At 42.9% G+C, this 58,988-nt stretch overlaps 1 long non-coding RNA gene across 1 annotated transcript; it reads right to left on the reverse strand.

Annotated features, from left to right (window-relative positions):
• Positions 1-5,116: 5,116 nt before the first annotated feature.
• Positions 5,117-48,434, reverse strand: LOC139777120 (uncharacterized). The gene is made up of 3 exons (XR_011719277.1): positions 48,204-48,434; positions 7,241-7,515; positions 5,117-6,058 (listed from the first exon to the last, which is right to left on the reverse strand). It is a non-coding gene; the product is annotated as an uncharacterized lncRNA (long non-coding RNA).
• Positions 48,435-58,988: the final 10,554 nt, after the last annotated feature.

Here is a 58,988-nt window from a genome sequence, read left to right on the forward strand (position 1 = left end):
GATTGATTGACGCATCGTGTATCGTGTCCCCCCCCCCCGGCGATCCCGCCGCTGCATTATATCATTTTTTTTGCCTCGGCACGCTCATTACTTTCCTAACGAGGAAACCGATTCGTACCCCGCAAAAATGCGACTCCCGATGTTCCGCGCTCCCGACGATTGACATTGGGCCGGGCCGCCGCGCGTTTTCTGCGGCGCATCAACGCCGCCGCACGACAACGAGCGACAAGGAACAACAACCGGCACGATATATATCCGCGGAACACGCAACGAGCGCAGCGGGGCAGCCATATTATTACCGTCTTTTCGCAGTCCGCGCCTCTGTAATTATGATTTTATTTTTATGGACATAAATTATACGGGCCGCCTAGCTGTGTCATTATATGGCATTTTAATTCAAGGCTGTAGACATAATGGTAACCCGCGCGCCACACGGACTCACTGCTCACCTGCCCGTAGGTGAGGGACGGGGCACCGGGAGAGAGAAGGGTAACCGGCGTAAGGGGCACCGAGGGGGAAGGCCGATAGTAGGGGTACGTGGACTTCGCCTCTCGCGGTTAGCCGATTCTGACCGTGCGTTTTTCCTTTCCTCTTTTGTTTCATATTTTTTTCCCGCGCTTCTTTCGCGACTTCTCCCGTCGATTTCTCTCGCGTCTGATATTGTTTAATTTTTCCACCGAGTCGTATTGCAAAATAATGACACATACGTTGCGTATACGTGGCCGACCCGTTAATAACTTCGAGATTAGAGAAGGCTCGTCAGCGATTCCGCTCGGCCGCCTTTCGCGGCGCTTGGCCTCGCGCTTGGCAGTTTCCTCGCGATGGGTTAAGAAAGTACGTAAGTCGTTTCTCTCTCCGCTTCTTTCGTTCGGGGAGTATTCACCGTGTACTCTGCAATTACGTAAGAGTACTCGCAACGATTTCACGAAACGATTACGAAACCCCGCGTAAAATAAGGCACACGATTTTAATCTATATTCCCATTAATTCAGTTGCCTCTTTTTCGTTTATGTAATAAACGCAAAAAGCTAAGTGGCGTTGAAGGGAGAGGCAACCGTTTTACATCCGGCAATTTCATCGCGTTTTCGTTTTCGCGAGAGCGCGGCTTCGCCGTAAGGTCTCTCTCTCTCTCTCTCTCTCTCTCTCGATACGTGCGAATTCGAAGATAAGAACTCGAAGGTAGCTGATAAGCTAATTGACTATATTTTCTCATTATAAAGTTACGTGCGATAAACGAGATACGATCGGGGCGCGATATACTATTTGCGAGGAAACAAAAGCTATATAACGCGCCGTCACGCGAACGCATGACGGGTCGCGAGTCGCGAGAAGCTAAATTTTCTTCTGCGTTTTTACCGTAGACTCGCTAAAAACACACATTTGTCCGCGACATGCGTGGCGTCACGCTCGGCAAGCGGCATCTGCCTCTCTATTACGATATTACAATGTATCATTTTCGCAATATAATTTTTGCTGCATGCACCGTGTATTCCGCGTTCTTAAACGCCTGCACCGCCGGCTACGCCTCGAGTCCCCCTCTTCTCGTCGATAAGTCGTAGCCAGTGTACAGAGCTGTGTATTTAGCACGGTGCACGTGAGTGATATTCGTCAAACGGCGCACGGCTATAATTTAACCGCAATTTCACAAACACGGTACGTTGCGCGTTGCGCCGCGGCGGGGACCTGACGATTGCGCCGAATAATTACGTTGGCGAGCTGTTGTTACGTCGTTACGACCGTCGGAATTACACTTAATTTGTAGTCATAAGCATACCCCGGCCGCGCGTTTGCTTTTGACAATAATTCGCATTTTCTCGGAACGAGAGTCGCTACTATCCGTAACAAAGACGGCGAGCGATGAAAATACGGTAATTTCCAAGCGGGAGATCGTGACTCGACACTGCTCGTCAAAATATTTTCTAGTTCGCTTACCGCTGACGCGTAAATACCCGCCTATTATCGCCCCGGCATGTGCCGCTCAAGCTTTACGCGATATCTAGCCTAACGTACTCTCTCCACGTCTCTCTCTCTTTCTCTCTCCCTCTCTCCACGGTTATAAATTCACGGACGCGCGTTAACAAGTTGCGATGTGCCCCCCTCTGAAAGGTAGAGAAACTTCGGTCCGGCTGACAGGTTATTCTTTTAATTGGAACAGAACGTAATGGCCATCGCGTTGAAAATGACATCGCGCGGAACCCGTCAAACGACAGCGTGACAAAAGACAGGGCAAAATCGGAAGCTCGCCGGCTTTTTGCCGATGAATGGTATGAGGATCAACACGCACGGTAGCCGGTAATACTTGATGTTACGAACGCACGGCAGAGTGGCAAGCTGTCAGCCCGCCGCCGCGCTGTCAGTCTCCTGTCTGGTTGCTGTCTGTCTGTCATTCACTCACTCAACCCACTCATTCGCCTGTCCCATCTCTCCCCGACTTTTTCGGGCTCTCCGTCTCTCCGCCTCGCCCTCTATTTCTCTCTCTCCTTCTCTCTGTCGCTCTTTTTTTTCAATCTCTCTCTCTCTCTCTCTCTCTCTCTCTCTCTCTCTCTCTCTCTCTCTCTCTCTCTCTCTCTCTCTCTCTCTCTCTCTCTCTTTTTTTTCGTGACTGGCGTTCAAACTCGTTGGCCCCGTTACAGCGACGGACGTGCGCGCATCTGCCTGCAAAAATATTTTTTCGATCCAGAGTGCGCGCAGGCGATACCCACCGCGATGCCCGACGAAATTCATGCCAGATGTAGCTTCTCCGTGTGACGTTTCGGCGAAGGAAATCTTTATTAAGTGGACGATACCGATATAGTTTGAGAAGAGTTTAAATAGCAGAGTGAACGCATACGCGGAACTTCACGTGAAGTCACAATTCCATTCGAAAAGGCTCGCTGAGGCTTGCGTTTTAAGACGCGTGCAAAATCGACTTTGCTCGGCTTCATTAAAAGGGGGTACGAATATATTCTGTCGGATATTTTTATATTTTCGAAAGTCTCCTCGATCGAGGTAATTCATAAAACAGGACATCCCGAAATCTATACATAACTTGCAGCGAGGAATGACGTAACAGCCCTAACGGACATGACATCATTCGAATAATCTGTACATTCTAGAATGTATTAAGGTTTTTGGAATCTCGCCGCCATGTTAGATCGTGATGTCAGAGGCGAGAAATGACACGCTGAAAATTCTTGCGCGCCATTTTTAAATAAAAAGATATTTGGATTAAAAAACATTTCTTATCGTTTTAACACACTTATAAAATACTCCGAAAACTATCCTTTTCTTTTGACAGTTAACAAACTGCCTTAAAATGAATGTATTACGAAAACTAGTCATGCGCCTGCGCATAAACCTGCATGACTAGGCTTCGTATTACATTAATTTTACGGCTGTTTATTAACTGTTAAAAGAAAAGGATAGTTTTTGGAGTATTTTATAAGTGTATTAAAGCGATAAGAAGTTTTTTTTCATCCAAATATATTTTTATTTGGATGAAAAAAAACCAGGAGCCTTAAGGGGATCCTATAGTGGCAGTCGTTACCGACATTTAGTTAAATGCATTAAACTTTTAATTGGCTTTACGGAATTGCAAAATTCTTTTACAGAATTGAAGTACGCACAAAAATGTAGTTCGGGCTGGTCGACTTTATATCAAAAACAAAAAAAAATTAAAAATTTGAGCACATAGAGCTGTCACTGACAACAATATTTGCTTATACAAAAATACTGCAATTTATATATACAAAATGAGATACGGTACGAACTAGGGAAAACATTTCAGAACAATATCGTGCAATTAGAACTAAGATTGAAAGCCTAGAAAAAAAGTTTAGTGTATTTAACTTTTATATGTGCAAAAGCACATTCAGGTTGATAGGATAAGCAGTATTGCGTGTAGCGAGAGATGGCGCAGCAATCGAACAAGGACAGATGCCTCTCGTTAGACAAGGACAGATATAGATATATAACATAGAAAACAGGATTAGAAATGTTGACATTATCGACGTCGAGGAAGTTCGGCCGTCGCTATAGGATCCCCTTAAGAATATATTTAATATACTGAGAACATCTCTATAATATCTTATAATTTTGTAATATCCTCCGAACATTCTCAGAATCTACATGTGCTGTTAAGGAGGTCCGGTATTAACATATCCGGCATAATGTCGGCCGTAAATTGAAGGAGACGTGAACGCGCAACGCCGAGGACAATGAACGAGCTTATCCGCGTTGCTATAAAATATTCTCTGTGTGCCGCGTGTCCACGCAGCCGTAAAACGCGAGCATCCGTTTAATGATAAATTAGGGACGACGCGACGCGTCGGGGACCGAGCGAATATGTCCGGCCGCGTGTACACCTCTCTTTTCTTCCTCTCTCTTTCTCTCTCTCTCTCTCTCTCTCTCTCTCTCTCTCTCTCTCTCTCTCTCTCTCTCTCTCTCTCTCTCTCTCTCTCTCTCTCTCTCTCTCTCTCTCTCTCTCTCTCTCTCTCTCTCTCTCTCTCTCTCTCTCCTTCTCTCTCTTTTTATCGCGACAGTACCGAACGATTTAACTCGCAGTTGTTTGCATATCCGGTTTATGTTTCAATCTAGTTCCATCAATATGAATAAACACCGGTACGCGGAGGTAGCACGGCGCGGGCATTAATATGTATTGGCAATAAATCGATATCGATAATTAAAATCTGCGCCCGGCCCGGCCGGGCTGGAGGGGTCCTTGGGAGCGCTCGAGCGCGTTTATATAAAAGTTCAATTTGTTATATGTAACTGCACGAGATGACTATAAATATTGCGTTACCCTTTTTAACTGGGATCGTAAATCCGCGTGATTTATGCACTGGCCGTCTGAGAGAGCCAAAGGGGTCGGAGATGGCATGCCGGTGACTGCACGCCGCAGCAGGATTTCTAGTTCTTTCGCGCGTAACTAAATTCTGACGCCCCACTTTATCATTGTTTCGATCGTTTCGGATTCGCGGACGATTTTAATCTTATTAAAATGCACACAAAGAGAAAGAGAGAGAGAAATTCTTCATTGTTTCTTTTATGTATTGGCGATAGAACGGTATTTATATTGGGATTTATATTGGGAGACAATGAACAGGTTTTATAAAATAAATACTCTAATCAGTTATTTCATTTTTCATTAATGCTCGTATATTGGTCCTATTCCTCATTATAGCCTTTGCTTCAAACGAGCGGAAAATAATATTTTATTATTTCATTTTTATTACGCTATATGTACATATATGTTAAATATAATTTTGCTAGGACTAAATGTCATAAATATGTATACAAATATGTCAGTACATATAAAACCTGAATTGAACGCATACACAGCAGCGTTAATTGTTTAACTTTCCGGGATTCAATACAATTCTAGTAAATGTCACTCGAACGTAAATATAGGTATACTTAAACGTAACACGCGCGACAGAAATTTATTTATTGCGTATTCGATATCACATCATACGTATAGAATTGAGAAAAACTTTCGAGCCCCGAAGATGTATGTACTCTATACGCGAAGGTGCGTACGTCTGAAAGGCGCGCGTGTGAGAAATTACGTTGAGAAAGACGTTGTGATAACTGTTGACAAATGCCGCGAAGAAAGGAGGAACAGAAACTCGCGCCGACTAATGACGCCATCCATTTCCTTTTATACCTCGTGTGACGTTACAAAGCATCAGTCATCCTTCCCCTTTCTGAACCCTTGACGCGTATTCACGCGTTAAAAGTGTCCACCTTGAGAGACATCCCCTCCCTTCCCTCCTCTTTCCCTCCCTCTCCCCATACTATCTCGCGCGTTTCGTCCACGTCCATTGTGCGTGACCGTGTTGCAAGCATGTCCCGCGTACGTATGCGGGAAGACAACCGATATCAAACGAGCGTATCGGACGTGGAATCCAAGAGGGTCCCCAAGGGAACGAGAAGCTAATGGCCCGCCAGGTTCCAGAGCGTTATTATTACTTTAGCTGATGACTTGTGTGTGACCCTCCCCCCCTCCCTCTTTCTCCGGCTTGGAACATTTGCCACCGATTTATCATTGAGAGAACTTGCGGAGGAGGAAAACCATCGCCTGGAATTAGAAGCAAATATACTTGATGCCTATCTCGAGTATCGAAAGCGGAAATGACGGGGATCCACGAATATGTTTAACAATAAACGTTAATGATACAATTAGAAAAGAGTAATAAAGAATTATAAAAAAAAATATTATTAAAGGAAAATTATCTTTAGCAAGTCTCAGAAAGAAATTTAGCGATAAAATGAAAAAAGAAAATAGATGTTTGTACACTCTTGCGTTTTAAAATTTTTATCGATAAAAGGCTAGAGGGATTTGAAAATAGAGGGCGATAAAAATAGAGATCAGAAATTTCCACTGAGAGAAAATGAGTCCTTAAATTCAATATATAACGTAGAAAATGCACGCACAACTTCTAATACGCTCTCTATATAATGTAATGGAATAAGGTGAGGAGAAGGATATACGGAAAGAAATCTGATATTAGATAACGCGCTCGAAGGTACTGTAAGACAACATACTTGACAAGTTAAAAGGAAAAGGCAGAAAGTGCGCGCAGAAAACTGCTCATACATTTTAATATTCCACGACTATACGCTATCCTTTGCCCCCGAGCGGATAAAGGAATTATTTGCTCTTCGCAGGAAAGTAGCGGAGCAAGAGGAATTCGAGAGAGAAATGAAAAAGAATTCGACTTCTCAGTGCACGGATGTAGGAGCAACAGACATTTGACAACGTGGCAACGTATGAATAACGCAAGATGCGCGGCACACATATGAAGGAAACATTTATATCGATGATTTATTCGGGAGTCTCTTCATTCGAGAGAGTGAATACGGCAATAAAATAGACGAGTTCTACCGCGTCACGCGGGATAACAAATGATCGGAATCGGGCGATTCCGGAGGAAAGGCCTATCGATTCCTTTGTCTCAAACGTACTCGGAGGCCGGCACTTCCGCGCGGCGGTAGCCGCAAGCAAGTAAATCGCGACGTATCATCGTCTCCGCAACAGGGCGTGAAAGGGGCTTTACCGAATCTCTGGCAGAATTCCCGGAAAAGTCCCGAGGAAAAAGGCACTCGCGGCGCGCGGTGGGCGAGGGACGGGACGGCGCGGCGCGGCGCGGCGCGGCGCAGCGCGAGCCGAGGAGTGAAGTGAACGAACCGAGGCAAAGGAGGGAAGATGACTGCTCGGTTGAGTAATGGATCAATTTATTTGCTGGCTGTAGGTACCTACCGGGGGTAGTAGATACGTATATAGGTGGCGTATAACAGGGCAGAGAAATGGCTACGTTGGATCCCCCCGGGTGTCGAGTAGAAAGATGTGCTGCGGGATGCGGGCCGCCAGGAGACGATTTCGCTATCCCCCTCCGGCTTACCGTCCTCGCCGTCGTCGTTCTCGCCCTCTCTCCGACTACCAAGCCGTGGTCCTCCTTCTTTCCACTCTTCGGCGACGGCAGCAACGACGGCGGCGGCAGCAGCAGCGACGGCGGCTGCACGATCCTCCGCAGCCTCTTTCGCAGAGAGAAGATCGTATTTATTTCCACGGTGGTGAGAATGGATGGCGTTCCGGTGATCTATGTCCCGGCGCAGACACATCTCATTTACTCTACGAAGCATAATTCCTTAACACTTTTTCGGGGAAAAGTGCTCGTATATCTTGGTTACGCCAGCAAGTCGCACGAATTCCACGCTTGGCACGCTCGTATGAGCAATTTACCCCGCGCCCGCTTTCTCCCATATTTCACATTCTGTCTCACCTCGGACAGCTGTGTTCCGTTTGATACCGATTTCGTTAGCGGGACTTTCGTAGGCTTGGCGTAATCGTAGCGTTTTCGCGATTCAACTTCCGTTACTTAATTCTTTCCTTTTTTTACAAACGAGGTTTTCGAAAAAGTTCGTGTCGGGACGATAAACGGTCCCGATTTCGATGTACCTTGTCGATTTTCCTTTGTATCCGGCGGTGATTATTCATCGATCGATTACATTACGCTTTAAGACCCGTTAACTACCTCAGGGGGTGACTGAGGTGACTCGCGGAACGAATTATCCTCGACGGACCGGCGATTGGATATCGAATTAGAAGGTTGTGGATTGGTCGCCGCCGCAGGTGGCTATTTATGTAGCATCCGAAGTACCTGTATCACGATCATTAATAAATAACGGCATTATGCAAATGGGCAATTTGTCTCCGGGGCACCGCGCGCGGAGGCGCACGAGCGCGCACCGCCGTGTGGTCATTTTAAATATCAAATGAAAGTACAGACGCGCGCGATGCACCGGCAATTTATTTTCGCGCACACTGTCAGACCGCGGCGAAGCAGCGCGGCTCGCATTTATAATGAGAAGATTAATGATGCGTCACGGCGTGTCCATATGAGGGTGCACGCTTGTATGAGTAACGCAATGATGGCCGGCCATTAATTTATTGCGCGTCGCGACACGACCGGGGCTGGGGCGGGCGCGCGTCGACGAGTTTTTCATGTTGATATCATTCTTGCTTTATCTACACGCGCTGCACGGGGCTTTGTCAGCGCGGTGTAAATAGAGATGTAAAATCATTCAACAAGCGCGGATTACACCCGATGACTTCGTAGATCAACAGGATACAGCGGCGATTTCCGATATATTCCCCCGTGGGTTACCCCTTCGCTTAATTACCGCACCAACTCCAAACCTGATTCTGTCTCTATGGACAGCGGCGAATAATGTATCATAAAGTAGCGACAGAAATCATTCAAAAGAAACGGACATGGTTTATTGAGCAAATCGAGACCAACTCGCAAATCATAAGTTAATGTAAAATATTGCTAACAATTAAGCTTTCACGTTTTTGATTAATTTCGCTATATACAGGATGTTTTTAGCAAGTATATACAGTCCAGTATTTTAGGAGTTGATTTTTGAGACACATAGTCTCAAAGACTTCGTTTCAGAAATACAATTTTACGAAATTATTGTTTTTAATAATCAGATTAGATTGGAATTTAGAAATACCTTATATATATTAAAATTGAAAAATAGTCCGTTAAATTACTAAATGATTAGGCACAATAATAAATCGCGAATCATAATGAACCATTTGAAACAATTGTTGATAATTGAAATAAATAAAAAGAAAGATAATTTTTCAAGTGGATGCGATTTCAAGTGGCCGATTTTAATAACAAACAATAAATATCTTTTGATACATACTGATGTCAATTGCTCGTGTACTTGATCAATCAGAAACAGATTTTTGTGCGATTAACGAAGGGCCAATTAATTTGTCAATTTCGATAAACACATATCCGCACAAACAAACAAATATTTGCCAAACACGTGGCGCGCGCGATGTTATTTATGGCGGCACGTGACACGGTAAAAATAGGGCTCGTGCGAGGTTTTTCGATAGACGATATGCGTTTTGCAAACTCTCTGTCATGGACAGAAATAGGAATATATGTAATCTCTTGTTCTACCTGTTACATTCAATGGCTTTTTGATATGATAATGTCAAATATTTTAGGACATAATTCTCACATAATAATACGCTCAGACTTTCTCGTATAATGCAGGAATATCTAATATATTAAGTAAAGAAATCTATCTTTCTAATCTTATATTCTCGTCATGCGTCAAGTTATATAAAATATATAATATGTATAACGCGGAAGTAAAAATACATTCGTTATTTCTTACTCGTGTCATAAAATTAAAAGCACTTAAGATCAAACGTGAATGAAAAAACATTATTTTCCTCTTTCTTTTATAGAGAATACTTCGAAGTCCACTATTCGCATTTGATCGGTGAAATAATACACCACGAAACGAAATTTAATTAAAATTATAATACATGTCGCGCACGGTATCGAAAGTACTCGGCTCGTGTTAACTGGAATTCGAGCCGCAATCAAAGCACCTCCGCGTTACAATAAAACCGAGGGTTTAAATTTTGAAACTGCAAAAAAGAAATGAAGTATCTGACAAAAATTCCATGTAAAGAGGATTGCAAAAAAAAAATAAAATCAACTTTACGTTTATGTTTGCCTTATTTAATTTCTGCAAAGATATAACTTCATTATGGTTATTAAAAACAATTGAGAAAGCAAGACAGCGCTCTGATAATATCAGTATACATTATTGCTGCGTATATTTTTTTCCTGATGAAGAGATTAGTCTAAGAAATTCATGCGCACGCAAAATAAATATTTTATGCTGGAAAGCTAATTTAAACTCACTCGCAATGGCTTCCGTGTGTTTAACAGCTGCCTTAAGTTGATTTAATAATATACCTAATTACTGTCTTACGCTTCTGTGCACGCGGTAACGATACTGCGAGTATCACAGATCTGTACACGCAGGAACGGGCGTAAATTATGATTATTTTGATAGAACGAAATATCGCCGTTAATTACCTGGACACCATAATCATTACCACGTTGTGACTTTGATATATTGCCACGTCCTTTTGCTACGGCAATGAAATTATGTGAAATTATCATTATTCTGTTATTCCGCGAATGGAATTAAATTTCTCTCGAGCAGAAAGTTGTACAGCACGTAATAATTTAATTCGTATCCCTCAACTCTTTTTACAAGACTCTGACTATTACATAGATATATTTCTCTTTAAAAAAACACATAAAAAATCCACATGACTATAGAAAAACCTTGAATGTAAAGAGAAATACCTGCTCAAACTATTTGAGGAACATCAAACGATAGAGTCAGTATTAGATTGCTAATTCGTATCGCTAATATAAATAAAAAATCATACCATATTTTATGCTATGTTCATAAATGTAATTCATACTTTGTCACATCGTATCACATAAATGATTACCTATCCCGTGATAAATATTAATTGGGTAGGCAGATAGAACGTAGCCATAAAGTATCGTTGTGAAATGAGCGATTAAACACACACACGGTGACACGGAGACTCGTAAGTGATGCAAATAAGCGCTACCCGGCGTCGTCGTCGGGGTGTTTATCCCGCGTGCGCCCGTGCGTAGTAATTAATAGCCCCAATCGAAGTGCATTAAGAAACCGCGCTATCGATGCGCTCATTAGGTATGCGCCGGCCGACGTTCCCGTGCAAGGGAACGCAAGACCCTCATACGGTAACGGTTGTCAGCCGCGGCGGAACCGCCGGGTTGCTTTTGCGCGCACAGAAAGGTTACCAGCAATAAAATACCCGACATCCGGCGGCTATTAATGCCGCGGCGCAATGCCAAACGTCATTTACATCGGCACTTTATTTCTACACGCGTATCCCCGTCAGTGCGCCGAGGTAAAGAGAGAGAGAGAGAAGGAAAGAAAGAGAGAACCCGGGCTCTTCGTTTGGCCGCCTTAGGGTCGATTTGCACCAGCGTCCAAGATCATTTTTTCATCGCCTGAGCACTTAGAACGTTCGTGCATGCGTCAGACGCACGGTATCTAGAATCTCTCAGCTTCTCACAGATTCACGGAAATATGTGGCACTTCAAAGGCAAATTTGCTAGTTTCCCAAATAGGGAACTCTGTGAAATTGAGATTAAAACCTGTCATCTTCAAACCTGTATTAATTTGTCTAGATAATTTTCAAATCTTTTTTCGTTCTCATGACTGTGAAACTATATAAATAATTGCGGATATTTAAATTACATTATAATTGGCAGAATTAATTTGTTTTCTCTGACAATGAGTATAATAATTGAGTTGAGCTACGTACAACAGAATATAATACGTTAATATAAAGAAATAGAATTAATGCATTAATTATAACGTACCTATATTTTAAAACATTATTATAAATAAAATAATATAAATATAAATAAAATATTTAAATATTTTTATATAGTATTAGTATAGGTACATATTATATATATTTAAATAATAAAATAATTATTATTGATTAAAAAACCATTTATAAATATTACACTTTTATATAAGAACTGTATAAATTTAAATTAAATATTAAATATTATACATATATCATTAATATATTATAAATAACATAAATTTTAATAAATTTATATTAAATAAATAAATATTTAAAATATCTATAAATTAATATAGGAAAAATAAAACTTATTTATTTATTTTTCTTATCGTAACGTCACAATACAGTTGAGATACCGCTTCTCCTCATTTTCTAGATAAATACTGGTACTACTTTTTACTGTAAGTAGCAATAGATATAATACGCTTCAAAAATGAATGAATTCCTTATCCCGCGTGTGGAAGGATTTCAACACAATATCGAAGAAAAATCCAATAAAGCACTGGAATTCAGATACGCGAGACGTTAATATCTGGGTATCCCCGGTCCTGAAATTTTACGTCGACATAGAGCCGTGATTCATAAATCCAGGTGGCGGACTCGTTCGCGGCAGGAAAAACAATTTCCGGCAAAACGCCGAATTAAGTACTTATCTTTACGAGCCGTCGTGCAATTTTCTGAAAGGAGATACGCCGTTGGGCGCGCGCACCCACCGCGCGGGAAAAATTTATCGCAGTCCCGATACTATATTTCGGCGCGCATATAAATGCCGCACGCCGTTTGTTAGCGAAAGTTACACCCGTGTATAGGATGCAACCGCCGCGATAAGAGTGAGGGGGAGGAAGTATTATCGTCGGAAAGGCGCCAACGTCATTCAACGCGTTCACTGATCGAACATCCGATCTCGAGACTTCAACACAGAAACCTATAGGTATCCCTGGACACGAAAAATTCGAATTTACGAATTTCGAATATTATCTCTATTTCTTTTTGCAAAAAGAGGCTCGAGATCTTTTATCTACTTCGCGCGGCCGATAGCTGTATTAATTACAAAGTCCGCGCGGCGAAAATCTCAAAGCGCTTACAGATGGCGACCGGAATGCATTCATGGTGCATTCTGAGCCCCGAGTACGAGCCGGAATAAACGTAACTGACCGTAGTTGGACCGCCGCCAGTGCGGCTATCCGCGTTAGCATTCGTCTTTTCATCGCAACACGCCTTGCCCGTTGGCGGATAGATTGATGCGCGACTTAAAAGACGTAGGCGAGCGATCTGAATTATTTGCGTGCTTCTAATGTGCCGCGAGATTGAAATTTTCTGTACTCGGAGCACTGCCAGTTATGCACTTGACGAACGCTTTTTTCTCTCTCCCTCTCCCCCCCCCCCTCTCTCTCTCTCTCTCTCTCTCTCTCTCTCTCTCTCTCTCTCTCTCTCTCTCTCTCTCTCTCTCTCTCTCTCTCTCTCTCTCTCTCTCTCTCTCTATCTTTCTCGTCGTGTCACCGCCGAGTGAATCTTCAAGTGTAAAAATATCACATCTGCGACGACGAACGTTGATAATTAAATAGGCGGAACCATGTCAATTCAATCCACGTCGCGGACCTCTTACCGTCGAAATAATCGATCGGTTTAAACCGATTATTTTGTTGTACCGTGGAAAATAATTCAAAATTAATCCTACTGCGATAGTCATCGACTATGTTAACCCTAATTCGCCATACTCCGGTCCAGTGGACCGCTGAACGTTTTTCTAGTTTTTACACAATAACTTAATTTTCTTGTTTCCTTATAATAAGTTCAGTTTAAATTTAAATCATTTTCTTGACTCGATATTATCACACTTAAACATCTTATTCAGAGTCTGTATCTCCAATTTCTACAGAGTACAAGCTTAAAAATATTAATTAGAATGAAAATGACAATGCGACAAATTCGAGCGATCTCACGGACTGGAGTGTGGCGAATTAAGGACTCGAAAAATAAGTATGGCCAGCTGGGGTTAATTGTACTTAAAAAACATTATCGCTAAAAGCATACGTTTTCACAGAGGCGGGGAATGTGGGTTAAGAGTAAACGCATTCCACGTGCTAACGTGGCGGCAAACGTCGGAATGCCTACGGACACCCAATAAATTCTAATTTAAAATCAGTGTCGCAACGAAAGGTCCTCCAAGAGGCGAGCACCATTTCTCAGTGTGTTGCCTCGCATAGCTCATTCGTTTTATCGTCCTGAGCGGCGCGGCCCGTCAGTCCGGCGTCGCGTCGTGATAAACAGCCGCTACTGTCGTAAGTCAACCCAATGTAAAATCTCGTGCGTTACTCCTTTATAACGTTTACTTAGAATGACTCGGCACACGGCGAGAGTACAGTCACCGTTTAATCATCAAACGTATCGCGCGTCTCACCATCGTTTGTCATTCCGCCTCCGAATAAACCGAGAAGATCAAACAAGCTGAATGCGTGTTAAGTGGCGACTCGAATCTTTCCTTAACCGTTTCTGAACTCGAACACTGACGCGAGTTAGTCTTATATTATTCGATAGCGCAAGTCTTCGTGTCATCGTAGCCGGTATTAATTGTAGGTATAACATCCTGGAGAGAAACTCTTCATGATTTTATATATGCATATATATAATCGACGTCAGTAATATAATTAGGTCGTACATCTCCATGATTACGATCGGCAACGGTACGAACGCAAAGCTTCCGTATCCGCCACCTCGGTTATCTTAGTTTATCGCACTTCAAACTCCGTTTTGCGTTCCAAGTATGCGACTCAAGTGTAGGTACTGTGCGTCGCTCGTCCGTGAAAACGTGTCGGTTCGCGAGCATTCCAGCGATAAAACGTTCGTGTCGGTGTTATGAGATCCTTAAAAACGCATAGCTTCGTGAAATCGTGAGCACGGATGTAACCCTTCTTAGGCCTAAGGTTAATCTGGCAGGCGAGCGTCGCGACGCCCAGGCTAATGGCACGTACGACGTCGCGCTGCGTGCCAGCATTCTCAGCCTCGTCGCAGCGGTCGTCGTGTGTGTGAACACGACGAAAGGGGAGTACCGCCGCCGCCGCCGCCAATGCCGCGGGCTGAGTGATGAAGTGAGTGCGGAGTGAGGTCTATTTTTGCGCTCACCGACAAACAACCTCGTAGATCTCGCGACACGTCGTTAGAAACGCCACGAAAATACCCTCCGCGCCGTCGAAAGTGCCCCCCGTGACATCCGCGACACCGCTCTCTCTCTCTCTCTCTCTTCGGCGTTTATTCCGAGAAGCTACTAAACGCCACGCGTCTTGTAACGACGCGTCGTTCAATCGCCGCGACAAACATCGCCGAGTGGCCGATTATCGCCCCCGACGCGGATATCACACATACCTTCCGTAAAACGCGAGGGTACTCTCTAAATCGTATAGAGTGGTTTTGCTAATATATTAGGTATGATTGCGATAGTCACTCCAAAAGAGAGGATTGTCACTCTAATTTGAGTAAATGCGGACACTTATAAGGTAGAAGTGAATTGAGGAGTGAATTTTTCACTCAAATTTTTAGAGCGGCTATTCTATCGGCGTGATACGATCTTACTCCAAAGCTACAGTGAATCACGATTCATCACTAAAGATCGACTGATCAATGACTCTAACAGAGTGTCCACTCACAATTGTAGAGTGACATAATTCACTTCTATGGACACTGATCTACTGCACTCGAAAAGAGTGTCCTTTCACTCAAATGGAATGCGATTTCACTCCAACTTATAGAGCGCAATTTTACTCTTTCTTAGAGTGGCAAATCATTCGAAGTGCACAGGCTCAATTTTCACTTTTTATTACACTTACATTTCACTCGTTTTGAGTGATATTTCATTCTTCGACTTTTAGAGAGTGCTTATCCGACGAGTCACTTTTCGCGAGATTTATCGAACGGCCGCGCTATTTTAGCGCGATACTCCGATAATAACAAGATGAAGTGACCGAACATTCGAGTGTGCTGAGATACAGGTGGAGGATAAAGTAAAACATTACGAGATATCCATAAGAATGATTTGATGTGATACATTCTCAAAGGATTTCCCAGAAAATAGCCTGGGGACGCCGAGGATAAATGATTAGTAGCGCGAGGAAACTGAGAATTGTAACGGAACCGAGATTGCGGGCTCAGAGTGTCCTATAATCGCCCCCATTTGTATGCATCCCGATAGTTTACATACTTCCGAATCGAATTGTCGCGGCGAGGCAACGACACGGCTAGAAATGTCGGATTGTAAGTTACTTAAAGCTTAACAATAATATTCGGATTTGGATTATGACGAATCCCGAGTTATGTATCCAAGCTTCCAACAGCGATAAAATAGCGTAATTCAGTTCACCGTGAACAACAAAATCAAAATTTGTCAGACATTGAGAAGAGATAGATTTCTAATGATACAAAATTGAGTCATTTTAGCGTTTCCATGTCCAAGTGCAGGCAATAATTGATAATTGTAAAAATCGATTACTAATATCGTAATTTTAAATACATGACTGAGAATGATATATTAATTATTTTCCTTGATGCCAATTATGACGTAAGATATGATTGGAGCGGCTAATAATGTACTGTACGAATATTTCAACGTCTATTTAACAGTAAATTCTACCTAACCATCGTCTAGTCACGCATCGTTACGTACAACAAGGAAAATTGAGCTAACGACGCACTTCGTCATAAATTCTTTGGGTTATTAACTTTGATTGCTCGTAGATTATACCACGGAATTTATTTAGTACCGTTAATATGCTCGAGTCTCGGTGCAGGCACAGGTAAAAGAGGGTAAGTGAAGATTATACACACTATTCATGAACGGAATGATCTTGCTACTTTAGATAAGATAAGACGTTCCGTGAAATGTAACGCTATATATCAGATCCCCATAAAAGAACTTATAGAAAAAAAACAACATTACGGGTAACTAATTAAGTTTATCACGATATCATTATTAACGTCCTTCCGGTTTCTCATTTAACGGAATAAAATCTTATATTATCAATCGCTTCGTAATCATAATCAAATTTAGATGATTCGACTTTCGAGAAGCCTGATGGCGATCGAAATATTTCACGCGCTAATTTTTCACATCTTAAACATCAAAGCTCTGGACGACAATAATAATATATATCCGCGCAAGAACTCTACTCGGTAATAAAAATTTATCGCCGCAGAAAATTTCGGTGAAGGCTTCCAGGAAGCGCGTAATAAAATCCTCGGGGGCTAAACGTAATCGGCGCCCGTTTATGCCGCTGTTTGTAAGAACGAGAGATTTTCAGAACAAATCCAAGCAGGCGTACACCCTATATCAGGCTTTCCGCCGGCTCCCCTTCTGACAGTTATTGCAACGTTTGAAGATACTTATTCGTGGAAGTTACGGCCAACAGCTGTGTGCTTTTTTTCGATCGTTTGGTCTTCACCGTGGAAATTATTATGTACCGCACCGAGAGTTTATACATGCGATGTAGGCATAACCTTCCGGCGTAGGAAGGTCTTATATATTTTCCAGAGCTAAGCGGCGGGAAACTAATGATAAACACGGCTCTTCGTAGCTATAAGGGGAAATTAATGTTCCGAACGTAACGGTAAATGGAGTGGAAAGAAGACAAGAAACTGCGAGATAAATGACGCCGGGTTTGCCGAAGAAGAGCATCTTTCCGTGGAAAACCGCGGTAACGTGTAGTGAAAAATCTCAAGTTTTATTCGACCATCATTCCAAAAGTGTCAGGTACTGCGGTAGGTGATGGAACATATTAGAGGATAATGCCAACGTTTAGCTAGCGCTGTACTAATTCTTGACGCGCGATAGATGAGTACCTTGAAAATGATTAATTACATTACATATCTCTTAATTATCATAACTTTTCGAACAATCGACTATTTCGCTACGAGATTATCTGGACGTATCTGAAAAGGTAATTCTAAAAATCAGCTGTTCGCGCGATTTATAATAAGATTGATTGTTCATATAAAATTAGTGAAATGTGTCGGCGAGCGTATCCGTTACGCGGATTAACCGTCGTTGCGGAAAGAATATTTAGTGACTTCGCTGGAAATGTCAGACGCGGTAATCCTCGCGGGATCTATTTTACGATAATCATTGTACCGGTTTATTACACTATAATTCCATCTCTGTCATTCACGACGGCGCGATCTCCCCGGCGTAAACTTTCAAGCGCTCTTTTATCCGGGAGACGGAGAATTATGTAACGTATGTCAACGCTGCAAATAAGATAAATCTCGCCTATCTCTTTCATGCGTTGTCAAGGCAAAAATATATATAACCCTCCGCGCGGATATAAATACGTATAATCCGCGAGTTAAATCAGATTAAATTACCGCGCGTTAAAATCCAAAGAGATGTATTATTAAGATATAATTTATTACCGACACGCCGGGGAAACTCTGCGCGCAGGCACCGCACCGGCGAGAATTTCTCAAATTTCATAAATCAAGGAAGTAAATTGAAGTGAGAACCATCGTCGATTCATTGCAATGAAAATTAACGTCGCCCCTTTACGGAACCGTTGAATGAGATTCTGGCGTGCCAGGAGTGCATTAATCGTTTCGTCATTAAGAAGAAGATCCCGGGTACGAAATCCGGTGATAATGAGCGGCTTCATTAACGCCACGGTCGTTGTTTTCCGTCCGTGAAAATCCTTACGCTCGCTTTACTAGCAATGTATAAATTTCTTTTATTTCGAACAATTAACGAACTCTAGGGCTTCGTGTCCAATATTGTTCGCGTCAACGGCGCAAATTGACAATCGCCGATTGGTTCGTTAAGCGCTAATTAAATATATAATTCGGTCGCCGTCCAAATCACTGTCGACTCAAAGCCGCTCGTTTCAAAGCTAGATAAAACAATTACGTAATACGTGTTAGATTCAATAATTGCGTCTATAATAATGACGTATCAGAAACTTAATTACGTTAACACATTGCGCAACATCTGTAGAGCTGTAGTTTAGATCCCAATATCTGGTACACTGTTGGAAAATTTTTATAGTTTTGTTAAAAAAGGTCCTTGTTAAAATTTTTGTGTAAAATAATCAACACATACATGTGTAGATTTAACATATGCCTGCTATGTTAATTGAACTTAACAAATTTAAAATGTAAAATTATTAAAATAATTTTAAAAATATGTTAAAGTAACACAATTTGAACGAATTTATTAAATGTATTAAAATTTACAGAAAAAGAATGTTGATTTTATTCTATAACAGAAGTGGGAATAAAAATTTACAGAAAAAGAGTGTGGATTTTATCTTACAATCTTAACTTTAACATAAAAGTTATGTTAATTGTACACATAATTAACCTCAAATTACGATCCGAATTACATTTCCTTTCTGTTGAAATATTTTAACATAGTATCAGTGTTACCATTTAACACATCCATATTATTATAATTAACACAAAAATTTGAGTGGACCGTTTGGGATATGTGATTTATGTTATATTTAACACACAAATTTTCCAACAGTGTATAGTTACACAAAAAGTTTGGTATAAAAAGTCGTAATTGCATTTTATTCTGACGTGATTAGTACAATAGATCGGCATAGATTCAGACGTCCAGTTCTTCCCGTATATTCCCAAATAGCTATAACGACTCGCCGTTCGTCTACGTATACAAAGAGAGAGAAAGAGAGAGAGAGAGAGAGCCATTTTTTATGTGTAAATGCGCGAATGCGCGGACGTGGACTGCGGAACGAAATTTGAATTGATCCGTGCTGCTCGCCGAGAGTGAATGCGCAAGGAAGTGATTGCGGATGATGGACGATCGATGCCGGGGGATGATAAAGTGGTAGCGTGTGGCGGAGAAATATCGACGGGACGCGCCCCCATCTATCAGCCCCTCCCCCTTGCCGTCTTTCCCTTCTTCGTCGGCCTCGCCGATAATCACCGGCTGCCAACCAAAGTCAGGGATACAAGTAAGATCTTGTAGGAAGATTTGACTTGCTCTCGATCAAGGTAGAAATTCAGTAACGCGCTATCTGCCATGTTCCGAGGTTACATGGCTGACTCGAAGAGATATAAAAGTCGGAGATATTATCGCGAAATATTTTATATGCGCCTGTTTAGGTACGTAAAGAAATATCGAATCACCGAAGTCCGTTAATCGGATTGTCAATTTTGTCACCTGATATGTTTCAAGCACATTGTTCTTTTTTTAAATAATGCACAGCGTTATATGGAAAAAAGATATAATCGATGTACAAGTCCCAAAGTTGCGAGATAGGGGAGACCGGGGCTATATGGCTCCAGGGATTTGTTGTCCGTGTGCTATTTTTTAGTATTTATCTTGAGGAGAACAGTGGATAAAAACATCGCGAAATGGTTTTTTAGAATCTAAAAGAACAACATATACCCCTAGAGCCATATAGCCCCGGGTCTCCCCTACACTCCTCGAGACTTCGTGTCTCTATCTTCTCTCGCACGCTGCCTCTGTGCCGCGTTGAAAAAAAAGGAATCAGGAGCGTCGGTTCTATTCCGCGGACGTATTAATACGTCATACGAATACGGCAGGCGCGGCACGCAACGCGCTGTCATCCATCACACTCGGAAGGTGCACGCCGCCGTCTCGTTCCGGCGTGCATTCGCGCCATACGATCCGTATACGTATGGGGAGCGCGCGGGGCGCGCGCATCCAGTTAAAGTATGTGAAATCCAAGTGCTTTCAACTCCACGGGCAAGCTCGCAGCCATAACTCAGTCGCGCGTCGGCGCGGGGGTAAGAGTTGGAAGAATTTCACGGCTGGCGTCACCGCGCCGCACGTCGGGAGCTTCACGTTTCGGCGAGGCGAGGCGAGGGCATCTCCGCGCGCGCATTTTCACCCGACGACGCGACACGTGTGGCCGACACTACCGCGTCGTACTTTTCCGGCGACGAGACGTTCGCTGCCGTCCCGCGGATGTTGGAGTCCGGATCTCTCCCCCCCCCCCCCCCGAAACCGAAAATCTCCTCGCTCTGGTTGGCTCCGTTATGCTCTTCCGCCAACGTTGGAAACCACTTGTGTGAAATGCGCCGGTTGGTAACGCGGCGACGGAAGAAAATTGTATAAATCTCGGTCCGTACGCCGCGCCGTATACAAGAACTTCATCGAACATTCATGAATATTGTTATAAATTACAAGCGCATACGTGGGAAGGATTGATAAAAGTAACTAAATTCTCCAATTCCCTGACCTGCCGCCGCCTTGGTTACGCACGCACGTATATGCGTGTACATACGCGTAGTCTAGTCGGAACGTAGGAACGGAGATCAGCATACGTCGCGTATTATTTACAATTGGCGGCGATTTATGTCTCTGGGCCGGATGGAGGCAGGCAGGCATGGGCATAGGGGAGCGTGTAGAGAGAAAGAGACAGAGAGGGAGAGCAAGAGGAAGAGAGGAGCCGAAGAGGTGCAGGAGGAGAGCGAAAGAGAACGCGGCCGCCTTGCCAGCCAATTCCCGGCGGCCCGCTATATTTACGAGGCCCATAAAGTAGCGAGCACGACCGCGTATATTGCCGCGTAAATATCAGCTTATGGAAATATAGAGCTCAATATCTGCCTGCCTGCCTGCCTACCTGCCTACCCAACGCGCTCGGCAGCTTTTCTTCCCTTTCCCCCATTCGAGGGGCATCCCGGATCCCGGGGTAGTTCTCGCTTAGCCCGCTCGTAATCGCGCAGTTTCCGGGAGGGTGGACGGGGAGGGGGAGGTGAAAAGAAAAATCAGTTCGGTCGCGGACTCGACGTCGGTTTCGGCGGCGGATTTATCGTCCGGCCACGGACGAAAAGCCATTCGGCGATGGCAATTAGCGGCGTGTGGCGAGGAAACGTTCGAGTCTTAATTACAAGGACTCGGTGGAACAGGTTTCTCTTTATATCGCTCGGGACTTAATAACGCCTCGGTAAAAGTGTATTTCAGTGTTAGGGTACACGCCTACTTAATATACAAAATTTGTATTTGTCAACTTTATACTGTCACACAGGTGTCATAATTCATGCCGTTAATAACACACTTCTGATGTCACGTCATCGCGCGTCACATTTTTTTCTTCTTCACATCCGCGCGCTGACGATCGCCGTTAATGAAAGGCTATCAGGGAGACCATATGCGGAGACTTGGATATTCGTATTCGCGAAGGAGCCTGGTCAGAAGTCTAGAACGGAGCGACGGAGGCGAAACGCCGACGAGGACGGCTGTCGCTGGCTGACACCATTAGCGCGGCCATCAGTCACCATTAACACAGATGTCCGTGTGTTTCCGCGAACATCGCATTAATCACACCTATCCACATAAATTTCCGCCGGTCCGAGCGGAGCAACGAAACCGGAGCGCGTCCTGACACCTTAATGGATGATAAATCAGGAATTCATTAAGGGAGGAGGGGGGATTAGGACAGATGCGACGTATTTATTAAATAGAATACGATGCGAGAGGCAAATGGCCGTATTTTAATCTATCCGTTGTCATGCCGATGCCGCCGCCGCGTTGCAAATAGATTTGACAATTTCGGCCACGTATCTCCGGGTGATTAATGCGTAATTAACGAAAAACGTATCGGCGGGGCGGCACGATAAACCGAGTTGTGTTATTACACCTTTTTCCTCCGTCATTTTAACTATATAATGACGAAATTAATATAACGTACACGTAATATTAACTTGGAGATAAACAATTTTTTACCTCACGTTATATTCACTTCAATTAATTTCGACGATATCTTGCGGATAGTTTGTCATTCGAGAAAACATTTCGGAATATCCTGTAACGCGGAAATGTTAGGCACGCAACCGGTTTCTATATCTATTAATTTCTAGATAATTGGAACTGCGGAGAGATTGACATGCTTATAGTGACACTACAATTAGCATCTAAAGTAGCCGGCTGTAAAAAGTTTCTTCGGTCGGAAATTTAAATTGATGTTAAAATATATAGAGCTTATTAAACACGCCGAGTCGTTCTCTCGAATGTCCTCTGAAGCGAGATTGAGCACGTTGATAACTCCATAACGCTGCCTATACATTTTCTCTGATCGCGATAGGATGCATTAAGTCGACGACGTTAAAATGTAAATGCCATGTATACTCGAAATGGCACGTACAATGTGGAATTTCAACGGTGAACAAATTTATTTTTATACGGCGAACGCCATCGTCCGGAACGTAGCGTCCTTTACGAACACGCCGCCGTATGGGCATTAACAGTTAGGACGGGGAGTCAGTGTTTTTGATTCCCGCTGACGTGTTTACGAGAACCGTCTGGCAATTAATCGGAATTTATGGCATACTTCTGTAACGCCACTACTGGATGAATCCATCTTAAATACCAATGCCGAGGGACGAGGTTTAGGGCCGGGTAGGACCGGGCGGCGCGGCGACGCCGGGCAATTCCACGCGCTTTTTATCAGGGACAGCTGCAAGCGCTCTTCACTATTCTACCCCGTCTCCAGGCCCCGTTGATTCCGAACGAGGAAAAAATTACAGGAGTTACGCGCGAGTCGGTGATCGCGTCTTTTTTGCATCGCCGCGCCGTCGGAAATTTTATGTTCCGCCGGGCCTCTTCTCCGAGATTCGGTATTCCGAATCGCAGAATCTCGCGTTCCTGTCGCGGTTAAACGTCTGTCGGTTTAATGATCGAAACACACGAGAAAGAAATAATAATTACGACACGACAAAAGAGAATCTAAAGTGTTGGAAATACATTTTCTCCGCCGGTAGTAATGGATCTTGGAAGTTTTCGCGAGGCGGATATCGTGGATGGCTATACCTTAAAGCCCGAAAGATTTCGTGTAGCGTGTGTACCTAGCGTTGAGACGCTAAGTTGATGCTCTCAATCTGATTACGAATACAAAGCAACGGGGATCAGGAAATCCTTAGGATTGCTGTTCTGATTGAAACTCCTGCGGATATTTCCCTAGCGTGTTGTCGCGCATACCCGCGCTTTTGGCCACCGGTTTGTAGCAGGTGTAACGAGCAACCTCCCGCTGCGGCTATTAAGCTTTAGCCAAAATTAAACCTCACGGAACTTGAAACCCCAGAAGTTATTATCATGCTATTGCTCTTGCGGACTCTGGCCAAACCTTTCTCTATCGGTTCGCCCCTGCCGCCTCGTGTAATACCGACCATCAACGTGATTCTCATGCCACACACAGGTTGTTGTACAGAATAAGAAAGATAAAGCAACGAAAAATTGTTGAGATACCCCCGAAAGTTTTTAATATAGTTACTCGATCAGATACTTTTTATCGCTAATTACTTGATCATCCACGGTCATATCCCACGACGAACGATATCTTTTTAATAGCTTCATTTATTTACGAAGGAAAATTAGGTTTACACGCATCGGCTCGAAAAAAAATGCTTCCCGAATTATAAATGTAATTTCAGAATAGCGGCGGAGATTAGGAGCGACGAGTTTTCCGCTTAATAGCCATTCGAAAAAAAACTCGAAAAGGCTACGCTAACGATGTTCACGCCCCCCTCTTGAAAATGTTAGGCCTGCCCCTTTCCTTTCTCCAGGGCGCCCATTCCTTCAAAGGTCGCCAATTGCATCGACACTCCAGCCGATAATTACTAGTTCCTTAATGAAACACACCCCTCCGGAGTCAACGAGTCCGATTGGAAAACGCCCCATTAAAAGTCCCGTCATTAATTCCGGTAGAAAGTAACAATGTCGCGCCCACGGATAATTTCGTGTTTCATTATTATGACGTTACTTTTTACGGTACGTAAGGTTTCAGGTGCACCGGCAACTTTCCACAAAAATAATTCAGCCGCCACCTGGGTGGCGAGCTTATATCCACCGCCGCTCTACAAAAGGATACATTGCCAATTACCTTTCGTACCGCGCCAACGTTCGCGTACATCATTCCGTGGACACAAATGAATATATACCCACTTGCATAAATACGTTTCGTGGCGCGTAGGTGCCGACTGATTATAAACGTTTAATATCGCTCCTTGGGCATTTGCGGTGAAGTAATGTAAGCCGCCGTGGCCCGAGACGTACGAGCGGCCAGCGGCCAGCGGCGGCGAGAACGAGAAGCAGGAGAGAGAGAGAGAAAGAGAGAGACGCGGCAACGGAAGCCGAGAGTGCAACGAGTGGGACGAGGAGAGTGCCACGACCAGGTGAGGCGGACAACCGGTGGTAATGGAGCCGAGAGCCGACTGTAAATAATGCGGCTTATTGTTAAATCGCCGCGGTCCCAGCATCATTAACTCTATCGCAGATCTCGCTGGCGCAGCGGGTGTCGCGGTAACTCTTACCTCGAGTGGGTATGCGTGTTGCGAGCACAATGCCGGCTAATGATGCCTCGAAGGCGATATGTGGAGCGGGCGAGTGTTCGCTGGAAAACGGTGGATATGGGAGTACGAAAAGAGACGGAGAATGAGAGGAGAGAAGACAGGGCAGCAGGCAGGCGTTTAAGAACATGAAGATCGTGGTGAAAGTTGAATGCAGACGCGACGCGCGGAATCGAAACGAATACTCGCGAGTTTTTCAGCGAATAAATTTGAAGCGATGAGAGAACAAGATAGAGACTAGTAAACATTCATCGATACAAGCCACTGATTCAAATCTCTTTTCTAACATTTGTATCAGCCGTTTTGTATATTGATGTTGTGTATAATTAAGATTTTTTAGCTCAGTATTTTAATTAGAAGTTCGTATATGTATATTATAGATTAAGTATATTCGCGTGTAATTCAAGTGAAACTAAAACATTTTTTCCTCTTTGTTTAACTTCACTTTTCGTTTACGATCCTCTCGGGTCGATAAGCGTAAAAAATGAGTTGATAGGTTAGTTTAGATCAGGTTAGGGTTAAGTTAGATTAGGTTTATTCAAAAGATAAGCGTAAAAAATAAGTTGACCAATTTTAGAGTGAGCGTGTCTATTTACGTGAGACGTTAAACGTGACTTCGATCGGAAACGCAAATAAACGCGCGCGATAGAAGACAAGAAATGATAGAGGCGAACGTGGGTAAAAATATTGAACGCGCCACGCCGAGGCCCGCGTTTTACGAGACATCGGAATATCGAAAGAGGTAGGGGCACATCACATGTGGTCGTGCATGTGCATCGAGTGGTATGTGCATCATCCACTGCCGTGCCACACGTCACGGGTAGCGCTGCAAAGGCCGCCGCAGGGGACGACCCTTCATCACCCATCAATGGTGGTCCCCATCCCCTTTGCTCCTCGTGACCACACGTAACACCGCCGTGCGCTCAGCGACTCACGCTGCGATCGTACCCACCGCTAATGAACGTCTCAATATTCACGCTGAGCGCTTCCATCTCTCGACGCTCGTACCGCGGCGACCATCGATCCGGTTTACTGCTGCGTAACATGCGGCTGATTTCTTTTTTTTTTTTTTCGTGCACCACTGACATGGACCCGCTGTTGTTTTTTTTGGCGGTATGCAAATGATATTCATTTCAATTCGAACGCCGAAGTAGTTATTCTGAAATGTTATTCTTAAATGTGGAACGAGAAAGTTACTCTGAGGGGTATCTACCACTTCCCCTCCAAAGAGTTCTTCTCCCCTTTTTCTCTTCTTGATTGCATCGGAGAGAAGAAGCACAACAGATGTAAAGCTGTTTAAACTTATATTATGCCGTAAATATTAGTTTTCAAACATTTTTATAATTTTCATAAATAATATGAAAAAACGCTAGATAACCGCGAAACTATCGTCACTGTATATGTATAATGCTCAGGGGTACAATTATATTGTCACGTGATATCTTGTGCGATATCTCGTATATAGCGCCTATTGATCGAGTTTCTAACGATAGCTCCTTCGAGGATTGAAAGTTTTTCGATTTCGCGTACGATCATGAACGATATATATATATTGCTTCCTGCTCTAGTCCTCTCTACATCGTAGAACGAAATATATATTGGCACTTTTCAAACATAGGCTAACTATGGTGGGGAATTTGAAGGGTGGAAGTTAGAGGGTTGGCGATTGTAAAATTTACAGTTACAAGCTTATGAGATTTTGAAAAGTTTGTCACTCCCCAGTATCGTATCGTTTATAAACATATATATGGTCGGTCGTACAGTACTGTCACGAACCAATAACAATAATTTTCAAATACAGAATAAACATTATCACGATCATCTACAATTTATAATATGATACAATTCAACGATCGCAGTAATTCTCTATAGCTTTTTATTTCCTCCGAAAGCGACGAAGCATATCAATGACAAATTTTTAAGCTGCAACACACGATGTTGCATGTACGTATACCAAAGGCATAATTGTTTTCGAATGAGAAACGATCTGCGATTTATCTGAAAGATGCGTATGCCGCAACAATGCAAGCTGAAGTTGGAATCAGCGCTCGCCGTGGGGTTATAAATAGCGGGGTTCGAGGATGTTTCGTGCAACGACGGCGGGACGAGTAATTAATTTTAGTTAGACAGCTCGTGGCGCGGAGTGAAAGGCGATAGATATTGACTGCGTCTCCCACAAAGACGGTGGCACGCCGGAATTCACGATAGCGCGGCGGGAGGTGCACGGATGAATTCGTATTGTACAGTCATGACGATGCTGCGCGCACGGACTGTCTGACATTTGTGTGAGGCTGCATAGAATCTCGGTATTGCCGCAAAATAACGCCCCGTTTCGTCTCCGTCAACTCTTCATTAGTCTCTTAGAATAGCCGAGGAAAAGCAAACGAACGGCAATTGTCCCCCTAATGATGTATCACGAGCAGATAATGCGGTTTCTGTTAATGTACAATAAATCAAAAATAATATCCATTCTTAAGCGATGATCAGCATAACGAGACTGTTGGGAATTCTTTGTGCCGCAAAGAGCGAAAGAGGATGTTATTACCATTTCGTCCGAAAAATGCCTACTAAGTCTCGAGGGGGCTAAACGAACGGCATCATTTGGCAAAAGTAGCATCGTTATGTTTGGCGTACACAGCATTGTCCACCGATATTACACTGATCCGTTCTTTCTCTTTTTCTCTCTCTTTCTCTCCTTTTCTTTCTCTGGATTCCTGCTTTTTTTCTCTGCGCGCCAACTGACGCTCTCCTTTCTTCGCACATTCACCATATACTCCGACACCTTCGAAGAAAAGTGCTCTCTTGCGCCCGGCTCGCGAAGGACGATGTGGCGGGGTGTAAAGAGAACACGGACACGGACACGGAGGAGAAAGAGCAACCACAATTTCGCCGCACAATCGCGCCGTTGCGGCGAGGGTGACGGGACGGAAGCGGTCAAGACCAAGGGTGGCGGTGTGGAGTTTTTGCCACGGTCAGAGCTGACCGCAGCGCTGGACACAGCAATACCCGGAGAGTTCCCCGGTTTGGCATTTTACGAAGCCATTCGAGCAAGATGGTGCGTGATAATGGCGCCTTATAGGGGAAAAGCAATTTCTGTCCGCAGACTAGCGCTGCGCCAGGCTCGCCTCCCTCCCTCCCGTCCACTCTTCGTGGCGTGACGGTTACGACATACCGCGGACACGTCGATTCTCGCCTCTTAACATGACGTCCAAGTATCCACGTTCGAGATATCGCGCGTCTATACCCCGGCCTTGCGCTCTAAATCTGTTACATGGACAATGCCATTTGTCCAGCGTGTATCCTTTAGCTGCCGCCGCGTTTGAAAGCTGTCACGTTACGTGTCGGAGTACATATAACGATCAGGTATGAGACTCTGGGACTACCCGAAAATGTAACGCATTTTCAAGTAACGCATTCATCGATGTTTAATTGTATGTTGACAATAAAGCGTATAAGCTGTCCCGATTTATTTATAAAATAATATTTATGTAATATCTATGATATATTTATAAAATTTCGAAAAGCGCACGTGCACTCGTGCCGAAATGCATGAGGCCGAAGTCCAGGGCATAAAGTGGATCTAACATCCTCTTTACGCGCGCAATGAAAATACGCGGAGCCGGGGCAAGGACGACGAAGGCTTTTAGTATGAGTCTAGTTTATGAGTGTCGGGCGCAGACATTTGTTACGCGACAGCTCTCGGCCGTCGTCGCGCGGAAAGAGCAATGTGTAATATTTCTCCAGCGGTCGACGGCGCGACGCCTACGCTTCAGCCCGGCCCGTAAATCCGTCGTTTATAACGTGCGGATAATGTGTTTATCTTTTATCGACAACATAAATATTCGAACCTCGGAAACGCAGATTGCATCACGGGTGTATCGGCTATATAGAAGTAATAGAATCTCCTCTCCTCGTGGAGCTGAGAGCTGTAACTTAAGACGTTACGAATCCGTGCGCGTAAAGCTTTCCGCGATAGCGTCGTCGGATGGTAAATATTAAACCACTTTTGAGCAATATTTTCCCCTTCTTATTTCACGTTAAATATAAATTTCGTGATTTCTTGTACGTAAATTGACTCAAATTAAATCAATTTAATCCTCAGCAGCTCACGAACTCAATCTTCAGGCATAACCCTTGTCGCCCGATCGCCATAATCTCGGTCCCAAAATACTCCGGCGGTCAAATGGACCGACCGATGTCTGGAGAACCCCAGGAATAGTCGATCGCGGCTCGTGTGGGTAACGTCGTCGGCCACGAGCACGTGACCGCCACTTCATATCCAATCGTATAAAGCGCGAGCGAGCGATCCTCGCACCACCCTCCTCGCGTCCTCGCCAAACTTTGCCCGACCCTCCGCGGCGAGTTGCCCGCACACGTTTATAACCACTCTTCCACTCTGCACGCGGTATGTCTAGAAGTCTCCAACGCCAGCCCGATCTCTACGACTCGCACTCCGGGGTTCGCCGAAGGGAACGAAGGTGGGCGGACGGGGACGGGGACGGGGGGCGGGGGAAGGGAGGGCGGGAGAGGCTACCAGATATAAATTTCCTGATATTCGACCGTTCGTGTCGTTTGAAATGGGGCAGTTTTCTCGGGACCTAATGGTTATTGCCTTTCTCGGCGGACATATTGCGTTCCATCCAGTGCAATGTGTGCGGCCGATATATCAGAGCTCTTCGCTCTCTCAGCTCGGGCTCTCTCTCGGCTAAGGGTGGCTGTCGGGGGAGGGGGAGGGCGTGGATGTAGCGAAGAGAAGGAGAGGCAGAAGGGAGGGAAGTAGGAACGGGGTGAGAGAAAGAGAGAGGGAGAGAGGATGTGCATGTGTGTACGTATGCGCGCGGGTGTCGTTTCACCGCGAGGGTGAGAGAGACGGAAAATGACGGGGAGGCTGCGAGAAGGGTGGAGGAAGAGGAGGAGGACGAGGACGACGAGGAGGAGGAGGAGGAGAGATGTCGACCGCGCAGCTACCGGAAATCCCTCCGCAGCGGAGCACAGCAGTCCGCTCGGTGGTCGTGCCCTGCCAGACTGCAGACGGGAAGTGGCCGAGGTGTGGCCGCGGAGTTGAATTATTACAAGCTGCCCCGCCATTCATACAGGATGCATGCCCCGGCCGGTGCCCGTAAATCTTCAACGCTACGTCAGCCCTCGACTTCGCGCGCCGCCTGCTAGCGGCTGATGTTATTATCGTTGGCTTAAGCGCGAATTGAATAACGCGCTGTTCGGGGCGCACTGACGAGGGGTTAAGTGATTTTCACCCCATTAGTCGCGACACGTTGCCCCCCCCCCCCTCTCCGTACCTACTCGCCGACGGACGGAGCTGATGCGGTTGCCTTCGCATTCCGCCGCGCGCTCTTATCCACCTAGTTTAGCGGTGTCCATGAAGGATAAGATTGATTCGCGGCGTAAGAAGCTTTCATAAACAAGTCATTAGCCACAAAATAGATGATTAGTCTCGTCGATCAAGCTAACGACGTATTGACATTACATGCATGCGATCGATTTTTATTTTACGCCGAGCATAATTTCGTATTACATAAATCGCATCTAAAAAGGGAATTTATTAAACAAAATACATTTGCGCGTATCCATTTAAGATCTTTTAAGGTAGTCCTTTCGCAGCACCTAGTCAAGTAACAGTCCGTCATGAGGTAATTGAAAACAAACATATTGCAACATCCCAATAATTATAATAATATAAAATATGATTTTACACGCACGATTTAATCGTATTTAATTATTCATTAATTAAAAAAATATCTTTAGGTGCTGCGAAAGGACTACCTTAATTTAAACGACATTTACATTTTAACGCGTATTTTTTATACTTAATGGTGTTAGTATATTCCTCATAGATATATTCGAATTGCTTATAAAATTGATTCTTATCACGACCACGCTTCGTGATCCACTAACGGAGAACTAACGGATGATTATGAAATTGGCTGTTCGCTACACCAACTGGCCATAATCGACTCCGTCGGAATCGTCTTCGCCTTGGCACAGGATAGTAATAATAACGTTCAGAGTTTGACGAATTCACTGTACGCGCGCGCGCATCGGCACGTGTGCAACAATATTTAAAATAGAATTTCGCTTTCGTGGATGGCGTACAAAATAACGCATGGACAGATATTGCTGCGATTAAAAGTCTGTTATTTGAGTGGAATCAGATCGCCACGCGTTCGCGTCTGCATCCGATAACGTGCGTTTGAAGTAGATCGATGGGAGAGGATTCTAATTTACGCTCGGTTGATTTCTTTCAGTTTACGCCTCAGCGAGAGAGATTGCGCACGGCTCGCGTGCAACACGCAAAATATAAATAATAAACCATTGTAGAACGTGAGTTGCGATTTTACGATATAATTGCTGTACGTACGACTGAAATAAGAGCTAAGTGAATGAATATTAAAGTGAAGCACAGGACGGTCGTAAACAATCTTTATTATTACATTGTGCAATTATGTCATTTTTATTTATTTTTAATGTAATACTCTTATCAGTCAGCTTCTTATATTAAAAAAAATAATATCACGATAACGGTAATATATATGCGTCGTAAATTTGAAAACCAATCACGCATTGAATTAAAACGTAAAGGCCACTTTAACTGTACGACGCGCCAACCGCATTATTCCGCAATCGATTTAGTCCTGGATATATCAATAAATGTGCGAATATCGGTAAACGGTAAGAGGCCGGAGTTACCAGTTTGAAAGGAGCTGCCCGGGGAACGAATCGACTTAGGCAGATTCCAACAATCCAACAAGAAATACCATACAATCTCGAGTTCTGCCGTTGAAGGTGGATATAGGTAGGAGAAGCCGCCGTACTTGGATGCGGAGCACGTATTGACAACCTGGTCACCGGGCGCGCTCAATGGCAACCCCAAATAGAAAGAAAGGTGAAAGACGTTTCTTCCGTCTCCCCCTTACACGGCGTTCGATCCCTGCCCTGATACCCACGCCCGCGCCCGCGCGTCCCCGCAGGAACACTTTTACAACGGTCAGCGCTCCCTGATGTTCGTACAAATCTCACCGACGACTCCTCGCATGCAGTCCAATTTAACTAAATCCTTTCCGCTTTTCCTCGCGGATGGAGAGGACCGAAGAACGGGAGGGAGAAGGGTGGAACGGGGTGGAGTTGGGGGTGAGAAGTGGGGAACCCATACGTGAAGATAAGATTGGAAAAGTTGTATGAGGGGTAACTTTAACGGCTATATAACCATTACAGTGCCGATAAAGTGGAATCTAGTGTCTTAACGGTCTGGAACGAAATTCCGGATATAGCGTCGTATATTCCAATGGAGTTAAACACGTTCAGATACTGGTCGTCCGGCCGCCGTTGTGAGTAGTGTGCCGCGCGCTGGTTTATTGTCCAATCGATCTGAGAAAACGATTGGAGTAACCTCCACCTATCTATCCTACTCTTATACGCTTATGAATCCATCCATGAACAGGGATAATGGACTTAACTCTCGGATAAGAAAATTTCACAGATATCCTCGCGTTTTCTAATCGCGAACATCGTTTCGCGTGCGAAGATTACACCCCGTAAAATCTGTATCGCTGTAAATGATGAAGTGACGATCGTTAATGCTACGATCAAAATTTCACAACTAAAATAAAAAGTTTCATTAATATTCATTCTTTTAATGAAGATGTCAAGAGAGTTATTATGAATTTATTATGAAACTAAGTAAGTATACGTGCAATAAATCGAGATCCTTGTGGCAATATGTGCGCATGGAAAATGGATTGATAACATATGTTATGCCGGAGACAAGAAGCAGTAATTTCAAATTACAACGCGAATGTTGTTGATGTAAATATAAGGATCGTTGGTAGACGATAATACATGTTTGTGCTGCAGGCTACGTTTGCCATAACTCACCTACGGGACTGACAGCTTGCATAATACCCGCGAAATTGGTTTTATAAGACGACGCCAGGCACTGCTTCACAACAATGCCATAAACGCTCCGGGTAAATTACGACTCAGTGGCGTAACAACGCCGGCGTAAAGAATATCGGGGGAAAAAATATAGCGGACAATGCGAGAGCCGTGTATATATACGTTGAAGAATTTTAATTATTTAAACATCGTCGGTGTTTGCAAAAGTACAGTCGTATCGAACGTTCGTATATTTGCAAAAATATAAATTCGTTATTGAGACGAGTTCGTCAAACGTTTTCATGTTGTGTAAAACACGCTGTTGCGACATAAAATATTTTACATAAAAAAATATGTCGAAGTTCACGAAATATAGGAGGGTACGTTTTCGAGGGCTTTGTTGGATGTATAGTTGATCGATATAACGTTGCATACGATACAGGAAATTGAATATCCTTCATGCGGACACCTATCATTTATGGATGTATGAACCTTACATTGATATCTGCGAAATGATTGATGCTTTATTTAATATTACTTCTCGCGCGCATCCCTTTTTTTTCCTAACACATTCATAAATAGTACGCGTGATGTTTCCGTAAAATTGCTGCGGCGACAGTCAAAAAATGATACGCGATAGCAATACATTCAGTATTTTATATCAGGGATCCCTTAAATATTCAGCAAACGGTAAGAGATACGCAAGATAAAATATTAAATATTAAATATTAAATATTAAATATTAAATATTAAACTGCGTCATCAAAGATATATTTTTCTGTAGTATCGCGTAGTATTGTGAGAAAGCACGAAATTATCGATGTTAAAAATTGATCGTTTCTCCGGATCAACGTGCTCCGCGGTGGAGCGCGCAGGCGCTAACCATCTCTGACAAATGGACGTACTATAACTCCACGTGCGGATGAAAATGCGGAGAGTATGTCTCATGCACAAGGAACTTCACCGTTCGCTGAGTTATAATCTCTCATATCATTGTTTTATGGCAGGACCATAAACAATTCAGGCGCATAACAGGACCGTACCGCCCGCGGGAGCGTAAGCAAGGGGCCGCGCCGCAGTGATTTACCGAAAGCCGTAAATTTTTTAACTTACCGCGGATTAGATAGCACCATCTGAATGTAAATTCATCGTGACAAAACTGTGTCAGATACAGTCGGCGGCAAAAACTCCCGCCCGTGGCGAGCCGCCGTCCGAGCGCGGGCGGGCGATTCGCGTGCTACGCCAATGCGCGATTTGCATAAGATAAATACCTATGGAGTGAGCATGCCATCCATCTCGGTGCCCGCGGCCTAATTTTATTCCTACCGCGGATCTTCTTATGCGCTTCGATTCATAACTTCTTGTTTCCTCCGCGAAACGAGGATATAAATTTTCATAATTTTACATATTGCACAAACATAGCCGGCGCACACGTGCGCCCATACGTATCGTTAGCTGGAAACGATGTAATGATCTCGCGCAGCCACGTCCGCGGTTAAATATCTTCGCTCTGATGCAAACGACATCGCGCGCGAGGAATTTCGGGAGGTATATCGAGTGTTTCCGCGCGAAAACACATGAGCGCGGAATAATAAACTCTCCCGGGGTGATCGATCCCTCTTCAATCTCCCGAATAAAATTACGTTTACGTATCACTTATATAAAATGGACCCATAACACCATTCGCCGCACCCCTTTCTCCCCCCCACGATCATATTTCAATCCTGACGGTTCGCCAAGCGGTAGCGTTCGATCTCGTTTCTGTGCCATTTGCCGCGCGCAAACGATCGCCATAAAGCAACCCCGCGAGACTCGGCGCGTCGAAAAAAGCACGTCCACTTTCATGGTACACGAAAACGGACACGAAAGAGATCTCCTCTCTCTCCTTCTTCCTCCTCCTCTTCTTCTCCTTTCGTCCACTTCTTTTTCCTCCGCTCTCTTTCGTCCCCCCGCGTTTCCCGAAGATCGGCCACGGCGCAGTAAGTAGCGGCCATAATCTTGGTGTATGCGCGCGGGCATCGCTGTAAGTCCGCCTGTAAACGGCCGAATTATTCAAATGTTCGCGCCCGCTAGTACCGAAGCATTACTGTAGCGACGACAAGCGGGTTCGCAGGCGATCCGCTCGCTCCGCCAAGCCAGCCGCGTAACTCCCGCCAGGCGTTCCGCGTTCCACGACGATAAATTGGCGTCGATATCGCGACCAATTTCCCGAATGCGTTTAAGATGTAGCTGCGTTACCATTCGTGTAAAACGAATGCGCGCGAGGGGTGCCCCGCGAGCACGGGGAAGAGAAAGAGCGCGACTCTCTCGCACGAATAACGTCACGAATAAAGCCTATCGGACACGAACGCGAGAAGAGAACCGATTCTCCGTGCGTACGTACGTCGCATAGAAACAGTCAGAACTGGCTCTGAGATTCTCACGAAAAATTCAACGACTGTCAAGCCGCGAAATATAGCAGTGACCGTACTTGTTGAGCGAGACCAAGAAAGTGGGGAGTTGTTCAAAGTAGAATTACGATATAAGCTCTAATCGGCGAATTTACCTTCGAAAACGATGAACGCAACGCGTTCGCAATTGGAATAGCGACCGAGAAGAAAAACAGGGTTGCTCTCGCGAGGAAGAACGGAGGAAGCAAGAGGCGAAGGTAAAAAGGGTAGTTGAGTGGCGCGGAGCGGAAGGCCAGCAGCGGTGATTTACTGCGGCACGTCGTGCGCCAGATTACCCCGGCAACCCTTACAACGCGAGCCACCTAACTCCCCGACTGAAAGTTGACGTAGAAACCAGCGCCCGCGGCCACCCACGTCGCAATAAACGAGCCAATTAATATTGCTTCCCTCTTGCGCACCGGCTACTGCCCTTGACGGTTCGCCGGATCATCCCCCGTGCGTGGGTGAATAATTGCGCGAACGTCGCCTAGACGAAGGATCGTGGTTACCCGCCATTACCCGAGCACGAAAATTCTGCGGCGAGGCTGCGTAAATTAGTGGGATAGGGAACGGTCACGCTCGGTCTTCATCGCCTAAGTACACCGTCAGTGTATTTGGGAACTTTATTATTGCTCGCGATAAGTCAGATCGAACATATTGCGGTCGAGCATCGCGGTCGAAAGGGATTTCCCGAAATTGCGATATGAATAACTGACACGGTGATGAAGCGTGACAGAGATCCGAAAATGTATAGAGAAAGCGTCTCTATGTCAATATTTCTCGAAAGATTATATCATCATCACATTGTTAGGGATACCGCGGCAAGTTCGTTAACGTTTTTGATACGCGCCCATAAAAGCTTTCGGGCATGTTTTACATGCAAGAGGTCTTTGTTCGGCATATCTTCGTAAGTCTCGCCCTGAAACATAAAGGAAATGATTAACGAGCGAGCCCACCCTCCTTCATTTTCACGCCGTTTGTTCGCTCCCTCGATATTTACGAACTCTTGCCATAATATATGGATGTACGCCATATACGTGCGTAGACTTATGGCCGGTCGTGTAATTCCATATGGAAGTTTTAATACAACAGTAAATGATAGTATCGAAGCTTCTAAAAATAGCACGTAGACAGTTTTGATAATCTTAAAGAAAAATGTATCGCGTAACGAGAAACCCCTTAATATCCTAGCATATATGCATATGCGATAAATATGTTATAAATATATTATAAAATGAGAAAGAGAGAAAAAGTAAATTTGTGTTATAATTAACATTAAAATATAAATATAGATAGACAAAATGTAGGTAATAAATATTGATAGTTATAATTATATAATGTGGGTAACCCTGGGCGAAAATAATATGTTTATTGAAAGTTTATAAAAAGTTTGCTTAAGTGTTGAGTAGATGTTTCATTTGACCTTTAAAACATTTATTAAATTGTTTATGAGATGTAAATTTAAACATGGAATCGTTTATGAGATGTTTACGGCTATGTTTAATAGGCGTTCAAAAAGTGTTGTGTGGTGTTTTCCGAGTGTTGCAAATGTTCACGAGGTGTTTTAAGCAGCGCTGTGAACTGCTGATTAAAAACCTTCAAACTTCTTATAAACTTTCAATAAACATATCTATTATTTTCGCCAGAGATACATTTTATGTTTATTTAATTATTATCAGTCTTCAAAAATAAAGATAAAACAAGATTACATTAACGTTATATTAATCCAAAAGTGTGCCACACCTTACTATGAAAGTGGACTCCACGATACAACTAATACACGTTCTGCAGTTCCGTGATTTATCTATCGTTCTTATACCATCGTTCGTCGTATTTTACATAAAAGACACTGATCCCATCGAATGCCATCTATATGATTTAGAAACGTAAATGGTTTCAAAGCGTTTCTTATGAAGTGTTTAAGTGGCGTTTAATAACATAGTTTCAAACGTTTTCATTATAGTTTTTTAAGTATTTATAAAATGTTTGTTAGCAGAGGGTTTGCAACGTGCTTCGAAACAGTGTAAACATCAATAAAACTTTTCATAAATAGTGTGTAACCATTGATAAAACTCTTCATAAATAAATATAAACACAATCTTTCACTAATAATTTTTGCCAGGGATGAAATGTTTAAGTGGCGTTTAATAACATAGTCTCAAGCGTTTCCATTATAGTTTTCTAAGTATTTATAAAATGTTTTGTCAGCAGAGAGTTAACCAAGTGTTTGCAACTTGCTTCCAAACAGTGTAAACATCAATAAAAGTCTTCATAAATAGTGTAACCATTGATAAAACTCTTTATAAACAAATATAAACACATTCTCTCACTAAAAATTTTCGCCAGGGAACTTGGTATTCTTGTGCCATACTTGGAATGTTCTTCGAATATTCGTGCGCATTAGTGTCGTGCATTTCACGTGCATTTTTGTACAAACGCCGACAGCCTTCACATTTCAAAATGTAAAGTGATGGATTATCGTGGAGTTAATCAACGCGGATAAATATAGAGCGGCAGGTTCGTCTATATAAACCGTTCGTCGAAAGCGAAGAAGAAAAAAAAAAGAGAAACGTCCGACTTCATTTGCCCTTCGCTCGCGAAGTTCATAACGATATACCGACATTTGTCAAGAAGCACGTTACGCGCTGACGAAACTGGCAGCCGCAGCGGTGTTAGCAACCGCCATCAGTCGCGGTGTGGCGTTGTTTTAATGCCCGCGTGATTCTGCGCCGGGCTGCGTGATGAGGCCTCCTAATAACCAGTCGCTCACACGTCTGGCTTGCCACCCTTACCACCGCCCGCTCCCGACGGCACCGACGTCACCCCGACACGGCCCCGACTAACACCGACCAACGGCGCGCTGACTTCGACCCCCTTCACGGCGAGCTGCGAAACTGTGGCATGTCGGCTTCGCATCAATCTTGTTAAATTACCCGCCCGGCCAGGAGTCGTTCTCGCGCGCTCCCGGATTGATAAATTGCCCGGTCCCGTCTTCCGCAGACACGTAACGCGCTCGACATCGCGACCTCGAGGTAGCGAGGGAACGTGTGCGAGGGACGCCCGTTACCAAAATGCGCCGAGGAAAATCAAATTAACGTGTGCACGGCGCTTCGCTTTCTGACAACGCGGATCCACTCGGCGCACCGCGCTCCTGCCAGGCCTGTCTGTCCTTCAACGTTTCGGACGCCGCGGTAAGCGTGAATAGGAAACGGGGGAAACCAGGCGGTGGAGCGCCAGTGACAGGTTGTGCTTTCAAGATGACTTTTTGCTGTCGATCATCCGAACGCAAATCGGATTTTCACTCGGCGCCGCCGTATTTTCCAGCCGTACCGCCCGTCATTTGCGCGAACGAAACGCGCTTTTCATAATCACGGCTAATTTAGCCGTACGCTTCGAGACCAACAATCTGCGCCTTTAATGACACATAAATCGAAGGTGATCTTTATCCGTTCGCGAACAAAAACGATTGCTTTCAACGGCTGTTTCGGAGCAACAATTCGATCCTCGCATAGTTCTAAAATATTAGTTTGCCTCCAATTAGCATCTGAATCTCTCAAGGCATTAAGAAATTAAATTGTAACACGACTGTTTCACTCGCGTGAATGTTACGGCAAATTGTAGGATGGGTGATCGTAATGAACCCTGCCGAGAGCCCGCAGCGTCCGGCATCAGCCGTAAACCTCTAGCCAAGTACCGTCCTTACCTTGGCAGGTACTATTCCTTCTACCTATTGCCAGTATTCCCACCTACCTATCCCCCATTCGAAGCCGCGCTATCGCCTTCAGCTCCACGATGAAGATAACTATCGGCTCGTTACACCTACCGAGCATCGTGGCGAACGTGTTGTAACCAGGACCAAGTACCACCTAGTCGGATCACGGGATGAGATAGAAAGAAGGCCAACTAAGCCATCGCTGATAGCGTCTCTAAGCTTGCGGACCTGGCTACCCCAGCGAACGCCAGTGGCTAATGGTAGGTCCGCGGCTTTAGCGCGACAACGCGACCATGTTGAGTCGGACTAACGTAATCCTTACATATGGCCGAGAGATTCCACGGGATTAGGAAGGCGCGAACCCATTGTGCTTGTTTCCTCCCACCGCGTTGAGTGTCCTCCTAATATCTGCCGTGCCGTTCGACTGGCCGGTCCGGCCAACGTTAGCCGCGAAACAATTCTGCGAATATTCACTTTTCAGACCCCGGGGATGAAGGTTTGAAACGTTCAAACACTCCGCTAATGGAATTTCTCCGTTTTATCCACGATCTTGAATCCGCTGAAGCGGATTGGTTCACACTTTACGTGAGATTTCTAATCGGATTTCTGACATATGAACGTCGGTCGTATATTTATAGACGTGATGATTGTTGTTTCTTATGTTCGCGGCGAAGAAATAGTCGTAAAGATCAAGATGGATCGGATGGTGAGATAATGTTAATCCGGCCTCTTGTTTTGCGAAGATTCGTGGGAATATCCTCTGTCGAGTAAGCCGAGACGCGATGTGAGGTTATCCAAGTCTTGTAATATCGATGTGCTGAGTTAAACGAATAAAACAGTAATTGGATGGCTCATCCAATCTGTAGAATTACTCGAAATAATCTGTACGCATCTATATACGCACGTTGGTATTTTTTTTGTGTAAGTAGACGAAGTTTGGGTAATTTGGACTACCCTAAGCCTTTTTTCAAGATAACTTGAAAACTATTAAAGATAACTGAACTTTGTTTTCGTTGAGTTGTAATGCCAAATTGTTTGTTACAACATGTTCCTAACAAAATTCGTTTATTTGTAGTGAGTTAAATGTTATAACAAATTTTTCGAAGGTACATTTGATAATTGATGGTTGGTAGATAGAGTAATTTGGACCATGTTGTGCAATGCAAAACACTTTATTAATCTTGCAAAAAAATAATTTTTCTCGTATTTTAAGGCATATTAATAATGAAATAGTCTGTAATAATTATTATATTATATATATATATATATGTATATTTATATATATATATATATATATGTATATTTATTATATTCTAATTTATTACAAATTATAATTTTTGTACTCTTTGTAACAATGTCATATAAATCAGTACAAAATTACCTTTTTCAAAAAAGGTAAAAAAAAGTGCCAAGTACACGCAATGTATTTTGTAAATTCAAAATTTAACCTAAGTGGTAGCTTTATATCTTTTTCACAAAATTATATTATCTAACTTAACTCAAGTGACATGTATTTAAAAAAAAAAGATGTAAAATCTTTAATTTCTTCTTCACAAAATTATATTACCTAACTTAACTCAAGTGACATGTATCTAACCTAAGTGGTAGCTTTATATCTTTTTCACAAAATTATATTACCTAACTTAACTCAAGTGACATGTATTTAAAAAAAAAGATGTAAAATCTTTATTTTCTTCTTCACAAAATTATATTACCTAACTTAACTCAAGTGACATGTATTTCAAAAAAAGATGTGAAATCTTTAAATTAAATTGCGCCAAGAGAATATGTATATTGCTTTGAAAGATAATTGTTATGCAACTACTTTAAAGAAATAAAACCCAAGTGGTATCTTCGTATTCCTATTCAAGGGTCTTCCTATTCTAAACCCAAGTGATAATAGCTTCTTAATTCTCTTTAACAAATTTTTAATATTACAAAGAATCATTTTAATTACAAAGAATTAAAGAAGTAACAGTACAAAATAAAAATATTTAATTAAAACAAAATAAATAAATTTTTCTTGTAAAAAAACTAGGCGCTGCTTTTTTACTCCTGTCGCATTCTTCCCTAAATTATGTTTATTGTTTTTTATTCAATCAAAAATCTTAGTACTAATGTTTAAATTTTAATGTTTAAATTTCAAAGTCTAGCAGCGCCAAGTTTTTTTACAAGAAAAATTTATTTATTTTGTTTTAATTAAATATTTTTATTTTGTACTGTTACTTCTTTAATTCTTTGTAATTAAAATGATTCTTTGTAATATTAAAAATTTGTTAAAGAGAATTAAGAAGCTATTATCACTTGGGTTTAGAATAGGAAGACCCTTGAATAGGAATACGAAGATACCACTTGGGTTTTATTTCTTTAAAGTAGTTGCATAACAATTATCTTTCAAAGCAATATACATATTCTCTTGGCGCAATTTAATTTAAAGATTTCACATCTTTTTTTGAAATACATGTCACTTGAGTTAAGTTAGGTAATATAATTTTGTGAAGAAGAAAATAAAGATTTTACATCTTTTTTTTTAAATACATGTCACTTGAGTTAAGTTAGGTAATATAATTTTGTGAAAAAGATATAAAGCTACCACTTAGGTTAGATACATGTCACTTGAGTTAAGTTAGGTAATATAATTTTGTGAAGAAGAAATTAAAGATTTTACATCTTTTTTTTTAAATACATGTCACTTGAGTTAAGTTAGATAATATAATTTTGTGAAAAAGATATAAAGCTACCACTTAGGTTAAATTTTGAATTTACAAAATACATTGCGTGTACTTGGCACTTTTTTTTACCTTTTTTGAAAAAGGTAATTTTGTACTGATATCACCTATTTTGTAGTGTTAAGCAAGGATCTGCAAAACATTTTTATTTTTTATTTTTTAATTATTTACAAAATTAGCAATACCAACAAATACATAAAAATTAATAATATTTAAGTAAAAGTCAATTATACATTTCTCACAAAAATTGAAAGAACACTAAATTTATCTTTAAAAATGAATAAAATTTAAATTTCAAGCTTAAAACCTCTACTTCCGAAAGGTTACTATTATTCGTCCAATTTTTATTATGTCATGGCATAATTTTAATTCTGCCGCTAGGGAATTTTTAAGTCGATTCTTATAAATCAAGCTTGAATTTGATGTCTAGGTGTCCCAGGTTGCCGATAACGAGGTCCACATAGTGCGCTCCATAGTTTTCGGTGTCCAGGTGTATTAATACCTTGAATTCGATGTCCACGTGTTCCAGGTTGCCGATGACGGGTTCCAGATAGTGCGCTCCATAGTTTTCGGTGTCCAAGTGTAATAATACGTTGAATTCGATGTCTAGGTGTCTCACGTTGCCGATGACGAGGTCCACATAGTGCGCTCCGTAGTTTTCGGTGTCTACGTGTATTAATACCTCGAATTCGATATCTACGTGTCCTACATTCAGATTTAAAGTTATTAATACACCTAGACACCGAAAACTACAAAGCACACTATGTGAACCTCGTCATCGGCAACCTGGGACACGTAGACATCGAATTCGAGGTATTATTACACCTAGACACCGAAAACTACGGAGCGCGCTATCTGGACCTCGTCATCAGCAACCTGGGACACCTAGACATCAATTTCAAGGTATTAATACACGTAGACACCGAAAACTACGGAGCGCACTATGTGGACCTCGTCATCGGCAACCTGGGACACCTAGACATCGAATTCAACGTATTAATACACGTAGACACCGAAAACTACGGAGCTCACTATCTAGACATCGTCATCGGCAACCTGGGACACCTAGACATCGCATTCAACGTATTATTACACCTGGACACCGAAAACTACGAAGCGCACTATGTGGACCTCGTCAGCGGCAACCTGGGACACCTAGACATCGAATTCAACGTACGATTACACCTGGACACCGAAAACTATGAAGCGCACTATCTGGATCCCGTCATCGGTAACCTGGGACACGTGGATATCGAATTCAAGGTATTAATACACGTAGACACCGAAAACTACGGAGCGCACTATGTGGACCTCGTCATCGGCAACCTGGGACACGTAGACATCGAATTCAACGTATTATTACACCTGGACACCGAAAACAATGAAGCGCACTATCTGGATCCTGTCATCGGCAACCTGGGACACGTGGACATCAAATTCAAAGTATTAATACACCTGGACACCGAAAACTATGAAGCGCACTATCTGGACCTCGTCATCGGCAACCTGGGATACCTAGACGTCGAATTCAAGCTTGATTCATAAGAATCGACTTAAAAATTCCCTAGCGGCACTTTCTGCCAAGCGTAGAGAACCTTCTTTTCTGGCAGCGGTGGTAATACGATGTAAGGATACGAAATCTCTCCAGATAAACATGAAGCAATTGACTCTCAATATGTATTATATATATAACTAATTTACCTAAATAGAAATCTTCCTCCTGACCGATAAGTCTATCGACCTTATTTAATTTACCTACTAGATCGATCGAAATACGCGCGCGATATCGAAACTGGCGATACCTGCGCCGCCAGCGTCGAAAAAGTGAAAGTGACGCGATTCCAGCCAATGACATGAGAGATGATGAGAGACGGTCGACGTATCTTACGTATCTTACGTATCTTACGTATCTTAATTAAAATTTTTCACATTTGGACTTTGCGTCACAATATCTCCGCTCGTAGGGCACGTAGCGGAAAATATTATAGGAGATACCCCCCCAAAGTCGACCCCAAGCTATCGATCAAGCCTACTTAGAACTTGATCCGTTCACTCGTTATCGAGATCTCAACATCTTGGGTACTCGCAACCCGTCGCGTCGCGTAAAAGAGTCACGGTCGGTCTCGCTCCGCGTGTACTTGGCACGAGACACTACCGTGTCTCTTGATATATGTAACATTTTTAAAATTTTTACTCAATAATATATACTTATAATGTATACTCTTGATAATATTATTACTCCTGAAAGAAAAAAAGTAGGGGAGACCGGGGCTAGTTGTCACACTTTTCAAATAGGGTAGACCGGGGCACGTTGTCACATCGGCTTTATTTAAAAAACTAATAACCAGAGGGCAGCACCCGTCATTCCCAAAACGTGTTAGTGTATGCCCATCTTTGGTGTGTTTACAGTGTTGAGATTGCTCCAGCCGTGTTGACGTAAAATCAACTTGAAAGTTTTTGGGACCGTAAGTAAAATTTTATTGTCTAATATTCAACGTACTGGACATGAAGCTTATGTTTTTTCAGAATAGACCTTTATATTATCTTAAAGTATGTACTTTTACCTACCGCGTGCAATACCTAACCTTATGAATATCTCAAACGTGTCGGCCATGAGGCTGTTTGGAGTAAAAAAATGCCCTCGGGGCACGTTGTCACGAATTTTAATGTCATAGGTGCAATTGGGATATGGTGCGCTCCTACAAACGGAAAACTGCGAGAGCCGCAGTAGTCGATCTAGAAGTAATTCGTCTTGCTGTTAACGATCAATAAGTTGCGCATTCGAGTGGAATTCTTGTATTTAGATTAAGACGAAAACTTCGTGCTTTTTGTACTTTTTTGAAATAAAATAAATGTTTCTGTGAAGGATTTTACTTTTTTACATTGCAGCGCACTATAATATATTGATATTTACGTTGAATACAGTTTGGATAACATTTTGCATGCAATTACATTTGATGTGACAACGTGCCCCGGTCACGGGACACGTTGTCACAAGCGACCTGTCGTTATTTATTGTTATGTAACAACTGTAGAGTAACAATCACACAAAATTCGATACTGTCCAATTGAAGCTGAGGGTTCACTCGAAATTTTGGCATATCACAGTACTCTCAAATATTGAATGTAAAAAATACAAAAAATATTAAAAAAAATGTGTGACAACGTGCCCCGGTCTACCCTACTGATTTTTAAAAAAATGTTAACAATATTTTATAATATCGTATACTACTTTGTAATGTAGCTACATCCTTTAGGTGTAAGAAAAAAAATATTAGACTTTTATATATTTATACACAAAAAAGTTATTTAATTCTAAGCAAAACCGCGCAAATGTGACAACTTACCCCATACCCAGGGTTGGTTATCACATGACTCTGGATTGATTGTCATGTATCTTTCATGTAGAGGAAACATACGACAAATAGTTCCTGTTTTAATATTTTATTAAATTAGTGCCAGTTTTTGGTAAATTTAACTTAATAATATATTGCAGCATGAATTAAACGAAAAATTAATAATTTTCATAAACTTTGTAATATAATGCTCATAAACTTAGAGTAAATGAAAGAATAATAATTCTCATAAACTTTGTAATACTTTCATAAACTTTGAGTAAATAAAAGAATAATAATTCTCATAAACTTTGAATCCCATCTCATTTGAGACAACTTACCTTGAACAGTCATTTTGAACAAAAAGATTATCCAGAGATATATATTTTTTGACCAAACTGACTTTAATATCAAAGATTCTTACATTAACTTAACTCGACGTTTCGACACTGGTTTTGTGTCCTTTTCAAGAGATTTCTAAAATATACATAACGAAAAAGATTATATTTATAAACTATGTTGCAATGACGGTTAACTAAATACAGGAAAAATTATCTAAAACTATAATAGATCTATGACCAAAAAGAAATTACGACTAGTAATTCCAAAAACCAACGGAACAATAAAAATAGAGGCAAGAAAAATTTACTCACGATCTCCAATTTTTAAAAAGTGCTCGGTAAATATCACATGCGATGTTTTTGAAACGAGCTATTTCGTACACCCGACTAACACGATAGGAGCAACTTACTATAAAGAAGAATATTCCACTCAATCTATTAAGTGAGATATAAGCTTTGTGACAACTTACCCGTGTGACTTCTAGCCCCGATCTCCCCTATTATAGGTACAAACTATCTCAAAATTATTTAATATCGCTATTTTTACCTTTCTATCGTACACAATAGAAATGTATACCATATATGACACTTACTAAATAGATTACACTAAAGTTCTATCTTACATGTTTTACATGTAACAAAAAGTGACTAAGAATCTGTGAAGATTAACTGCAAAATAAAAGTTTATATACTAATCTTAGTATCGCAGTTAAGCGATACATACCAAATCTTTAATTTCAATTATTACATTTATGACACGTTGTGCTACGCTGCCGCTTTGTACGTTAAGTTAGCCAGCAGCTAGTAATTCCACTAAATTGTAACTTAATAATCTAGATATATCGTGATGGTTCACGTTGTCTAAAAATACCCAAACTTCCTCTAATATTAATTCTTGTATCTATCGTTAAACTCCGTAAGTAACGTAATAACAATCTTGTTTCACAATCGGCAAAGGTAGACAAAGCAAAACACTTGTCGATCCGAGATGCGAGTACGCAACTCGATATGTAAAACCGGTAGAAAAATGCATTTCGCGAAATGCACCTCGAGCCTCGAGCGAAAAGATGTTTCGAGCGTTCTCGAGGAAAGGAATACTATGGGGGACATAAATTTCGCATGCGGAGGAATCAAGTGGTAGGTACAATGTATCGCGGCAGGACTATACTCCGGCGGGGTTCTGAATGATAAATGGCCTTCAGTGGACTGGCTAATGAGTCGGCTAGACTGACTTGTACGACTCCGCGTTGGATTTTCCAGGCGCGAAGGACTGCGGGACTCTCCGGGTGCCGCTACCGGGGAGGTGACGCTCGCGGGAGTAGCCGTCGTATCATCGTTACGGGCGCTCATTATTCAAACTTACCGCGTTCCATCTATCTCAGTTTTACATCGCGGGAGGATGTGAGCTGCGTGACGATGTCGGCGGCTCGGAATCCCCCGGCATGCATTATTCACAGTTTCATATTGAAATTGCACGAGGGGCACACACCGCTGCTTCGCGCGCGCGCGCGAGGAAATGGAAACGCATTTTATCTCTCGCCTCGGCGACAGCCCGTCAAAGCCGCGCCACGTGACAGACGGCCTTGTTTCCACCTACAAATCTACCTGACGTTTCTCGCCGGTCGCTACCGAAAAGCCTCGGCGAGAGAGAAACGAACGTGAAATTTGGCTCGCGTAGCGTTTGCGGAGGATATAAATCATCGTAATAAATAGAATGCGATAGATGTATATCGTGATGTATTTATTTCGTCATTCTTACACACATCTTGCACCAACGTGAACATGCGGCAAATAGAAACCGGAAGTAAATATCGGAATTTCGAGAATTTTGACGCTTCGGAAAACGTCAATCATGATCTCTTTTTTTTTATGTTCAATAAATTGCTCCGACGACATTTGTTCGTCGCCTCGATAATAATATGTACATAAAAATCGTCACAATAAACTCCCAGTTTCACATGCGATTGCGCAACCCCCATCGGTCATTCCTTAGCCCCACGGTGACGTACATCCATTAACTCGAGTGTCCCCCTAGTGACGTAACGCCAAGGTGCGTCCCCATACCTGTTTCGAATAATGCACGCTGCGAACAATGACGTGTGGTGATGTATGTGGGTTACGGGTCGAGCAGCTGTTGCTCTCGACAACTGGTTCCTCACACTCCCGTGGGCGCTCACAATGTCACAATGACGTGTGAGCACTTGTGACAGCATCGTGTGGGTACTACATACTACATCGGAGTTTGTATTACAAGCGCTTGGCTGCACGCAAGGGTGCCGGGTGGCGCGACTCTTGACGCTCGCGCTGCACAACATGCGCATTTCCAAAATACGGCCCGACGAGCGTGATTAGCTACTTTTAATCCGGCCGATGCGTATAGCTTCTCCGATCCGAGAATTAAAAAATATCGCACGCAACTGTATATTACCATGTGTAACATTTCGTTATTATAATAGTCTGGCAATTTTTTTTTCTTTTTAGTTATTTACAAGTAAATTCTTACAATTCCTAAATTAAGGTCTATAGAAAACAACAGAAACGCGCGCGCGCGTATGAAGGGAGAGAAATGAGAGAGAGTGAGAGAGTCATTGTTAATGACTGTACGTGGACGTGTTGGGTTAGGGGGAGTCAATATCATCGACGACACGTCGACGGTCGAAATTCGCCTGCCTCTCGCCAACCCCATCGAGACGTATATTAATCTTACCAGCATGTATAACACGATACCGGGCGATAAGTAGTCCAATTTGGCAAGATACGTCACGTGAACCCATCCATGTCGAACTTGGCGCACTATACGCTTTGTAAAGCCTCGGCGGCTTCGCCCTTCTCGACACCCGTGCGCGCGCGGCGTGGCAGGGCCGTGCTGTGTGTGCAGCCGGGGCTCGTATTCGCCTGGCTATCGAGTCTGGATCACGTCACGTCGCGTCGGATCGCGTTACGCTCTCGACACTGATCGGAGATTAGCGCCGCCAAACCCCTGCCACGTTGGCTCTTTCTCTCTCTCTCTCTCTCTCTCTCTCTCTCTCTCTCTCTCTCTCTCTCTCTCTCTCTCTCTCTCTCTCTCTCTCTCTCTCTCTCCTCTCTCTCTCTCTCTCTCTCTCTCTCTCTCTCTCTCTCTCTCTCTCTCTCTCTCTCTCTCTCTCTCTCTCTCTCTCTCTTTCTCTCTCTCTCACTCTCCCTTCAATCCGCACCTCGTCCCTACACTCCCGCGACGCTGCGCCTGCCTGCCTACCCGGTACCCTATCCACCATCCCTCGGATTGCATTCAAATCACGCACAAAGAGCTCAACTTGAGAGCTCTTCTCGTAACCGCACTAGTGCCGCGCCTATCTGACAGCCGCATCTAACGGATTTTTAACGACCTTTTGTTGGCCGAAAAAAGAATGCATATAAGCTTCCGATAGTCGGCCGGGATACCCGTCGGCCCCCGTGGAACGAGACAACGCACGGAAACGATCGTCAGATAACATCCGAGCATTAGGTACCTTTTGGCGTGTTCTCGGTAAATCCGTGCCACGGTGACGCACGGGAGGGGAAGGGGCAGGAAAAAAGATAAATATTTTACAGATTATCCTCGCCAATGCTAATTTGAACTACAGTTACCGTGAAATTGAAATCGTGATTTATTGGTGGAGGAGACACAATTTATCTCTTTTTCTCTTTTTCTCACTTTGTCCCTGGATTCCATCAAAATATCCTTGACAACTAATGGGAAGACATTATGTGTCATTCGTGTAACTGACGCAGCGAAACTAATCGAAACGCAAAAAGTCTTTACGCTTAACGTCAGCCTCACAAAGTGTCTTAAAAGCTGTATAACTTTTCTCTTTTTTTTTCCAGCTAATGAGCCACGTAAGCGACGGTCAACAGTTTTCGAGAGGACCAGCGCGCAGCGGGGCGCAATCGTGAACCGTAATAGAGGGAACGCTTTTGTTTACATGGCTGCGAGATCGGGGAATCCTGAAATTCAATTGTTGTCGACAGGTACGTAGCTTTAAGCACGGCCAGTGATAAATGACTTCTACCGCGTGCCTCGTCGTTACCGCCTCGTTCCGAACTTCCTTACTCCGGCATAGTTCGTTTAACGTCACGTCGGATCTTCAAGATGGCGCTGAGTACAGGAGGGAACGATTTTGCGAGAGTCGTTAGCACGGCACCGAGCCACGCCTCCTTCTGCGAGAGCGTTGCCTCCTTTTCCCGTACCCGTATTCGTACACCCGTACGCGTCGCGCTCTACAAAGAACGGCTGAGAGGCACTCGAAGCGAGACCGAGGGAATCGCTGGAAAGACTCGTGAAACAAGAAATAATCACCCTATTATCAAGAGTTTAACGAGGCTTCGCCTGTTATTGAACATCGCCTATCTTCCGACTTTCCCCGCCTCGGCGACGCGACGCGCTCCAGGGCTATCCGTGCCCGAGGGGGGAAATATGAATTTCGCTTCCTACATCTCGCCGACGCCTCGCTTACGACGTGATACCTCGCGACTTATGAAAATATACTCGCCGAGCGCGCGATGTCACGCGCGCCCGCGCGAAAAGTAACGAGACCTTGTTAATTTGAACGTCTCTTTCTCTCATCCCCCACTTTTCTGTGTTTTCCGATGTTTCATTAAAGGGATCCTGGAGTGACGGCAATTACCGACATTTACAGGTTCCAATTTCCTTTGAATTGACTTTACAGAATTGAAAACCCACTTACATGCTTAAAGTACGTATAGAAATAATATGCGGGATGACAAATTTAAGACTAAGAACTTAAAAAAATTGAAAAAAAATTGCATTTGATACTACTTGGTGTTGCACCTTTTGTACCTAGAGCTATCAATTTTCGTCTGTATTGTCACATAGATTTTGTATATTAAGCGAATGTTTCCATGAACTGACAACTCTAGATACAAAAGGTACAACATCAAGTAGTGTCACAAATATAATTTTATACTTCTTGTTCTCAATCTTAAAACTATCCCGCACATTATTTCTGTACGTACTTCAAACATGTAAATGGGTTTTCAATTCTGCAAAGCCAATTCGAAGGAAATTGGAACCTGTAAATGTCGGTAATTGCCGTAATTCCAGGATTCCCTTATTAAGCAAGTGCCAGAGACGTGCGTAACCGTGAGGAGTTGGACGCGAGAGATATACGAAATAACGTACGTTTCCAGCGGAAGTAAAATTGACGATCGCGTGTTTTAAGAAGCAACATTTACTCACGGTAATCTCATGGCAGTGATCGTTTCTCTTGTCCACGAAAGAACCCCCTCCCCCCTCCTCCTCCTCCTCCTCACCAATAAAAGCCATCCGTTCGCGTGAGAAGTGAAAAATGGTTTCCAGCTCGCCGCTTGTCATACATCATGTCGCTTAATATGCCACTTTGTTAATTTCTGCACTTGAAGCTATAATTAATGCGCGCTGAAATGTAAGACTTGCGTGAATGGTAATCGTTTTTCTGCTATAAAAACCCGGCGGTTTCCGTTCCACCTTTCTGTTACCTTCCATAAAAACGTAAGTTCCGCAATCATAAATCACTTTTAATCAACTTCCGTTTTGATACAAGAGCTCGTTAAACGAGCGCCACGAATGTGCTGGAATTAATAATGCGATAACACCCGGTTACGTATCGGATCGGTCAAGTCGAAAGAGAGCGAGGAGAAAAGAAGCGTTTTCGCCGCGTCGCGTCGTCGCGCATCACGGGACGTATCTGTTATTCGTAATTTAAGACAATCTTGATAGCGAGCAACATCGAGACGGCGCGCGGATAAAGATAGATCCGCGTATCATTGCAAAATCAATAAGCCGGCGAGGAGAAAAAAAAGAAATCGTACACAATTCGTACCACTCGTTACCGTGAGTAATGAAAAATGGCTCCGAGCTTAGATGGAAGCAGGTCGCGTCGGAAGAGATATAGATAGGTAGGTAGGTAGGTAGGCAGCTATGGGGAGGATGATAGAGTGGGCCTATGCATTCGTCCAGTAAATAGCGTGATTGATCGATATTATATTCATAACAGGCAACGACTTGTCATCAATCATATCCCGTCGCGCATAACTGCGGGTCTCTGTAATATACCTGCCCGGCCCGGTATAATACATTACGCCTCCAGTCCGTATTCCAGTACACCGGGTGATCTAGAAACATTCTCCTTACGCCTCCCGCGGAAAAGCGAGCACGCTAGAAAATTAATGGCCTTAACAACGCATTGTAAAATACGCTGGTACACGTGTTCGCTTTTTAACGGAGCCGAGGCCACGGTTCCTCTTCGAGGCAGCGTGGTAACGGAAAATTACATCAAAAAAATTATTTTTAATATGGAGCCAGTAATCCTTGCGCACTTAAATACTTACATATGTATTTTTTATTTATTTATTTATTTATTTATTTATTTATTTATTTATTCATTTATTTATTTATTTATACGAAGGCGCACAGTTACGCCCGCGTCACGCGCTTGCGTTCTGGCCGCGATGGGTTGATGCGTGACAATGGGTCCGGTGCTGACACGGTAGCCTTCCCCCCGCTGCCACTCAAAGCCTCTCAGGTAACGCGATCCCGGCAGCCTAAATAAACAAGCTAGAATAAATAAAAGCTATTCTAAATGTCAGTTCGGTGTTTGCCTAGCTGTCACGGAAGTGGAGGGCACTCTCAGTCTCAAATGGATATCGAATCGGCCGTTTACAGCCCTCTTCTTTTGGCATGCGATAGGCTACCGTTCTACGCGATGGCGTATGAACGATATTTTTATCATCGTCGCGTTACGGCTCCCCCAGATTGGCAACACCGGGGATTAAGACTCGGGCGAGACTGGGGAGAGAAAAGAATTTGAAACGCACTGTATCTGCTTAGAGAACGCAACTTGGAGCGTAAAATATTAAATCTTATTCCTGCTTCGATTAATATTTATCACATTAGCATATCGACGGATATAAAATATGCTAATGCTTACGAAAAAAAAAAAAGAGAGAGTGAAAGAAATAATGAACATCGCGATATCGCTTTTACGTATGATTACACGAAGTTGGATGGATCGAAATAAAATTTCCTAATTAATGCGCACTTCGTAAATAACAGGAAGCGTCGATTTCACGAGTTCTTCAGCGATCGGGAGCAATCGCGAAAGACGTCCGGAGATAAGCAGACAGGCGGCTCCGGTGGAAGAAGCAAATGAAATTGACAGTCGACGTTTGTCTGCGCGCTCCTCTCGCTCGTAGTCTCTCTGTAGTCTGTCTGTCAGCATGACACCGAGCGACGCCTTCTTTATTATACATTCAATTATTAGGCGCTGCGCATGACAAGCGCTATTGCATATTTATATCTGCCAGCCGAGGCGAGCTCAGCCGGATAAGGGGGTTCCTGACAGCCCGTCACGAGCATACGTTAACATTCTTAATAACGTACCCGGTTTGTATACGTCCACAGACGTACGTCTGTGTGCGCGCGCGTGCGTGCGTGCGTGCGCGTCTGCGTACACGCGGAGAGAACATACACGTACGTACACGAAAATGCATGAAATGCACGCGCACGCACACTCGCCGCGCTGAGACACGAACGTGTAAAAGCCGCGCACGGCAGTGGTGTAATTTCAATACACGAGGAAGCTATCAACCTTTATAACCTGTTTATTACGATAATACCGTAAATTTGCATCGCGTGTTCCACCGTAATCGCTTGCCGCGGCGGATGTCATATTACGTTAACTACAGTAGTTAAATAGGCATCCGGGGAATAGGCCCAAACCGGCGTACCCTGAAATTTGCGCCACTCCCGGTTGTACGTGGATATTGGTTTCGGGGACGGGCTTAATGAATTCCGCTCCGAATTTTATATGGCAGCTTGTTTAACACCTGACCGATGAGACATCTGATCGATAAATCAGCAATAATTTTATTTACATATATATACAATATACATATATATCAGGTATATATCAAGTACATACTTGAAATTCAATCTGGGAATTATGCGGGAGTGCGGGCCATGTTTTGCGTTATGTATAGCGTTTGAGAGAACTGAAATAGAGAGGAATTCATGTATGCGTTCGATTAAATCTAACGCTCACCTGCAGCATGTTATTACAATCGTTCGGACATGCTCGAGGCGTTGCAAATTTCGTAAAGGATGCAATACAGGTTCCTCTTGAGGTTTTTTTTTTATAAAGGAACCGGGATTCCATCACTTGTACATAATATATGTACCGCGTTAAAAATATTATCAAAGACGCGTCGCGTCCGCGAGATAAAATGCATGCCGATACAGTAGCGTTTTTCGTCAACAAAATGCTGAACAACGATCGTATATCAGACACCGCCCACGGCGACCGTGGACTCCATAAAGAGAACAAAAACTTTCTTATTTTCCCCCGTCCATGGCCGCCTGCTTTGATATACGATACGTTTGTACCGTGTCGGCCGGGGCCTTCGAAAGCCGACCATCTACCGTAACAGCATTTTTATGCTAAACTGGTCGATGCAACTGACAAGAATTGACAGAATTCGGAAAACAGCTGACAGCTCGCCATGCCAGCCACTCCTCTGTCCGCCGGCGGTAAATTTCAAACCGCCTCTCCCTTCTTTTTCTCCCGCCGCAAAACGAAATACCCCGGTCCATTTCTACCACGTTCGCAGTCCCGCCCAGATAGCCTCAAAAATTATGATTAAACTGGAGAGGAAAAAGTAGGGGGAGAGAGACCGCGAGAAGTACGATGTTAAAATCCGGAGAGAGAGTTCCGAAAAAAACATAAACTGTTTAATATGGGCAACGAAGGAAAGATACGCCACGTTAATAAGTCGCTAGTAAATCTTTAAATTCATTGTCAGTTTAAATATACAACGTTTCTGCATTTTCGCTTCGGTAATCATCGCAAATGGCATTCGTGATCTTCCATTCAACGTATTATTTATTCGTTTGTCGCATGCATTGCATATGCCACGTGTAAGTATTTCAAAACGAATTATCGCCGTGTCATAACAGTTAGCTTGCATTTATGCTCAATCGGCTCGTAAATAACGCCTGCCGATTGAAAAGGAAGAAAAAAACCTAATTCAACTTAATCGCGCTATTACATGTCAGCGTACAATTTGCCACGCCTAAAGGCTGCGCGAGACGCAAGACAGATGTGACTATGTCATCGACTCCGGTACTCCGCATTCTGCAGCAGCAGCGGCTAAAACAGCATTACGCCTCGCTTCGAATAGCTCACCGTTGTATATTATATACCGGCTGTTGCATAACATATCGCCTTGTCTATAATTTGCATGGCTTTACGAGCGATAGGGGAAAGAAATCATGTAACTTGAATTGTCGTTACATTGCTACCTACGCGCGTGAAACGTCTACGAATCTGCTCGATAATTGCCATTCGATACGCAATGCTTACGTTAATCGCGTTCAATTGAGGGAACTATAATGTACATGTACAATATGTACGGCTGTTAACGCCTGTTCGCTGATCGTCGTAGACGTCTCCACCTCCGTTTATAGTGTTTACACGGACGGACTATTAAAACCCTGGCAATCTGCGTCTCGCGCGATATAGGTATCGGTAGACAAAAGAATACATTGGGAGAGGAGCGCCTTATGACGGATACGTGTCTGTATCGGGTTATCAGCGGCGTCTCAGCATCAGACTATGGCATCGTTATGGGCACGACGTTGACGGACGGCTCTCTTACGCACGGTTGACGGGAAACACAAATTGTGGGCGCAGCTGCGCCGATAGTAATCAAGAAACACGGTAGGTAGTGGAGTAGAGTAGCCAGCTAATAATTCTCTTCCTCCCTCCCCCTGCCTTTTGTCCCTCTCATCAGCCTCTTCTTCTCTCTCTCTCTCCCTCTGTCTCTCTTTCTCCTGTCGTGTAAGCTTACACGCACACGGCCCACGGGTTATAGACTAGGTAGAGATGCGCGAGAGTGAACGAGACAGAAACGATAGAAGAAGGGGAACAGGATAGAGCTGGTGGCACTTCACAGGAAAATGATGTTGATCCAGGTCGATACCTGTCATCCGCTGGTCGATCCACTGCCGAGATTGCTCCTAGCCCCGGATTCGCCTCGCTTTACATTGATATTCGTATGTCCCCTGCCTGCCTCGTATATCCGCGTACAATGAGGGCCAACTGCGTGACTCCACTATGGCCGTAGCCATGTGGTAGTGCGCTCAAATACAAAGTTATTAACTACACGACCCATCAAAAGTCATAGAAGTAAAAGGAGAGGGAAGAAATGGTGTAGAGATTCATAAAATAGAACGATTACCGTGAATCACATTTACTTTGCTCATTTTCGCTGTAAATAAATAATCGTACATATAAAATATATGTAACACAGCATAACGTCTTTGAATATTCGGCAAATAATAAGTGTAAGCTTAGATAAATATTGGTATGATCTTTATTCATAGGAACGTTATACATTTGCGATTCATCAATTACGAGAAGTAGACGCATCGTCAGACACGTGGAGGCGAGTTGAATTTATCATTTGAATGACGCGAGTAACTTTAGCGAGATAATTACCAAGATTATATGATACGGGATGACGGCTGGCGCGAACATTTCGCAAACGCTGCCACCGTCAATCCACTTCTGCTTACTCTAAATTGTTATCCTCTAACGGCGCGTCGAGCCAAACGGTTAATCCGCCGAACCGTGTCTAATTCCATCTGACGCGGTCTTTCATTTGAGATAGCCCGTTCTCTCTCTCTCTCTCTCTCTTCTTTCGCGCGATGTCCGTGTCAACGTGCAGACATTCTTGCAAAAGAGCCACATTACCGGGTTGCACAAGCGTCATGCACCGCACAACGGCGCATATAAATTTTCAGCATACATTTACATTTCTTGGCAATCGTTCGAGTAGCCGATCTCGTCCCGAATCTCGTACTCTTTATCATTTAAATTGTATCTTCCACGCAGTCTGTCACATTCGAGTGAGATAATATCAGTTTATGTAAATACCCCCGAAAATCGTTTCCTCGGACATCATTATTGAAAAATATCCCAGAGATGCATACGTTTTGTTATACGGGAATGAAAATGCCACCGGTGCCGGTGGTGAATACGGACGGTGAGACTCGACGATAGGGCGGAAATGGTGTACGGATTAGAATGTAAATTAGCTTCGAGTGCCGTCACAATGCGACCTAATCTCGTTATGTTTAGGAAATATGATGCTGACGGAGTGCTTGTCAGTCACTTTCGGTGATAGGGAGGCGTTGCTTATTGGTTGGGGAGCGGCGGTTGGAATACGGACCGGGGGAGATATCATTATTTATGCTGTAAGTGTCCTCGGAAACTTTTCTTTGAGCTAACACAAAAGGTAGATTATGTGAATCATGGGTCGTCTCAAGACGGAATATTAATGAAACACGCTCGTAAAAATTCAATCATGGCACTCCTGAAAGAATAGACAAGTTCTAGATTGATCATCGATGAATTTACTTTAACAGAATACACACTATACACGGAGAGAATTTTTTGTTATATTTTACCCTTAAATTTACTACAAACTTGGGACAACTTGGCAACCAAGGAATTTTTAAAATATACAAAAGACATTTTACAAACAACGTGATAAAAATTACCATGCAGATTGGTAAATATTGAAAACTTATTGAAATTTCCTAGATATATTTTAGTAAAATTAATCAAATATATTTTATATTTTAATGAAATAGATATTAATATTTCTTATTATGGTGGATATTAATCAGAATAGCTCACATAAAATTCTTGGTGGTACATGTTGTCCCACAACTACCATGATTTCAGGGTAAATTTTAAGAGAAAATTCTCTCCGTATAAGAAGAGTAAGATTTTTTATTGTTTATAATATTAAGTCCTAGATCATATTATTAGATGCATCTTAATTTTTTACAATTCATTGACTTTCCATCACCAGCTTTATGACCGTTATCTATTATTGTTGTAATTCGTCGAATTATGTTAAGAAACTATTGATTGTAGAAGATAGTAATTTGTCTGACGTATTTCACTTGGAAATGTGTGGGAACGGGTGAAGAGATAAGTGGCAAAAGACGTGATTACCACAAAAACTCAGCTGATTGGTAAAATTATTTATGTCTGGAATCATCATCACAGATGCAGGAGACACAATCATTCATTGATAATATGCCAAGGCAAATCAAAACTTTAATAACCGTCGAAAGCGGCTTGAGTTTACTAAAAAACTAATAAAGATATTTGGCCAAAATTTTAATGGTATAACCTTTCAACCTTGCTATTAAAAAAAAACATAATTAGAATCGTTGATCTTTTAACATTGGACAAGTCAAGCGTAGACAGATAGCCCCATATGCGGGGCTATCTGTCCACATAATAAAAAACATTATTTATATTAATTTCTATACTTATTTATAATATTATTTATTATTAATATATAATATTGAAAAAACTGCCTAGTCGTTGGAGTCAGAGAAGTAGTAGGCACTTTGTGTAGATTTTTTCACAAGTTTCCTGCGTAGAGCTGACTTTTCTTTATATACGGTGGCATCAAACTGATTTTGAGTCCGTTGCAAAATTAATGTGATGAGTTTCTTTTGTCCCCTCAATTCTTTAATCTTTTTTTGGGGGGGGGCTTTACTTTATCCTCGGCAGCGTTTGAAATAGAAAATACTCAATTTTAAGACAAATTCATATATTTAACTTGACGTGTATTTTTAAAATAAAAATTTGGTGACGATTCTTGAATCGCAGGGTCAAGTAGTTGCTCGTAGGTCACTTTTTTACTGTAGCGAGTGAGAGCCCGAACATTTATTCCAAAGTCTAACGCTGTTTATACGAAAAGATTCTCGCTCAATTTTTATTCTTTTAATCGCTCTAAATATAATTTTATTGGATATGTCTACCTTATCCGTCTTAAGGAAAGTCTTTCTTTTGTAGTTACGCACCATTATCTATTTATAAAAAAACAATTCGTCATTGAAGTGTGGACACATTGTACCATCAAAAATAGGACAGATAGCCCCGACCACGTTTTTCAGTCTTTAACATGTTGCCAATTTTAGATAATGCGGAATTAAGATTTGACGCTTCTCACACCTGATAACTATATATTAATTGATAATATTATGAATTGCTTACTTTAATTTAAGTTAAACTACTGTCGCACAGCAAATTGTTCGACCGTCGAAAAATGTGAATAATTGTTTTCGCTTTTCTTTTAACGTATATAGCGTCTGCGAGAGGCATCGCAAGAAAACAAACAACATTAAAATATCTTACGTAGGACATTTTTTAACTACTTGTTACAATGGTAAAGACATCTGTCTCTTAAAACTTGAGATAGAAGTACTGTGGACACATAGCCCCAGTAGACAGATGGCCTCGGTCTCCCCTATATTGTTTGACTACCTAAATATTTGACAAAAATAAATAAATACGCATGATTATTACTATCAAAAGTGTTTTTTTAGGCATGTAAATATAAAATTATTAGCTTTTTCTTCTTCCAACCTGAATTTTACTAAAATTAAGGTGTG

This window comes from Temnothorax nylanderi, unplaced genomic scaffold, assembly GCF_030848795.1.
Source record: "Temnothorax nylanderi isolate EJ_2023f unplaced genomic scaffold, tnyl_v1.0 TNYL_tig0139_pilon, whole genome shotgun sequence".
In the NCBI taxonomy this organism is placed as follows: domain Eukaryota; kingdom Metazoa; phylum Arthropoda; class Insecta; order Hymenoptera; family Formicidae; genus Temnothorax; species Temnothorax nylanderi.